Source organism: Calonectris borealis, chromosome 14 (genome assembly GCF_964195595.1).
Source record: "Calonectris borealis chromosome 14, bCalBor7.hap1.2, whole genome shotgun sequence".
NCBI classification, from domain to species: Eukaryota; Metazoa; Chordata; class Aves; order Procellariiformes; family Procellariidae; genus Calonectris; species Calonectris borealis.
This window is the reverse complement of record NC_134325.1, coordinates 19,261,916-19,314,604: the sequence shown is the minus strand read 5'-3', so window position 1 is coordinate 19,314,604 and position 52,689 is coordinate 19,261,916. Positions and strand designations below refer to the sequence as shown.

At 45.4% G+C, this 52,689-nt stretch overlaps 2 protein-coding genes and 3 long non-coding RNA genes across 10 annotated transcripts; 4 read left to right on the top strand and 1 right to left on the bottom strand.

Annotated features, from left to right (window-relative positions):
• Positions 1–3,450: 3,450 nt before the first annotated feature.
• On the bottom strand, positions 3,451–24,118 carry LOC142088256 (acyl-CoA 6-desaturase-like). Its single transcript, XM_075163423.1, has 12 exons — positions 23,617–24,118; positions 18,746–18,856; positions 17,111–17,308; positions 16,569–16,670; positions 15,549–15,674; positions 13,176–13,236; positions 12,461–12,537; positions 12,159–12,256; positions 10,111–10,207; positions 8,500–8,579; positions 7,551–7,676; positions 3,451–6,181 (listed from the first exon to the last, which is right to left on the bottom strand). Exons 1-12 carry the CDS (start codon positions 23,821–23,823, stop codon positions 6,130–6,132), a joined length of 1,335 nt encoding a protein of 444 aa, XP_075019524.1. The 5' UTR covers positions 23,824–24,118; the 3' UTR covers positions 3,451–6,129.
• Positions 4,767–14,260, top strand: LOC142088262 (uncharacterized). Its single transcript, XR_012675809.1, has 7 exons — positions 4,767–4,865; positions 4,973–5,233; positions 7,095–7,919; positions 8,523–8,667; positions 9,634–10,510; positions 11,102–12,044; positions 12,424–14,260. It is a non-coding gene; the product is annotated as an uncharacterized LOC142088262 (long non-coding RNA).
• Positions 22,327–30,384, top strand: LOC142088264 (uncharacterized). Its single transcript, XR_012675812.1, has 3 exons — positions 22,327–23,758; positions 29,137–29,300; positions 29,827–30,384. It is a non-coding gene; the product is annotated as an uncharacterized LOC142088264 (long non-coding RNA).
• Positions 30,385–31,420: 1,036 nt separating this feature from the next.
• Positions 31,421–45,041, top strand: LOC142088255 (acyl-CoA (8-3)-desaturase-like). Of its 6 annotated transcripts, none has more exons than XM_075163417.1 (13): positions 31,421–32,332; positions 32,788–32,967; positions 36,084–36,194; positions 36,487–36,684; positions 37,467–37,568; positions 37,730–37,858; positions 39,408–39,468; positions 39,593–39,669; positions 40,797–40,894; positions 41,232–41,328; positions 41,919–41,998; positions 42,413–42,538; positions 43,304–45,041. In XM_075163417.1, exons 1-13 carry the CDS (start codon positions 32,276–32,278, stop codon positions 43,353–43,355), a joined length of 1,368 nt encoding a protein of 455 aa, XP_075019518.1. In that variant the 5' UTR covers positions 31,421–32,275; the 3' UTR covers positions 43,356–45,041. The 6 variants fall into 6 exon arrangements, with proteins under 6 accessions (XP_075019518.1, XP_075019519.1, XP_075019521.1 ...); XM_075163420.1 differs by lacking the exons at positions 31,421–32,332; positions 32,788–32,967 and adding exons at positions 33,085–33,402; positions 35,392–35,481; XM_075163419.1 differs by lacking the exons at positions 31,421–32,332; positions 32,788–32,967 and adding an exon at positions 33,091–33,402 and having other exon boundaries at positions 43,304–43,455; positions 43,574–45,041.
• Positions 45,042–46,531: 1,490 nt separating this feature from the next.
• On the top strand, positions 46,532–50,549 carry LOC142088265 (uncharacterized). The gene is made up of 3 exons (XR_012675813.1): positions 46,532–46,987; positions 47,909–48,005; positions 50,450–50,549. It is a non-coding gene; the product is annotated as an uncharacterized LOC142088265 (long non-coding RNA).
• Positions 50,550–52,689: the final 2,140 nt, after the last annotated feature.

Below are 52,689 nucleotides of genomic sequence, written 5' to 3'. Positions count from 1 at the left end.
TCCCAGCTGAAGGATGAGCTGACCTTTGGATAAGTTGAGCCTAAGCTTGTGGAAGACTAAACCTGGAAAACTGGCTAGCTTGCCACATTTCAACTAATGCTTGTGGATTCCCAGCAGAGGTACAAGCCCTGTGTGAAAGCAGAGAGTGTTTCAGCACGTCTGTGAGATGTGGCTGGAGTGTAGGCATCTTAATCCAGGAACTACCAGGTCCTTGCTCCCCTTCAAGCCGTGTTGCGTTGGGATGCTCAGAGGTTCTGGGAACAGTTGTCCCCCAGGGAAGAAAGCCAGGTGATATATCAATTTGGAACAGTTTATTTTTGTGTAAGAGCTTCCTATGTTTGTATGAGGGGAATGTGTTTATTCTAGGATCAGATAAAAGTCCTAATAATGGGGCAAGGTAGGGTCATTTTCTGTTTTGAATTGTATGACTTCTCATAGAGTGCTTTCTGTGCAGAGTTTACCTATGAAGCAATTAATTTGTACCCTGGAAAACTGTAGTATTGATTTAAGGTAACAGATAACCATAGACTGGCCGTCCCCGACTATCATTTTGTCGCCTGACCTAGGACAGCCTATGCGCTTCCTGCTCACAGCCTGTCCGTTGTGTGCTCCTCTGTCTGGTGATACGGCTCAGATGGGTTTATTTGCAAGAACTAACAGCCTCACAGTCCTGTTAAAGCCTCTGGGCTGACCTAAAGCCCACCCATGGTGTGGACCTAAAGCCCACTGAAGCATTGGATCAAGTTGTTGGTTAGAAAACCTGCTGCAAGCTGCCATACCTCTCATGAGCCATGAACGGGCAGAAAATTTGAGTTTTAGACAAATTGTAAGAAGCTTCTATGGAAGTTTTCACATCAGTTTTGTTCTCAGCCAAATGGCCTGGAGACTGAATGGCCGAGCAAATCTTTTTACGGGAAGATCTCCTTTTCTTTGGTGCTTGTTCCCGAGACGAGGGTAAGCAGCACCATTGTTCCTGGGCTGTGTGAAGGCTGATAGAGAAATCTACCTATGCTAAAAAAGTCCATGCTATAAAAGTGATTTCACTAATTTCACCCTGTGAAATGGAAAAAGGACTTTCCACAATCGCTAGCTAACAGCTCCTCTATAAAAAACGTAGTTAGGAAAAACAAGGGAAGCCATAATCAGCAAGTCTGATCCCAAATCCTTTTCTAGAGTTTGCTTCCAGTGTTCTTACAGTTCTTGGTCTGGGATCTGGTTTTGAACTGGTAAGAACAGCAATTACAAGACTAAAGCTGAAATTCAGACTTGAATCACCCGTTATGCCAAATCCTACCCTGACCCTTCAAGAATTCCGAATTTGAACATATGTTCTGGATCTCAGAGCCAGACCTGGATGGTGACATTCGCGCCCTAGAAATGTCCTAGCTAGCTTAGTTGGCTTCTCCGTGCTACCTGCTGGCGGGTTTGTATTGCAGAAGGTGCTCCGAGAGGAAACGGATTCTTTGAGCACTGCAGGGACTGTGGATGTGACTGGAAAAAACACAGAAAGCATTTTTACGGTCAACAGATAGGTATGATTTTATTGAGCGGTAGGATACACAAGAAAAAAATTGTTCTTTTTGAGTTACTGATTTTTTTTTTTAAAGAATGAAATAATCAGGAGCTGTGCTATGAGGAATGTGGCTTTGATGTTTTAACAACAACTAGAAAACATTTGAAATGTTAGGGCTCTGTTAGGAAGGCTTTCTTAGGAAAATATCTACCAGAAGAGGCCATGGCTAGGACATGGCAGCTTGCTACAGAAAGAAAAGGATGTCTTTGCCCTAACGAAGCCCTAAATTCCAGCCAGTGTGATCAGCCCCTGTAGGAAGGAGTGATGGTGCCTGGGGACATGTCCTGATGATGCTCTGCTGGTGCTCTGAGCCTCCCAAGCCCTATTTCGGTAAGTAGTTGGGGTCTTAGGCTCCTCAAATCCATGCTTAAAGGAAAAATCTCAATGCAAATCCCCTAATTCCCATTGTGCCTCTGCCTGGAAACACGGGGCTAGATTTCATGTTAGTTCACAAAGCCGGCACAGACCCGTGGCCTTCAGTGGAGTGGATTTGTGTTGCTGAAGGTCCAGGCTACAGCTTTAACCCACCTCAGCCAGAGAAGCACGTGCTTTGCAGGGGACCGAAACGCACCCTGCGTGTCACCCCCGCGCTGTCCCTGCGCTCAGAGCTCAGTGCAAGGTCCCCCTCACTACGAGATGTCCAGCGACGTCGCCAGCCTCTGCCACCCCCTTTGAGCCTGCGCTCTGCCCTTTCTTGCCTCATGTCTCCAGCATAAGCTGTTGTCCAGGTACTGGCCATGAATAGGAGAATCTGGGGCACCTGATTTCAAGTTGTTTTTCCTTCTCTCTTCACCCCCTTGGTATTTTTTTCTCCCACTCCGTCGTGCATCCCTCCCCAGCCGGTTCCCTTCCCACATTTCTGCCATCTCTGTACTTCTCCCCAAACCCATGCCCATCTCTTTGCTGCCCAGAGGCTTCTCCTGCCTTCGCTGCCCTTGCTCCAGTCAACGCCTTTCCCTGCCGACAGTCTTTGACCTCCAGCTTCTACTCCAGCCCTGCTCACAAGTGCCTGAAGAGAAGCAAAGCCAGCCCTCTCCTGCCTATTGTTTTGTTGTCTGCCCTGAAACAACTCGTGGCCTCTCTCCGCTGCCAAGTGCTCATGTAGCCAATGATGTGGTTTAGCTGGATTAAACAAACCCTGGCAGGCACCCAGCATGTTTTACAGATTTTTTTTTTTTTTTTTTTTTTGGTGTTTATGTCTCATTACGGTGCAACTGAATGACCTTTACCAAGAGAGAAAGTGTTCAAGATTCCACCTCGTTATTTTCAGGGGAACTAGTCAGTTAGGGGCCTCAGAAAGCTGGGCAAAACTGTATTTGAGCTTAAATTTCTGTGTTTGAACCGTTTTGATGGCTAATTGTAGCCTGCAAAGGGAGCTCCTCTGTGATGGGTTGCTGCATTTTGCCCAGGTTGGAGACAAAACCAAGCAAGGTCATGTGAACTTTAAATCCACCTAAGTTTGCAGTTTTACTGAAACTTCTGGAACGTTTCCTGTAAACCTGATTGAACTTTGGTGCTACCTAAAATTACAACAAGGCAGATTGCTCCTGACTTTCAGGGCTCTTTGTCAGGGATCCGTTTGCTCCAGTTAAAGGATGGAGAACTTGTACATCAAGGCACGTATGAAACGGCTTGAATTCCAAGATAGAGGGCTGGGATTTTTTGGAGGGAGGGGAAGAAACTACATGAGCCAGGGAGGCTTTGTCTGCAAAAGTAACCAGCATCTTACGTTTTCACCAGACAAACTTTTTGCACATATAAGTACAATGAGTAAGAAAAATACACTGCTAGTTAGAAAGGGTTGGTGACCTGTTCCTTGCAGAACAGACGTTTTTCTCTTGCAATAGCAAGGGCCATGCATGACACTTGGAAACCAGTTCTGACTATAACATTGCACAGTTTTTATTTCTGGATTTGAGCAACTGAACATTTTTCATGAAAAGAGAATTTTTCAAGAGTCTGAAAGAAGCAAGTAGCTGGGGAAGAGTTAATATCAAGATCTCTCCTGTCCCCCCCTTTCTTCCCTTTGGTATCTTGTGCTTAGGAAAAAAAAATGGCCCATTTGCCCAAGAGCTGGTCTGTCCTTCTGCGGATGGTCGCAGCATGGTTGCTCTCCTTGAACGTTTCAAGTTCTTTCAGCCATCATCAGCAGTAGCTGCTGTCTCCGAGGCACTGTTAGGCCAGGCTGTTGTGTTGGTAGTACTTTGGGTTTTTAGCAGAACAGTCCTTCCAGTAGACTGGTCAGTGGCAAAAAGGTCCCGCTAAAGCAGGACTATTTACTTAGGCTGAGCTACCAGTTTCCTGCAGTTTCTCTAGGTGTTAAAAAGCAAACAGTTTCCCAAGAAGAAAGGTAAGAGAGAAGAGGGGACAGCGCTAAGGAGGAAGAGGCATCTGTATTGAGAAAACATTTGCTCTGGAAATAAGAACTGGAGGGGTGAAAAAATATGAACTGTCAGAAAAATAAGCTGGATATTTAAAAGATTGCATTGCTGATGCTAGTGTGTGCTTGTGGTCATCCTTGCTGGAGCAGAGACAGTGAGATACATTCAAGGAGTCAGAAAGAGATGCATATATTAAGGCAGTCTTAACATGTTAGCCACAGTCCCAGGCTAGCCCATCCCTACCTGTCTGGGAAATTACAGCATCCAGAAGCACGTTATTGTTTATGCTATTAGAAATCAGCTATAAAAATTGCTCAAAGTCTGTTCGAGCTCCAGACACCCCGGAGGCAGTAGCTTTTCATCCTAACCGTTCATAGTGCTATTCAGTATTGCCAGGGGTGAGCAAGAACACCAAGATAAGCCCTTCGCAAACCTTAGGTTAAGTTGCAGTCCTGCCTATGAACTTCCTGTCTGTAAGTAAAGAAATAATCTCATCTTATTCTCCAAAGAGCAGGGTGGGAATACGTTTTTTTTTTTTCTAAGTGGCTGGCCACAGTCCTGGAGTTGTCTTTGTTGACAAAGAACCTGGCTGATTTTGTGGCACTCTGTTAGCAGTCAAGGATTTGATAGAGAGGATCCAGTTTCAGAGCTGAGCAAAGTCTTGAGGCGTGCAAAGTCGTTGCCTGATAACTAGAGGATCCCAACTGGGTGTTTTGAGCGAGCAACGAGACAGCTGTTGGAACTGGAGATGGCTTTTGAAACCATGGTCCTGTATTATAAAGAGTATGTCTCTTCTGTTGTATTACAGTCGAATCTAAAGCCCTTGATTTATTTGGGATCGGGTTGCCTGTTAGAGAAGCACCTGGAAGCTGTTCAACCATATCTCCTGATGAGCCCATTCATGGATTTTGGTAATTAGGTGTTGGGCAGAAAATAGAGTTTTAGACAACTTGTAAGAGGGTTCTGTAGAACAGAAGGTTTCATATCACCAGCACAGCCCGGGCAATTCTGTTTTCAGCTGCGTCCCTGAAGGACCTGGGAGCCAGACTGAATGGTTGGGCAGCTCCTGCTTTTGCAGGGAGAACTCATTTTCTTCGCCAATTGTTCCCAAGAGAAGGGTAGACAGTGCCATTGCTCCGGGCCTCTGACAAGCAGAAAGAGGTTTGGTTCCTGCCAGGCACGTCCAGACAGGCAGAGCCGTGTGGGTGTGCAGCGCACGGCCTCGCTGCTCTGCCGAAAAGACCATTTGTGGTTAGGCTGCAGCGCTCACGAGCAATTAGTAAGTTTTGCTTATGCGACTTATTTTGGTCTTTTCTGTAAGTTACTGACAACCACAATGCCGTGGTTAAAGAGAAATTTGCTCGTTAAAGAGAAAATAGACCCTCTCCTAACGGAGACACTTTGCTGTTTAAGCCCAAAGATCTTCCCTGGACCCCTGGAAATAGGGGCTGGTCGTAAAAACACAGCTATATTAACCCTGCCGAGAGGTGGTTAGACATTAGTTGTGCAGGGTCAGTCTCACAGCTTTTCCTAAAGCGATGCTATGATTAGAGAAAGAAAGGAGGGAGAGAAAGGGGAGCCCAAGGCAGCCGGGCTCGGGCAGGGCTGAAAGCCCCGTCACGGCTCGGCAGCTGCCGGTGCCCGTGGGATGCAGGCAGGGCTGACGGGCATCGCAGCCCGCCTGAGCTCCCTGCGGTGGTGATCACGTTATTTTTTCCTTGATAAGAAAGTGAAACTCTGTGCTGAGCTCCTCTTTTACACAAATACGGGAAGGAGGAAAGAGGCATAGGCTGACTGGGGCGTCCTTGGGTGGTAAATGCTCACACGTGTCTGTGAATCAGGGGCTCGTGTGGATTAGGTGGAACTGGAATGAATCTTGTGAAGAGAAGGTCAAGGTTGGATATTCATGCCCCTTTTTTAAACTCTCCTTCTCTCCATCCTCCCACCCTTCCGTTTTGTGCAATACTGGCATTGCTTTTCACCCCCTGAAGCACATCTTAAATCTGTCTGGATTAAGCAGGTTGCCTGAGCCCGTACCAGTAGCAGGTCACCAGCCAGGCAGCTCCCCTCCGGCTGCGCACGTAGATACAGACTGAAATCTGAGAGTAAGAGACATGCGTGTGATTCCCCCCGCGCACCCCCCCGCCCCGCCACTCGCCCCATTGAGATTCATGTTTACTTATGGAGGTAAGCATCCAGCCACAGGTCTCCAGATTTCTTTAGGGACCTGCGGAAAGAAAACGAAGAGAAGTTTGGCTTGTGAATCCTCCCTCTGTTGTTTTGTTCCTACAAAAAAGCCTGTTACTGAATTTGAAGGTGAATCCTTAGGACACCGAATGTCTTTCCCCAGTAGAGCAGATATAGCAAGAAGAGCTACGTATTTCGCTCTTTAGACCCCCAAAGTGACCAGTTTGAGCCTCAGTGAGCAAGAACTCCACCTGATGCCCACTGTGCTATCTGTAGTCCCTCTGGCCTTGAATAAAGAGCAGAGGAGAATGGCCCAGGCTCACCACATTGCACCGCTGGAGGAGCTTCCCCACTTCCCCCCAGCAATTCTCACGCAGGATTTCCCATCTGCATCAGCACAAATACTATGTGACAGATCTGAGCTGCTTTGGGCCCAAAAGTCCTCCAACGAACAGAATGTGGTCTGGAGGCTGGAAATTATAGCTTTATATGGTTTACGGGAGATGATGCTGCTATCGGGAGGGCAAGTAATTGCTGAGATGGTTTCTGAGAACTTGTGTGGGGACATGGGCACTGTGTGGTGGGGTGCTGGGTCTCAGCCTTGCATGCATTTCCCTGTGCTGACTGGATGAGAGGACCAAAGGAGGTTTTGAACCAGTTTTCAGCCCTTCTGCACGTTGGGGCCAATTTGCTTTAATTTGCATTTGCTTAGAATGGCTTGAGAGTGGAGATCCCTGGCCTGCAGAATACTTTCTCATGTTCCCTGTCATGAATTATTCCCCTTGGAGTAACTGAGACAGAAACGTCAACCCCGAGTCTGCCTGACAAGGACTGTTAGACTAGGCTTCAACTACGCCTATAGGGAATAGCCCTTTGCTGCTGGCAGGGCTCAAATGGGAAACAGCGTGGGCTGGAACCTGACTCATTCCCCTTTGATTCATCTCACTTTGCAGCCTGAAGATACGCTGCCAGCTCCCGAAAGCAAGAATCATCAGCTGTCAGAAAAGCATTTAAAAAGGTATTATAAAAAAGGTCCTATTCGATCAGGTTAGTACCCATCTAAATGCTAAGTATTCGGTACGTTGATAGCAGCGCTCTGGCTGCAGAAGCTGCTCTGGGGGACAGTTGCTTCTTCCCCCATGACGTAGCGAAGCAGTTTCCCATCTCTTGTCGCCTGGCGTTAGTCCACTAAATCAGCGGAGCTGTGTCATTTCTGCTGTGGGTCAACATTGCTGTAGTGTTCCTTGGGCTGCGATGTGAAGATTATTAACCCAGTGACACCAGATTACAACATATTGACGTGGTATTTCTGAAGGGTCTATAGTGTCCCGAATTCTCTCTATTAGGAAATACGGGATGTTCACGGAACAATGAATTGCAAGCTGCAGATGACACTAGAAGGACCTTACCCAACGATGTCTACAAATGCTTTTCCAAGAGGCTTCTCTTCATATTGGACTCCATACTTGGCACATAATGACTTCACCAAAGGTTTCACCTTCCAGAAATTGTGCCGTGGCATTGTTGGAAACAGGCTTGAATAGAGAAAGAGAAAACACCTGAGAAAACTCTAAAGACTAACCTCAAGGGATGGGTATCTCTGTCTGCCTCCTCATTAGGGCTAATTATTAATGCCTTCTCCTCAAGCTGTACAAGCAGATAAAAGAAAGCGGACACAGAGGGGTGTCCATGCTTTACGGTCCTCTGTCTCAAGGAGACTTGTCAAAACTGAACGCATTGATTTCCTATCTCTGGAAGCTCATGGAATAGCGAAGCAGGTAAGGAAGAACTTGGCATCACCTTGCCCTGTGCTGCTCAATGGAGGTTTCCTAAGCTGACTTCCAAACCAGTCAGCGTTACCCTAAACACCGTCTCTTTTACATTTTGTATTGTCCCTGGCAACAGACTGTCCATATGGCCCTGGTTTTAATATCTTTCCTGGAACCTGGCACCCAGCAGCGTACACAGTCCCACAGCCGTCCCATGCTATAAAACACTGACGTGCTTTTAGTCAGGGAGAGGAAATTTCTGAAATGGATACTCAAGTACTTAGCTTAGGGTATGAGTCCATAGCCATTGTAACTGGTAGATTCGTATCACTGACTCCTAATTAAACCCCAAATTAAAATAGTGAGAGTGAAAGCTGAAGTATTTGGTAGCGAGAGAGAGAGATGCCACGCCTGCAGTAGAAGCAGACTATGACCCCCAGTACTCTGGGGCTCTCTTTCCTTGCCGTTCGGTAGTGCTCCACGGATCCTGCCCCATCCCACACATCTGCCTTTAGCAGACTTTCCCTCGCCTCGAGCCCAGCGTTGTGACAACCCGGTAATGGCCAAATGATTCTGTTCCCATACTCACTGGTGCTCGATTTGAAAATTCAGGTGCCCGGTGAACCAGTCGTTGAAGAAGGACTGCTCGATATTGCAAGTGGCTGCCACCTGTGAAGGCGAGAAAGCAGCTGTGAAGATTAAGTGGAGTCTCACCCTAAAACCAGAACGAAGCTGCTCGTGCCTGTGGCAGGGGCTGGTACGTGTCTTACTGCACTGAGCTGTCAGAGCGCGGAAGACGGCCGTGCCGAGATAGCTGGCTGCAGCAAGGGGGGCTTTAGTCCTCCTTCAGGGCTTACTGTCAACTGGGGCGCTGGCCGCGTCTCGGTGGTAAAGGGGACAACAGAAGGAGGCAGTTTGTGGACGTTAGGTGACAAGCCACATAGCAGTCCAAGTATAGACTCCTAATTCTCAGCCCTTCCCGATGGAGATGAGATGGTTAACAGCACCAGGGTGGAAAGGGGGGAGGAAAAATGCATGGAGACAGAAAGCCTGCTTTCCCCATCCCATCTAGTTATTGCCCAGTTTGCCTTAAGTGCAAGATCTGAATATTCTGGAACTATTTCTTAGCTACTCTTGCTATTAATGATGGTAAAATTAGGTAGTCTTTCTTAAAATCCTCTTACACTCTGAACTGGCTAAGCTGTGGTTTCTGCACGGTAACCGTAGGAGATACGCTCTCCTCACCCCCCCACGATGCATCGTAAAACCACACCAGTGTCAGAGAGGCTTATCTCCCCCTATCGTACACACGTGTTCGCTCTCTCCCCCACCTCTCTCTTTTTTGTAATCCCCCTCCCCAAATCTCTCACAACCTCTCTCTGTCTACAAATTCCAGTTGCATAAAGTGCTTAAGCACAAGCTTCAGGCGAACATCTGAATACTCCTGTGACTTCAGTGAATCTATTCACATGCTTAATTTAAAACAAATGCTTAGGTGCTTTCCCGAATAGTGCTTTTAGCGTTTCTTTTTTTTTCAGTGCTTTAGTGTTTTTAGCAGAAGGGAAAGAAATTGACTGTCAGACTTTGAAAGCTCTCCTTCAAGGCCCCATTAACAACTACAAATACTAATTATACTAATTAACACGTGAGATGATTTCTTCTCTCAGCTCAGTTATACCAAATTCATACAGCCAGTGTCAAAGTTGCTCTCATTATCCTCTAGATCTGAAGAGGACTTGGACCACTGTAAACGAGGTATCCTTTCATTCGTCTGACCAGGCATTAAAAAGATTTAGAAAGCAGCTGGTTTTCGTTTCAGTCCTTATTACTGAAATGTAAACTTTAGAAATATATTGAGCTCTCTCTTCGGCTTTGATTGTCATTGGGGCTCTTCTATTTGCTCACATGTATATGCCAGCCCACCCCACACAGGAAAGCCAAATCATGCTTCTTCAACCTGATACTGCCTCAAATCTGAAAGAACAAAATATCACCTTTTGATTGTCAAATTAATTACAGAAGTTTGGACTTCCATGTCTTGACCCAGCACTACTGCTCTGGGGAGAACATCTTTATGGGAGGGATCATGGACAAAGACTGGATCCCATTACCTGGGCATAGTGGTAACCCCCCCGCTCCTTGAGTACATTTCTAATCCCTTTTGGGGTAAGTCAGGAGTATTCTTTCCCCTCCCGGTTACCTGAGAGCTAAGCCAGTCTCTGTGCTTCTCACAATCAATTTCCATTGGAATGTGATTCATCTGGGAGACCCACACAAACCAGTGACTCTCCAGAAACCTTCAAAACCAAACAGGCAAAAACCATGACAATTTATAGTGCAGACCGGGATAAGCAGAGTGGGGGATAAGGCAGCAGCAGGAGACACAAGGTGCAAAGAGAGTATTTCTCCGAGGTACGGAAGTAAAGACCTCTCTTTCTATGGAAACCAGAGAGAATCACTTCTGTGATGAATTTCCCTTCCCCTCTTTATACCTCTGGGACTAAGGCAATTGATTAAATGTAAGGAGGACATCCTGCTGGGCTATCCCTCTCCCTCTTCCTCAGAAGTGGATTGACTTCTCATGCTACTTTTGCCTTTCGGTAAGTAAAGATGATCCGACTCCCTGAAAAAAAATCAAGCCCCGATTTAGAAATTCTCAGAACTGTTTTCGTCTTTCCCATTGCTTGCTGGATAGACATTAATTTCAAAATTCACCTGCCCATTGGTGTTACCTTTCTGGGTGTCAAGCTTAGCGCACTGGTGCTCCCACCTTCCCTTTGCTCTCCCAGTATGTTTACCATAAGACTCTGGGCTGGGTATTGCTTTAGAGCGGCTTGTTTATTGCTTATGGTATATAGCCGCATTTTTAGCACCTATACAATAGTCTACAGAAATGCACTTTCTTCTCTCGATTTACCCAAAGTAGTTTCTCTATGCTGAGACTTAGGTGTATGTTGACAAGGTAGTTGTCCAGAAGCATCCTTGTTCTAGTCTTTAGGCTTGTTTTCTGAAAGAGCAGATGATCTGAATTTGCACTTTTGCCGTTCTTCTTACTTTTAGCTTAATCAAAATATGAAAGTTTTGGAAACAATAGGTCGGTTGTCGTAAGTTTTTCAGCTTGATTTCAGACCGAAAAGGTTGGCTAGGCACTTACACAAATGTGTGTCTTTTGAATGTCCTGTGTTCCTTAGGTCGAAAGTGTTTTGAAACTATGAAAACTTAAGTCATGAAGGTTTTTGTACATCTGTTGCCATTTCTTTTTACTCAGAAAATGACATTTTTTTAGAAAATGTTTTTCACTGTGATGAAATGTTTTCCGCAAACTAATGCTGACTGTGGGACTGAGTGCCACCCTTTGGTATTAGCCAGAAGAGTTGCAGCTATTGCGTGCAGGATAGAAATTCACAAATCCCTCTCGTGAACAGAAATTCCCGATAGAAAGCGTGAATTCAGCGCTGCCATCTGGAACACTGTAACCACGCAGTGTCTGAGCATCCCAAGCCCTGCCATGCCTGATTCATTTTGGCAGCTCATGCTTGTAGTTCATGTTTTTAGGTCTCTCGCCGAACTCTCCATCCATCAGTCAAGCAGCAGTTGGCTGATTAATACTGCTTCTGTACTAAGAGCAGCACATCATGGAGCCTGGTAATGATAAGGGGCCAGAAGACCAGTCAAAATGAAGAGACAGAAGCAGCACTTCCCCATGGACTGAAGGAGGTCAGACTGGAGGGTAGGGGTAGGAACACTTTGATTCGTGGTGTGAAACAGCTTTCTGAGGTCCAAACCTCTGTGTCGAAGGAATGATGTGTGCATGTATGTACAGGCCATGCATCTTCCACGCCGGGAGAAGTGGTGAGCATTTCACTTACAGGGGAAGCACGTACGGTGCTCAGGAGGGCTCATGAATTACCTTCCCGGTAAGCTGGGAAGAGCGTGGCCTGAGGCACTCTGGAAGGGTCCAGCCTTGACCAAAGTGGAAAAAATGCATAAATGTGTTGGGATCGGGCAGCGTGTGAGAACAGGGAACGAGGAAAGAAAGGAGAATCCTAGCTGGACCATCACAAGGGCAGGGGAAGATGCTGAGCACCAGAACCATCTCTGCTGAGGGGAGGTAGAACTGGGAGACGATCCGAGGTAAGTGAAGCAGTGGGGATACCCAAGATAACACCCAGTGAGGTCAGAGCCGAGACTTGGTTCGTCTGGCACTGGAGGGAGGGGAGAGCAGCGGGGAGACCCTTTATCTCCTACCTGACAAAAGTGAGGAGAGACAGGGATCCCACAACGCCATAGAATGGGATGTATGTGATGAAGTAGCGCATGTAGTAGCTGATGGCCCAGGCTAGGTCCTAGGGGAAGAGAGAGGACATTAGGCATCACTTTGCCTATCTCATGTAACGTGTCCTTGCTGGTGATGTTAGGGACGCTGGGTAATTAATACGCAATTAATTAAGCAAAGTGCGATCCCTGCCCACTGGCCTCCCTCCTTACTCAAATGTGATTTCTTACGAGCCAGCCGGACCCCATAAAGATTGAGGGAACGTTTCACTCACCACCCAGAACCTGCGCCTGATCATGGTCGAGATGATTTGGATTTGGAAATACACAGGGATGAGCAGAGGCGGGAAGACTGCAAAGCAAAGGGAAGTGTTTTGGCCATCAGAGGGGTGGAAAGGCGTGCGATGTGCGCGTGAGCCAGTGACTTAGGAATGTTTCTAGGGAAAGTCTGCCTAGCCCTGGTGAGAGAGGTGAGGTGCTGGTGATGGGGGGTGTGAAGAAAGGCTTTCTGTGAAGAAAGGCTCTGCTTCACACCCATTCATCTTGACTTATCAAAGAGCATTCACAGCATCACAGAATCATTAAGGTTGGAAAAGACCTCTAAGATCATCGAGTCCAACCGTCAACCCAACACACCATGCCCACTAAACCATGTCCCTAAGCGCCTCATCTACACGTCTTTTAAATACCTCCAGGGATGGGGACTCAACCACTTCCCTGGGCAGCCTGTTCCAAGGCCTGACCACTTTTTCAGTAAAGAAATTTTTCCTAATGTCCAATCGAATCAGCACAACCATGCTGGCAATGCTCAAGATGCTTGGATATCATTGAGAATATACTGAACTGATTTTGGGACCTGCACAGGGGTTGGTGGTCCTGAGGAAGGGAAGGATGAGTTGAGAGTTAAGGAGTTGCTCTGCTAACACAGTAGGGGCTGGAAATGTCAACTGGCATTTAGGGAAAAAGGAAGAGTGCAGGGCAGGTACTCACTGAGGAAGAAGTACTCGTGCTGGTGGTTGTAAGGCAGGTACTTCAGCTTCTTCTTGCCATACTGCAGGGGACAGAGGAGAAAGCTCAGGCTTGGATTATGACACTCACGTGTAAGAGAAGATTTCCTGCAATACTTTATTTATTGTCTGGGAGTTTTGACTAAATTCCCACACCAGTAAAGGTAAAAAGTGTTTTGGTATGGTTAAATATCTTGACTTTGCAATTGTGCTAGGTGTAAATTCCTTTTTAAAGTCTTCTGGCTTGATATTCAGATAATGTCTTTTTACTTGAGAGCCCGATGGCATTTTAATGCATTTCTCCACCTTCTGCCATGCCTGTGGCTGTACTAAGAGCTGCTATCATCTCCGTCGTTACCAATACAAATGTGATAGGCATCAAGTCTGACCTTTGGTAAGTCCCTACACGGGATGCCCGTGCAAGACAATGGTGCTTGGGTAGTCTTCCATGCAAAATGTCCCAACCATTGATCCTTTTTGACTTCTGCAGCCGTCAGCCCCCATGAACTCCTGCCATTAGCCAGGTCTTGTAAGAGCTTACTTTGCCAACAGTGGGAAAACTAGCGTCGTCCTTAGCTGTTCCTGCAGCAGGTCACACAGACGTGCTTAAATCTGTAATGTCGTGTCACTAGCCTGACATGTAAGCGATAGGAAGATAGAGTGCTGTCATTGAGAGCTATTCTGCACCGATTCCTGTGTTACTATGGCCCACCTACAAAGAGCAGATGCAGAGAATTTTCTCCAAACAAAGGTTTGGACCTTGGATTGTCACATTTTTGCAGGTGCCCGTTTCTTTTCAGTGAAAAGAGGGAGCCAAGAGCACCCGGTCTCCTAACCTCATCTCCTCGGTGAAATACCTAGAGCTCTACAGAAGTGTCTTTTTTGAGCTCCAGGAGTGTTCACACAAGGAGCTAATGCACGGAGAACCTGGATTGCTGTGAACTTGCATTTTTGATTCTAGCAGAGCAACTTCCCAATGAAGGTAAGTCTTGTAGCACCAACAGATCAGCCACACTAGTCACTCTGGTCTGAGCTCTGAAAGGCTGTGTGCTTAGCATCATCTGGAAAAGGATTATATACAAATGTGAAAGAATATTGGGATAGACTGATGCTGGCCTAACAGTTCAGACATTTTGTAGGATGGAGATCCAGTTTTCCTTGTTGTCATAAATGTTTACATTCTTGGTTTTCCCTTTAAGTGGAAGAACCACGGTCTGCTTTTACAGCCAGTTATCAAGCACAAGATTTTCCAATGGGTTGTACCCACACATTTAAGAGTGTGATACTGATTTACATCTTCTAGATAATGGCTTTTTTATACCCCAGGAGAAGGCTTTCATTTTAATCATACATAAGAGCCCTTCTGCCTCTTGAAAATTCTGTGTGTGCAAGACATCCTCTATACGTGTCCATATACCAGCATGTATGTCCCCTACATGTGTCTGTTGCTTTCTCAGCAGTATAAAAGCTGGCTGAGAAGCCATTAATGTTTTCATGTTGTATTCCTCTGTGTTGTACTTGCTGCAGCTGTTTCTTTGTTTGTTTTCTTTGGTTTGTTTTTTGTTTTTAAACCTAGAAATCCTTGTTCCATTGTAAGAAAGAGAAGGATGGTACAGGGTTTATGTCCTTTGTGTAGGTTTTTATACAATAGACAGTAAATATTTTGGCTCTAGGACAGATTGAATTAAACTACCTTAACATAGCCTGTTATTTCACGTGCAGCATAACAGTACATAGTTAATGGAAGAAAGTATTGCTTATGCAATATCCGCTCAACTGCATGGGAGAGGCTGCAGTGGAGAGGACCTTGTACAGATTGTCTGGAGCACAGCTGGACTGACTAACGCTGGAAGGTATTTTCTGTGGAAACGGAAGATCAGTTTTGAAATGTTCTTGATGAACTACTGAGGAACACCATATTTTCTCCTCGTGTTGATATTTCAAGCCAGCAGGATGAAGTTTTCTTTAATGACTTTCTACTTTCTTTCCAGTCCTATCTTGATTGATTTTCCCAAGCTTCCCCAAAACACTTTTCCCTGTGGTCAATATGGGAAATGGATAGGGAATTACACAGTCCATCTTGCTCTGCAGCCCAAGGTTTGGGAGGGTGTGAGGACCAAACTCCTATCAGACAACATAGATAGAAGAAATCCCTGGATGAAGTATTTACTTTTTTAGTATTCCTGGAAGCCCTGATCTTTATGAGTCCCTTCCAACTTGAGATATTCTATGATTCTATGAAGTCTTGACTGTGTAATTCAGGTCTACCAATACTAGCCAACTCCTGGTTTTGCACAAGCATTCTCTGAAGCCCTTTAGAACAGTGGTTTTCCACGTTTTACCCACTTTGCCTTACCTCAACAGGCTGTGTATCTCCAAGGACAAAAACATGCAGCATGTTCACATCTGGGTCCTTCTTGAATATGTTGGGCTTGGCATGGTGCTGGAAGTGACGATGGTTCCACCAGTTTGCAGAGGCACCCTGGGCAGATACAAGAACAGGGAGTTCATCCATGGAAAAGTACAGTTCCTCTAACGGTAGGATTACTTTCACTTTTACACACTAACACAGTGCAACTCTGCTTATGGCCAAACCGTTATTTGCTTTTGAAACAGCAATAAGCAGTAAGTGGCTAAGCTGGTTTCAGAGGGATGATTTGCCCTCGCTAAGGATCATCCATATCGAAAGAACAGGGAATAAATACACTTTGAGTGAGTTGCATGTTACCCTGTCTTCCCACATAGAATCATTAAGGTTGGAAAAGACCTCTAAGATCATCGAGAATGTGAAGTCGGTATTAGTAGCTGGATGCTGGGCTGTTTCCTCTTGCTGCCTTACTGATTATTATACTGGTTTCCCTCTAGTGCCTGTGCCTGTGAGGAACCAGGCAAGACAAAGTGGGTTTGGGAGAATGGGCAAAGCTATGTCCCACCCTCTATCAGTTCCTACTACGGGTGGATGCTGAAATGCCTGCAGTGCACTGGACTTTGCCCAGGGTAGAAGTTCTGAAGGCATCTTGAATGGATGGGATGTAGCAGGATGGGACATTTGAAAAATACTATATCTTAGTGGAGGGCATGGTGAAAATACGACAGGATGTTAAAATAGGGTTTTATGCAATTTAATAAGCTTTGTCCTCAGCTGCTATAAATTGGTGCAGTTCCACTGAAGCCTGTGGAACTGCTGTGTTCTCTAACAGCTATGGTTACGCTCTCTTATCTCTTCTGCACAACAGCTCCATGTGCAATGGTCACTAACTTCTCCTCCGTGCATCTGCTCGCTGTGGAATGGCTTTGAGCTGCAGTTTCCTACTTTGACATAGTCAAAGTGACAGCAGCTGTTTCCTCAGTGCCCTGGGTCCATAATGTCCTTTACCTTCAGGTGTCCAATGACAAACTTGTGGACGATGTGGTTCCAGGAAGACTTCTTAAAGACAGAGAGGTGTCCAAAATCATGTTGCAGCCACCCTGCCTGGGCCTGGGATGAAGGGAAATAAAGTCGTTAGAAAGCTGTTTGAAATCAAAGTTAAGCACAAGAGGAAATGGAGATAGAAGGGAAGTTGTGAGTGTGAGGAAGAGGCGGAATTAACTGAAGTGAAACGGTGAAGATCTCGTTCTGGAGGGGAACATAGAATCATTCAGGTTGGAAAAGACCCTTAAGATCATCGAGTCCAACCATAAACCTATCACTACCAAGTCCACCAATACGTGGAAGGAAAGGCCAAAGAGGGTGAGAGCCACAATCAGCAGTGGGTAGGGGTGGCCAGAAGGCACCACAGTGGCAGGTAAGTTGTGAATATTTTTCACTGGTATGAACGTTCTGCACTGGTAATTAATCTAATATGAAAAGGTCAGCGCACACTGGCCTTCTCCTGAGTGATTTGCGTAGCCAGTATGCTCTTGCCTTCTACTTCTCACCTGGGATGTTGTAAGGATGCAGGCGAGGATGAGAGTTGTGATCCAGCCAGTACCAAAGTATGAAACCAATACCCAGGCCAAAACTTCCATTGCAATGATATGGCCCAAGTAAAGAGAGAAGAACAAAGGATTTGCTCTGAACAAGTTCATGTCCTCTGCTGTCTTCCTCAGGGTCCGGAAATCCTCCACCAGCTGGGACTGCAAAATAGACATGCAAGACACCGTATGCAGCTTCTAAGTAACTCTGAATGTGTCTGAGGAAGGAAGGCCAACTTCCATCCTAAGGACCCTGGCTGTTTCTTGCGTTGGTTGGCTACTCCAGAAGTAAGGAAGGACCTGCCTCCATATTCACACTAGCTTTTCATAGCACTTTTCTATGAATAAACGTCCTGGCTGGTCGGAGCCCAAGTCCCGACCTTTTGCACCTTGAGCTAGGAGAGTAATTCAAGCCTGCGGCTGTGAATCAGCGGCACTACCTGGTTGAGAGTTACACCAGCTGATGACTCTCGTCTGAATGAGCTTTAAAAGTATTAAAGAGGCAGCTGGAGAAGGAGATAATTCAGTCCTGTGACTTATGCATAATTCCAGAGCTCTGATTGTGAGCACCCAATATCAGAGCACCCGCTGCCTATTTAATATGTGAGTCAGCTACCGTGCAATCATTCATGAAGAGCATTCCCGGGTTAGTGCGGGTTAGCGTCGTCTCCTCTATTGTGAGCGATACAGATATTTCATAATCATGGCCAGCCACAAACAACAGGACAGGATTGAGTTTCGTGGCGAAAGCTAGTCACGCCATACACTCTGCCTGAATAATGAATGAACGGACTGTCTGGGAGGGATACAGAGCTGCCCCGAGGATGCGGGGTGGAAAAGGGACTTGCTGGGTTGCGGCTCCTTAAGCATAGCCACCGAAATGTGGCATCTGGGTCACCTCACCCATAGGTGCCTACTGCTCGTGCCATGCATGGCGCAAATACGGCTGCTCTCCAGAGCTTTCCTGGTACTGGGCTCTGCAGGACAAGCCAGTTTGAGTCTCAAAGAGGTATTTCCCTGGGAGTTAATCAGTCAAAGGGAGCTGCGGAGCAAACAGTGAAAGAGAGCCAAGTCTTGTTGAGGTGGTGAGCAACTTGTTTGGAAGTCTTTTCAGACTTCTTTGCCCACTCCTCTCCTTCCCCCATAACAGGCAAGCGATGACATGTGTTTAGAGCTTGGCCAACGGAGAAGGAATAGCAGAAGGGACACCGGTCACAAGAATTGGTGTGCATTTCTCAGTCCACATGTCTCAGTTCACGTTTCCCTTCAGTATGGGATCAGCCCAGCCTGGGCACCTGGAATGGGCAGCTAGAAATGGGACATGATTACCACAGACAGAGCTGTTGGTGGCTCTGTGGGAAAGGTAAGGCTTGTACAGCCAGAATGTGTCGCCTCTCTCCCACACACATTTTGGTCTATACTGGGATGTGCACATTGGTACGTGGAGATGTTCAGATACTGAGTATTCTCCCCCTCTGGAGCTGCCTGTAGTGAAGAGACCTTTATAATGGGTCTGCCTCTGACCTGGAGGACATCCCAAGAGGAAAAAAATGGTGGAATATACCCGTCATAAACCCCAGCTCAGAAACAAATACTCACGTTTTTATCTCGGTCCTGGCTAGGTTCCCCTGGAGCAAGCTCTCCAATAAGTAATGGCTTGAGAAACTTTTGCACCAAGGTGGGATTGATATGGAAGGCCTGGAATGCATCCTGGAATGGAAATACGAGTAACTGTGTGAGATTCAGGAGTAAGCTGTTGCTTTCTGCTCATTGTGTCATTCCCGTCCATCTCCAGCACTGTCCTCTGCAGTCGTCCCCCCCAAGTTACTGTGAAAGAGGGGTGCCAGACCGCCTTCCACCTCTGTGATGGCAGTTCAGTGCAGCACTTCTACTAGAGGCTGAGGAATTTGCTTGTCTAGTAGGAAACGAATGGTGAGATCTGGGATGCTAGCTAGACATATGGTGAAAGGCACGTCAAGAAATTTTTTCTAAGCAACTAAATACCTAAATCCTGTTAATTCCCTTAGAAGGTAGGCAGAGGGGAATTTGTGCAAATCCCCGCTAGGATATAAATACCCTCTGAAAGTCTGCTGCCTGGAGGCAATTCAAGAGAGGGGGTGACTGTGGTGATTGAACCTGGCCATGACTGCGAATTCAAAAAATAGTACTGGATGTTTTGGCCAGACCTGCAGGTCCCACCACTAACACAGCTGAGGAAAAAGTGGTGACTTTTCATTTTGGAGACGGCCTTTCTCTTCTTGTTCTGTAAGATGAGTAACTGAATGCTACTTTAATTCTTCTTTATTCTAGAACTGTATTCTAGATATATAGGCAATTCTATCTCCATGCAAGTCCAAGTAAAATGTCTTAGAAAGGAGCCAACCCAAAACCTCGGTTGTATCCCAGAACTTTAAGCAATTGCTTTAAAGTGCTTGCTATCAAACTTTGCAGTGGCTAGGACCCATTCTAAAAAGCACTTACACCAAAAAGCAACTTTATTCATTACTCTGAAATATGCTAAGGAGTTCAACAGTCTTGAAGAGCTGACAGTCATCAATACATGTGATAAGACTTCTTGTCATTTCTACTGTGCTGTGGTATACGGTTGCTTGTCCCTATAAGAGGCCCATTAATCTTCTGCGAGACTGCTTGCATATTTTCTATTCAGTACCTGCCCTGAATGTTGGGTACATTTTACTGAAGTCTCTCAACATAATAAATAGCTCGTTAAGTTACAGCAGCAGAAGCTAATTGAGGGATGAAACTTGTGAAGTTTCTAAGGCTGGGAAAGCAGGAAACCCAGCTGGAATAATATTTTTCTTACATATTTTCAAGACGACTTCTAATATGGAAGGACAATGCCTTGTTTGTAGAGTCTTTTTGATCCTGGCATTTTTGAGTTTGCCTGGCTCTTCTTTTTTCTATACTCCTTCCCCTTTCCACATGTTTTATGCATACTTCACCCTCTCTGGTGTTATCCTCACAGCCCATCGGAGGTTAAGAAATACTGTCCTCTCCCTTCTACAGAGGGGATGATCCTCTGAAGGACTGACTTGCCCAAGGTTACAACTGGTAGCAGACCAGCCTGAAGCCTTTTTTACTACTGCTTCAGTTATTGTAGCATTTTCACCTCTTGGACCCGTAAATGTGTCACCGAAATGCTAAGTCTGGTTGCTAGTTTCCTTCCCTGGTACAATTTGCAGGTGATGTGAAAGAGGAGAGAAGAGCAGAATGAGTGGGGAAGCGAATAGCTGACTGTACCTGCTGCAGGGCTTTGCAATTTTGGGTGAAAAAAGGGGAAGAAGGAGAAAGAGGGAGAAGGTGAACACATAAGAAGCATTAAAGAATGTTGACTCTGTATTATTTAAACTAATGGGGAAAAAAAGTCTTTGGAGGTCCGACCGGGTACCGCCTGATCGCCGTGCTGGAGATCTCGCTGATTTGGGTTGTGTTAACTGGCGGGTGACTCAGAACAGCAGCTTCTGCCTGACCGCCTAGAAGGTATTTTTGTCTACCTGGGGCTTCCCTGCCAGTAGCCTGTTTTCTAAACGTGGTTATAAATGCTCTGTCATGACTTTTCCAGGGAGAGCTCTCCTCTGCCTCTGAACTTAATAGCCTCACTTCTTTCTGGATGGGATGAAAAGAAACCGTTGGAACTGGTCAGAAATGCAGTCACGCCTGTCAAAACACAGTTGTGACTCAAAACGACACTACCTAGCTTCCACTCCACTGCTATCGCAAGCCTATGCCATGAAGGAAATACTGGCAGCAGGCAAGTTTTACCTTCACTGAGAAGTAATACACATATATGTCATTAGCATATGTAGAGAATGGCTTTTTCCGTACAGCCTGCAAGCAGGAGAGGGAACAACATCTCCTGAATACTCTTACCGTCATCAGACAGAAAGCTACAGTGATGGAAGGATTGGGTTTTTATTAGCTATATCTCATGCACCTCCTTTACTAATAGGTCCTGAATGTAAGATAGTACCTGAATTTTGGAATTGTCCTCAGTTCTGTACTAGAGGAGATAAAAAGCAAAAGGCAGAAGATAGTCTCTGGGAAGTGCCTTGTGATATTTATACCTGACCTCCCAACTTTGTGGTCTACTGGCCAAATAAGCTGAAGTGTCTTATGGGAAGTGAGCGCACGGGAATTATTCCAGCTGCTTTTGGTGAAAAAAGCTTCCTATTATTGAGGTATGAACTATACCTGAGCATTTGAAGTGCTTAGTGCAGTCAGTACAAGGATGTTCTCTCACACCCTTGAACATCTCTGAAACAGAGGGACTGCAAGGTGCCCTTGCACACTCCTGCCTTCATTTTCTGAAGGCAACTGCGCATGATTGTGGTACCAGAACAGGTTGTCCCAGACTAGTCTGCTGTCTCAGCATGTTAAAGTATGGCTAAAATGAACGAAATCTCAGTGTTGTTAGAACCTGTAGGGGAAATTCATGCCTAAGCTAGCCTGGGCACTCCTAACCTGACTGGCATGAGCTGAGCGTGCTGCACATAACAGCTGCTGTGGAAGCTTCTCAGCCATCTTGAAGGCATCCTGGGATGAATTAGCTCACATCACCAAGCAGGGTATCTTTAGGTGTGGAGTTCAGTGAGCCTGTCAGCGGGCAGCTCGTGGCAGATGGATACACACGGTCCTCTAGAGGATTGGTCCAAGATGAATGGACAAGATGCTGAGGTTCCTTTGGTGCATGTTTGCTGGACTGGAGGTCCTAACTACGGGTGACGCTAAGGAGAATCTGAGAAAGATGGAAGTCATGTAAGAACTAGGGATGTAAGCATGTTAAACTGAATTTTTATCATTGCTTTTTCCTCCTCCTAAACTCTTGCAGTTGTGATATCTTGCAACACAGAATGAAACTTGTTAGTTAAGTCTTGTCAGGGTCAAGGCCAAGGCTTTCTCACCCTGAACGAGCGAGAGATTTTTTGGCAGTAAACTGTCATTCACCACAGGGAAGCGGGAAACCAGATGCCAATTCTGCTTTAGTGCTCAGAGCGGTGATGAACAATTTCAGAGCCTTCTGAAGAAGGCCATGTAAGTAAGGCCATGCCTTCATGGAGCGTGCTCTGGGTATAGTGGGATGCAACGTACCCTGGGGAGCAGGTGGGGAGGGGGGAGGAGGACCAGCAGTAGCAGAATCACAAACCTGTGTTTCAGTCTCCCCTGCAAAGATTCGAGACAATCGCAATAGCAGATGCTTTTTGGTATCTGGTGGAGACACTGGAGTTAAGTTCCTGGGGATAGGAGTTAAACTCCTCCGGTTTCAGCAGGCCTGAGTTTAAGCAGCTGAAAGTAAAACCTGGCCCATCTTTTTGGTGGAAAAAGCTATTCATTCAGAGGATTTATTGGGAGGGGACAGGAACACCAAAACGCATCTCAGTGCTTCGAGGTAAAGATTGGAAGATAACCGCAGACCGCAGGCAAATGGAGACTGATGGAAAGGAAATTGTTAGTAATTCTTGCCAATTAATTCTGCCACATACAGATCCTCCTTCTTGCTAAGGTGTTAAGAGCCGTGGGAGACGAACAGTTAATGTTACAGCTTGGGCTCTCCTGCCGCTCACCATGCACATACTCGCTTACCATGCACATACTCGGAAAAGCTCTGAGGCAGTTTAAATTTTATTAACTATGGGCTAATGCCCTGGGGAGGGAACATGCTCTCTGGATGCACTTCTGAAGAAGGCGGCTTTGAGGGAGACTGCAGATAACAGTCTCTGAGGCAATTTGTTCCTTTTTCAAGTTTTTTGTTTGTTTGTTTTTGTTGGGTTTTGGTTTTTTTTTTTAAGTTGCTGAAACATGAGAGGTAGCTGAAACCAGCTATGAAGTGCAGGAGCAACTGTAGCAGCAGCAAATGGTTTTCTTTTTTTTTTTTTTTTTTTTTTTCTGTGGAAACCTGTAACTAAATTCTCTAGAGAATTCTATCCTGGGGAAAAAACTAAAAAGCTCCTTGTTTTAAAGCCTCAAGCTCACCCTCCTCACAGAAGCAACTTTGAAACACAGACTGGCCTCTCGTTAACCCCTTCTTGTGCTTGGCTGCTGTGACTCTGCATGTCAGAAGCTACACACTGAAGAGGGGAAGACTTGGGACACTTTGCTCGTGAATTCAGAGCTTCTGCCAGGCACAGCACAAACAAGAAACAAAGACAAAACAGCAGGACTTAAGCAGAGCCCGGCAATCTCTACCAACCAATCTTCCAGATGCTGCGAATTGCCATGGCTCAACGGAGTTGATTGCCAAGGAGTTGCATGAATTTGGACCAACCTTTTCGCTCCTAAAAGTGGCGAAAGAGATGAGCTGGGTGTTAGAGAGATGGGGGGAGAGAGGCAGACAGCTGGCTGCAGAAAAGCTGGCCCACTTCTCAGTAACCACCAGGAAGGCAAGGACCTGTCAGAGGTTGCTGATGAGAGCTGGGAGGCAGCCGCGTGTGTGTCCGTGCGTGGGTCCTTACCGTGGCATCTTCGCCGGCGCAGTGGCTGATCACTCGTTGACCCCCCGGGTGTCTGTTTGCCCACTTGGTGACATTATAAACCTTTCGCTCTATCACCAGCCACTTGTCCGTCCTCAGGTTGTGCTTCTGGATCTCCTCCCAGGTGTAGAAGCGGATCTGCGCCTCCGGCTCCCCCGACTCCCCTCCTTTCTCACCCCTTTTCCCCATGGGGCCACTGGCTTCTTTGTCTTCTTGCCAAAAGGGGGGAACCCTTCTTAGGGAGGAGGAAGAGCTTTTCTTGCGTGATTTAACTCAGTTGATCCCCTCTTCTCTCCCTTCGCTCATGTCCTCCCTTCCCTTTGTCTCTCGCTGCCTGGCCCTTGCGATCGCTCCGCTCGGTCTCTTGCTCGGAAGTGCCCCCTAGGCTGGTTTTCCCCGAGCTGATGCACTTTCTCCTCGCACAGAGACCTGTTTTGTGGGAAGCTCGACCCCTTCCACCTCCCGCCAGCATCCTCCTCCCCCCGCCAGCATCCTCCTCCCCCCGCCAGCATCCTCCTCCCCCCGCCAGCATCCTCCTTCCCCCCCCCAGTATCCTCCTCCCCCACAGCATCCTCCTCCATTCAGTACCGGTGAGGTTTCCACAGGGATCAGCAGAGCTCCTGCACCAATCCCGGCCCTCCCGGCGCCGAGCTGGTCCCTGCCATTGGCCCTGCGCGATCTTTCGAAGCCAAAAGCCGGCTGCCGGCCAGGCCGGCCCGCTCCCCCCCGCAGCGGGGCCCGCGGGACGGGGGGCGCGGGCATCCCCCTCTCCTCCTCCTCGTTCTTAATTTCTTTCCCTCGGGGTTTTGGCTCCTGCTTTAAAAAGCTTCCCCGCGCCCCCCCCCCCCCCCCCGGTTTTTTCCCCTCCCCCCCCCCTTTTTTTCTTTTTTTTCCCTTTTTTTCTTTTTTTTCCCTTTTTTTTCCTTTTTTCCCTTCTTTTTTCTTTTTTTTCCTTTTTCCCTTTTCCTTTTTCCCTTTTCCTTTTTCCCTTTTCCTTTTTCCTCTTTTACCCCTTTTTACCCCTTTTTATCCTTTTTTCCCCTTTTTTTCCCTTTTTTTCCTTTTTCATTTTTTCCCTTTTTTCCCCCTTTTTCCCTTTCCACTCCCTTCCCCCTCCTTTTCCCCTCTCCCCCCTTTTTTCTCCTTTTTCTCCCCCTTTTTACCTTTTTCCCCTTCCCCCCTCCACCCCCCCCTTTTTTCCCCCCAGAATTTCATCTTATATCTTAGTGGTGGTCTTAAAAAGGAGATTTTGGTATTCTGCCTGAAATTAGCACTGTTTTGCTCTATTTTGTCATGCTGAATTACCAACTCAATGGCTGCCAGACTTAACAGTTTCCTTTTGTCACAAGGAGAGCTGCTTGGCAGCAGGCTCAGCTATAGATCTCCTGCTTCGGTCAATGCTTCTATGAACAGGTGGAACAGTGCCATCTTTTCTTTGCTGTGGGGCATTTTATAATAAAATAATCCATGTTGTTAGGTTATGCAAGGTGTTGTGGTGCAAAGGCATAAACAATGGAAGAGCATTTTCTCTGCTACCTTTCTTATGTCTGAAGGTGTCTGGCCGCTCTCCAGGGTAAGGCAGTTGTGATCCACAGCTTTCCTGGTGACAGATACCTTTTCTAGTGACCATTTTGCATCAATAAGTGGAAGGCCTATTAATCCTTTCTGTAGAGGCACTGGCTGATTCTAAGCAGTTTTGAGATACAAACGTTTTAGGGTACAGACTGCACTCCCTAAGTTACAGCATTCTGTTGCATGATCAAATCTTAGGATTGGAGCAACACTGGCTTCCAGGAGCTCAGACCTGTATTTGTCCCGTCTTTCAATAGCACTGTGTTCTGACCTGGTCTGGAAAAGCAGGGGAAGCAACCCACGTGGTTAACCACCAAATGTTTTAATTCACAGTGCTTATTTGCTCTCTAACCAACTATCGTATCTTGTTGCTGAAGGGATAGGAGACCACCTCCTTCAGGGAAAGCAAGAAGTGCCTCCAGTCCTGGTGCTGTTGTGCTTCTGTCCAGCCCCAGCCACAGTTTAGAGCAGGCACAGACAAGAGTGCTCTGTTTTTGCCCGCTGCCATTAGCCTGAAGGAGCTGACAACAGTGAATATCTAAAAAATTCTTGCTCCTCTCCTTTTCTCTACCCACGCTCCCTCCGTAGGCAAAAGGAACGGAGACTGAAGTGAAAGAACGTGCAGCACTTCCATACCGGTGAGAATCACTTGGGGCTGCCTTTGTGCCAAGGCATGCTATAGGTTTCCTCTCTTTCTGGTCTTATTGCTGCACAAGGACTTCAGCCTATTAAACAGTCTTTTCCTGTGGTGTGGGGTGACGAAAGACAGAAATGAGAGGAATGTTTTCCTAAGGCTTGCTAATTTTATTTAGTTTGGTTCAAAATAGCCCGCTGACAAGGATAATAATAAATGTCAGCAAGACACTACGTTAAGGTGGACCTGAAGCTCATTCCTTGTGATGTGGGAAAAGCTTACCATGACAGTTTCTGTGTCGAGTTCTTTGAATTTCAGGATTTTAATCCTATAGGCGTGTCTGCATAGCACGTTGGATGCTTCAACCGTTGTAATGCTAAGGGTGTTCCCTCTGCAGCCTGCCTTTCCCTTGTAACCACACACCTGGAGGCATTTGTCCTGCTGCTTTTACTGTGGTATCCAAGTGCCCTTATCCCCAGGGCCTTGCCCAGGTGCGTTCTGATGTGTTTTGCTGTCTGTTATGTCTGGTTTCTCCTAAAAATTTATTACCATGGGTAAGTGAAACATCCTTTCTTAACCTGTTTTTTTACTCTTTGCCTCGTAGCTTTTAGTTTATAACTTTAAAGCCTACTGGATAATACAGTAGATAAATAATTCACATGTCCAATAAATATTACTCAGTAACATACATGCAGGAACTTGTACATTACATGTGCATGGAGCATGCAACTCCTGCACCTCATCAAGTGTGCTCCAGTCAGTGCTAACAACATCTCAGGCAGGAGCAACCAGTAACGAGTTTAAGTGGATTTTGGTGAAAACTCTATTGTTACTCTTGGAAAATTGCTCTGTGGACTCCCTGCTCCACTGGAGAGGATGCCCAGAAGAGGACAATTGTCTGGAAGACCCCATTGCTTCTGTTCCTGGGCTGGTCACTGGGAAGATGTTTTTCCTTCTCTCTTTATTTCTCTCTTTCTCTCCTTGTGTTGGTGTGAAAGTCACGGACCCTTGTCATGAACATACGTCCCTGCTTTTTTTTTTTTTCAGGTCATCACTTCTCCACCTTTTGCGGATCTTTTTGTAAGAATGCACAATCAAGGAAGGTGAACAGGAGGAGTGTAGGGTAGATAACATGGCAGAATATGTTTAATTTAGGTGCAATTCTGAGACACCTCTAATTTGTTTTTTCTTTGATCCTGTTGCATGATGTATCTATTGATACTCTGCTTTTCTGCTTGTAAGTGTAGTGTCATTTTGCTATGCATTATTTGAATTTTCAGGCTACAGCTCTGAAGCAAGGGCTCTAACTATGAAAGTCAGGCTCTTCTAAGCTTTTTTTGTTAAGAAATACTCTAGTACTGTCCCCACACCAGACCTCGGTGTTGGTCGTGCTGGTCTGGTGGAGAGAAAGTGGAGAGAGCTGCTTTCAGCTCTGGGATTCCAACTGTAGAAGAAAATCCCAAGGGAAATCAGGCTGGCTGTCAAATCTGTATTGACTGGCTCTGCATGGCAATAAACTGCTGCTTTGATTTGTTATCCCCTAAAGATTTCCCAGTGAGAGGTCCATGTTTAGTGAATTTAAACTTCTGCACTATAGATCTTTCCCAGTCATCTTTGTGGAATCCCTACACGGTGGCTCATGGGCTCCAAGCACTCTGCGGACCTCAGTTTGAAAATCATTGCACATAAAGATCTATTATTGCTTTTCAACTGTAATTTATAGCATCTCTGTTGGGTTATGTGAATTACTTCAACATTTCCGCTTCTGGTAGCAGTTCAGAACAAAGACCCAGCAGCATCTCTTGCTCTGTTGCTTCTGCAGAGTAAAATCATTTGCAACTGTAAATTGGTGAATCCTAATATTTTCCTGTTAATAGCAGCAGAAGATCTGGTTCTCTAGATTCGGTGACTGTGCTGAGAGGGACAGTAGCTCTGCTTTGAGTCTGGAGGTTGTACTGTAGCCCTCCAGAGGTCCTTTGCAAATGATATTAATTTATAATTCTATATAGAAGAAGATTGCAAAGCTAAAGAACATAGAGATGTCTAAGAAGATGGAGAGGGCCACTGGGCGACACAGAGGAAGGAATAAGAGAACACACTACAATTGATTATCTCAGGGTGCATTTCTTCAAGCTTCACTAATGATATTTTGCTGTTAGAAAGTAGGGGGGATCCACTGCAAAGCCCGATTTTATGAAAGGAAATTAATTTGCAAATTCATGAAATATTTTCACTTGTTCAGTGTTCTAATTGAAGCTTGTGTCCCCTATGTCCACAACTAGACTCAAAGCCATGACTTCTTTTGACTTGTAGAGATAAAGATAGGTATTACTGGTAACTCACAGTATTATCTGATGGTCATAGTCTATCAGGTGACTGCTCCACAGAAGGAATGTATTCGTGTTATTGAAATTGGTGGTTATTTTGTATACAAGCTTTATCAGTCAGCCCATGGAAGTTCATACCTCAGAGCTGATGACTTTAAGCCGTGGATAATCTACGCAGGGCTGGCTACATATGCAAACGCTGGGCTTGGATGGTGTGTTTGCCTGAGCAAGTATTGATGAAATGATCTGGCAAGGAAGTGGGTGCATTTTGGAATCGGCTCTTGTACCTGTTAGATGGACATAGACGTAAAGTCTGGATTATTACACAATCGAGAATTGTGTAATAACTTAATGACAAGTCATTGAAAGGTGCCTATCAAAAAAAGCCCAGCGCTATCATCTTCTTGCAGCACAGCCTGTAAAGCTGTCAAGGTTTTATGCGGCATTTGCTCTAGGTTTTGTTTGGCTCCTGGGGCACAAACCAGCCACGGCAACGAAAGAACAGACTCTCTTCCGTGGCCAAGTAGGTGAAAGGCTGCATCTGTTGCACGGTGTAGCTTTAATGGCACTGTAAGGGACATAAAAGCCCTGAGTTTAATCGGGTAGTCACAAGATGGGGGGAAAAAAAGGTGAGAAACACGACAGGAAAGAAAGCATGGAGAAGGGGATATAGAGAAGTGCAAAGTGGAAGAGTTTTTGTAGGGGGCACACCTAGAAGGGGTATGTCTGCTCTTCAGGGTAATGTAGAAATACATAAGGTAACCTGAGTAAGTGAAGGACATCTTGCTGGGTTAGTGTGGAATGGGGAAAAAGCAGCGCAAATCGGTAGTTATCTTTACCAAGACCTTTTAAAAGTGTTTTAAAAATTTAGTAGAAAACACAATTTTTGTGTCTGTTTTCTCATCCCTTTATGGAGTTTTATGTAGAAATTGGTAAGATCAGATAAGATTCTTTTGATCTGCCTTTCAGAAAGGATTAGAGTCTCCATCAATACCTGGAGGATGACTTTGATACCAGACCCTGGCACCAGCACATGGAAATGCCCTGCAGCTGTGCGGTAGTCCTCATGGATGCGGGGAAAATCCTCCTTTTTCCCCGGTTTAAAGAGCATGAGATCCATCACCGGCCACTCGGTAAGGCCGGAGGGCTCCGCGGCAGGTGGGAAAAGGAGGCGGCAGGAGAGAGCAGTGAGCAGGGGTGTGGGAGGGACATGGAGCAGGGACGGGAAGGGGAAGAAGGGGATGGGCTAAGGCAGAAAGCGGGAACTGAGGATATTGGGAGAAAAATAGAGTGAAGATCAGATTTAGCTGCATCTTTAGACTTTCAGCTATCTTTCCTTACTCTGCCAAGGAAAACTACATGTAAGGAGAGAAAGGACCCCAGGCTTTCCCTCCCTTTCACTAGAAGGAAAGGCTGAGGAGCTCTGACCTTGGGTTGAGATGAGCGAATAATAAATTCAAACATAGCGGGAAACAACTAAATGACATCCTGACTGGGCTGGGGAAGGGGGTGCTGGAGCATGGGGCCGACGTGAGGGAACCCAACGGTTAGGTAGGGATGCTGTTGCAGCAGCTCTTTAAGAACAAAAGTAAACTTCTCCTCCATCCCTTAAGGGCAGACATAAACTCTTCTTTCTTTCTGTCTCTCCCCTGAAACAAGTTTCTAGTGCTTGAGAAGCAATCAGCTAACGGCTTTGAGGAGGAAACGTCCTTGTCCATCACTGTACAGAAAGATGGGTGCATGAAGGATGATGTGGTTCTGCATATTATCAAGATATATGATTCTGCACCAAAGGAAGCTGATTCAAGCAGAAAGACACCCAAGACGCTGAAGTAACGAGCAGTAATTTATCCAAAGGTAAGCAATAACTACCATGTATTTCAATGCATGAAGACTGGATCCTTGGCTTGGGCTTTCAGGATGGAGTATTCTTCCCCTGAAGAAAGAAAAGTAATAATCAGTTCCATGAGGATACCATGGCTTTCAAAAGAAGAAGAAACTGCACCTTCTTTGAGCATCTCGAAACTTATGTGTACCCACAAGGAAAACTCCATTTGCCTTTTTCAAGAGAAGGGAAAGACCTTTTTCCTCATGTTAATATTTAAAAATGGGATCCCAGGCTATAATAAAATATTTCGACCTCATTTCTATCTGGAAAGTCGCTTGGGTATGGTGCTTCCATTTTCAAAACCATTTAGGCACCTTAAACTATGTTGTTCTTAGGTCAATATGAAGCCCTCAAGAAGGTTGGCTTGTTAATAATACAGTTTCTCAGAGACAGTGCTCCCAGTTCAGAGTTTAAATGCCCCCTACCAAGACATCTGGCTGCTATTGTCTCCTCATTGCCTTTTGTTCTTCTGCCAGCCACCAAGAAAGTTTTTTAAGAGCAGATATTTATACTGCACTTTGTAAAACAGCGCTGTGACCAAGGCTTTTAGGTATTAAAATATGAAATTGGTAAATAATAATTAGAAAGGAGAGTGATAGTTTCATACCAAACTGAAGAGTCTCTTACCACTTTTGGAGTCCTGCTGCGTTTCCACATCAGTCCTGGTAGAACCATTTTATTGCCATCCAGGTCCTTGAGATTCCTCGCTGGACAAAATGTTGTTTGTGTGAGTGAATGCCTTTGTTAACCTGGGTGTTCAGTTACAGCTGCATGAAGACTGGGGATGTGGGGGTTTCAGGATGAAACATGGGTATAGAATATGCAATGTTAAAGTGCAAGGAACCCCCCAAAAGATTTCCACTGTTGACTAACATGTTCTGAGTCTATCTGCAATTTTTTAGGATACAAGAAGAAAAAACAAAAATCAGGAAATTACTTGCTTATGGAGTGGAAGCAGCTCTGTAGAGAGGAAATACCAGAACCAACTGATTTTTAGTCTAGGAGAGACCTGTAAAACAAAAACCAATAAATATTTTCTAAGTCAGAACCAGACAAATTAAACTTTTAAGGCTCAAAATTTTAATAGTTAAGCAGAATATATGCTAAGAATATTAATGCATTATCTTCAAGTCAAAGCTACATGCTCTTCTGAAGCACATGCTGTAATCAAATGCTGCTTACTGTAGTAAATAAGTTATTTTTTGTTCCTTATCATATAGGACATTAGACCATTAAAAGCCCCCCAACCTTTAAAAATCTGTGATTATTCTTTTGTGCTATAGAAAATCAGAAAAAATAGAAATTGAAATAATTACTGCACCATTCTGAATGTAATGGTTAAATTTAAAAGATGCTAAACATTTATTAATGTCTTTTATGATTATGTTCGTCAGATGGTCAGCAGTCAACATACAAAGCAACTTAATTTTTGCTGAGATCGGGAGAGAATCTTTTCTTTCATGGACGACAGTGCAGTTGTGTAGAGGCAGGGATGCCCTACTCGATGCATTAGCTGTGGCATTGCTAAAGGGAGGGAACTAAAAGATGTTCGACCTAGTGTTTTGCAGGCATAGAATTCCAAGCTGGAAAGACGTGATGCAGCAATCAGGTGATGTTCAGAACAAGAAGGGATGCAGGGTCTTTGTTTCTATGGTTACATTCAACTGGGATTGCTGTAACTAGGTCAGATTGGAAGGTGTGAATGAAAACAAAGAAATTCGGAATTGGTAATAAGAGTTCAGAGAGAAGACTGTTGCCACTGGGCAAAGCAAGAAGGGAGCTGAATGTGGAACCAGGCATTTTAATGTACATTGTAATGTATATGTATGTCCTGCACAGACAGATCTGTCTATTTTAGCATCATTCGCTCTTCTATCATTATTCAGTAGTCTATTGTATGAAGAATTATCCGCAGACGACTGTCAAGCAGGCATATTCTGGGATATACCTGCGGTGACACCCTTCCTCCCTCTGGCTGCATATCCAGGCAGCAGCAGCCAAACGCAGCCGTAGGAAGAGGCCGTGGCAGCTGGAAGGGAGAGGCAGGACAGACGGAAGAGCGGGAGAGATTTGCTGAAAAGGGGAAACAAAACCAAGGGCAGCGAAGATGAAGCATCCTCAGCCCAGAAGTGAGGAGAAACAGGTTGTAAAAGGGGTCTAAAAAGCAGCAGCCTGGGTGTGAATTGCACTTGCAGAAGCCTACGCATCGTTCCTCCGCTGATGGCTCGGGTCCTTGGCCTTTTCTGCTTTCTCCAAATCCTATATCTGGCTCATGAGGTAATTTTCCAGGCTCTGTCTTCACCTGGCATATAACACTGACCACCTCTCTCCTTTCCGACCAGCAAGTCACCCAGGACCGGCCACTTGGGATGTCGATCCCTTCCCCACCTTTCTTACCTCCTCAGCGCCGGAGCTGGCGTTTGCTCATGCTGAACTCCCTGATGCTCTTGCAGCCTGCCCACCTTTCCTGCCCTCTATTAACCGTCCCCCCCCCCCCGCTTGATACAATCAGAAAATCTATATAAAGGTGCATTTATCCCATCTCCCTGGTCGGAAGTGAAGGCATTTAAATAGCTCTGGCATCAGCATTGACACCTTTAGGAATGCATCTTGTAACCGGCTACTTTTTGAGCAAGCCGAGGTGATGGGGTCTATAGGGTGCCCTCAAATATGTTCAAAATAATTTCGTCCTGTGCCTGCGTCTGCACCAACGGTGCGTAATTAAATTGCAGCCTGGAATTGATTGGTCTGGACAGGGGAAGACGCCAGGGAGCTGCCTGATGCGGGGGCCCGAAGTTCCCTCCTCTGCCGCGACTCCCATCACCAAACCCCGCGCCTGCGGCTACGCTGCCCGCGGCTCCGGGCGCTGCAGGCCCGCTACCAGCGCTCCCCGCCCACGGGGCGGGCGCAAGGTGAGCGGGACCCAATGGGCGTGGGAGAATCGGGGGAAGGCGGGGCCTGAGGGCGCGGGGAGCCAATGGGAGGCGGGTTAACGGGCCGGTTTTCAAGAGGAGGGGGGGGACACGAGTGGGGCTGGCCGGGAGGGTCCGGCCGGCGTGGGGCCGAACCGAAGCCGAGCGGAGCCGAACCGAAGCCGAGCCGAGCGGAGCCGAGCCGAACCGAAGCCGAGCCGAACCGAGGCCGAGCCCAGCCCAACCATGGAGGAGTGCGGCCCGGCGCTGCGGCGCTTCACCTGGGAGGAGATCGGGCAGCGGGCCGGGGGGGGGCCGCCGCCGCAGGAGCGCTGGCTGGTGATCGAGAGGAAGGTGTACGACATCAGCCACTTCTGCCGGAGGCACCCGGGAGGCTCCCGGGTCATCAGCCACTACGCCGGGCAGGACGCCACGGTGAGCGGCGGGGTGTCGGTCCCCGGCTCCGGCGGGGCACCCCGGGGAGGGGTGGCGGAGGGATGCCCGGGGCAGCAGTGCCTCCCCCCGTGCCGCAGGCAGGGGCACTCGGGACAGAAACACGGCGGCGGAGCGGGGGCGAGCGGCGGTCGAGGCGAGCCAGGCGCCGCTTCGCGGAGAAGCGGGTGCCCGGCGGCCTTGTGCGCGGTGTTGGCGCATAACGGATGCATCCCGAGCGCAAGCCATTTCTGGGTCCTGGGTGGCTGGTTTTACAAGGTAACGTTTCTGAAGGAATAACTAAAATGTGCGCAAATAGGGCGTCCGCAACCGGCCAGAAATCTGGGGAAAAAACCCAATAATTTTTGCACACATGCAGTAAATAAGAATACTCCTATTTTATACCTGTCTAGCCACAGGCCAGAACTGAACAGAAACACCCGAGGTATCAATAGCGACACTGGTGTGCGCACAGTATATTTTACAATCACTATATATATGTATTTTGCAAGTATATGAATGCATTCAGCCTCCTCTAACTTTAAAAACCCAGCACCGTGTTTCCAAGTCATGGTACTAGTGCAAAATATTACTGAAAGTCGTATTTCAGTCATTTAAAAAAAAAAAAGCGTTCATCTCTGAATGCCAATGACTATTGCAGAGCGGAGTAAACGTGCGAATTGGCAGCAGGGTGTGGGGTAATTTTGTCAGTGTATTTTCCTCCTTCGTCTGCTTATGTCTTTCACGGAAAAAAAATTTATTTCTCCAAATATAAGTATTTGGACCCAAGGGCAGGTATGGGATGTTGAAGCTATCTCAGAACTGTTTTTGATGGACTATGTTTCAGTCCAGTTTTGACCAGAAAGGATGGAACTTGAGACCTAGTGCTTTCCTTCACTTCATCATATGCATATAAAGCCGAAGATAATACGTGAATTTGCACATATTTCATGAGGTCAGGAGCCACACATGCATTTTCGAAGCCCCGTTGGCATCGTGTGATCAGAAACGGGTCAGTCGCAGTGGCCGGCACATAAGGCTGAACACAGTTAGATGGTCAGATTGCAGCCAGCTGCATTATTTAGGCATTATCATCTCTGTCACTGCTGGGTGCAATTGAACTGCTGACTGCTCAGGAACCCAAGCCAAGTAAATTCCAATTTTTCTAATAGTTTTGTCCTGAAATGAAAGGAATCAGGCACCTCAAAAACAGAAAAAAAAAATGGAAAGTAAAGAAAGAACACTTTTAGTTTGCTGAATGCCATAGAGTGTTTTAATTTCTAGAAGGTGCAATCAGCGGTCCCTTGACCTCCTGTTAGGATTTCACTGCCAGGTTTTACAGCCTCTGTGGAAAGGATTGGTCTAAACGTGTGGTACCACCCTCCTCTGATCTGCCCACGTACTCCTCCCTATTTTTTTTCCTCTTCCAATGAGAAAACACAGATGTACATTCCCCTCTTCTCTTTCCCTCCTTTATTCACATAGCACATAATTCACACAATTCCCTCCCCTGAGCAGAGGGAATGCTACATCTGAAGTACAACAGGGCTGACCCAGAGCTGGCAACATCAGCCTTTTTTTAACCCCTTTCTTGACTAGAGATCTTTTAAAAGGATAATTTATTTTAAAAGCATGCAATGATCAGCTAGTAATTATAGTGCTGAACAGTGCATGGTGCAGGAAGCTTCCAGACTGATGCGCAGTGGGCAAATATTGTCTCGGGAAAGAAAAAGCATCCTTACGCTGAGGGAGATTGTAAAATATATGCTCATGTGGACACCGGGAGAGAAATACGCAAAAGGAGGTAAATGGGAGATCTTCAGTAAGAAGCAGATGTCAAACTGCTGTGTGTGCTCAGGGGATTTGTAATCTAAATATAGTGATAAAATCTATAGTGATAACAATCACTAGTGATTTTTTCACCTGGCTGCCTGGTTGTCATGGAGATTGACATTACATTTAAATGATAAAACTAACTGTTTTCCCTAACAGGGATCTTCTGAATGATAAGGAGGAAAAGAAAAAAGGCCTTTTCATGGGACTCTTCAGAAATGTGGAGGGGAACCAGATGAGGAACAGGAGGCAGGTAGCAAGAAAACAAAACTTTTCTAGGCAGGGTGGACATTGGAGATTGCTAAGGAAGCGTGTTTGGAACAACGTGGGGCTTTTGAGAGGTTGGTGTGGGTCACCAGAAGCTGCCATCCCCTGTCTGTGTCCTGCTTGTCCCATTATTTTTCCCAGTTCAGCTAGCTGATTCAGTTTTTCTGCTAACATCTTGCCCTTCTCCCTAGGCAGACTTTCATTTCAGGATATGGGGCCTGAGGAAAAATAAGATGGAAGCTAAAGACAAAATAGAGAGAGAGGAGTACGTGGTTGAGATGATATATCTTGAGGTTCAACAGGATATGAAATTTTCAGATTCAGAAGTAAGAGAGGATTGAGCCCATATTTCTCGGTGACCCGCACTTAACAGCATCGAGATAGAAAGTGTTATAGAGAATTCAGCTTCAGATGATCGTTTATGGTGTGAAGAAAGCAGTAAGATTTGTGGCAGTAAAATCTGGTTCAGCCAGCTCCATGAGTTGGGTTGTGTTCTACTGAGTCCAGGATATCATGAAACACATTTCTTTTGCTGCCACCGGAACGGTCTTTTTTTCTCATCCTGTTCTATATCTGTATTTCAGGATCCTTTCATAGCATTTCATCTTGACAAGGCACTAGTGAGAAAGTACATGAGCCCACTCTTAATTGGGGAACTGGCACCAGATCAACCCAGCTTTGAGCCCAGCAAGAATGTAAGTATCTTAAAAACTTGATATTTGGGTTGAAATTGTGCTATTTAGTATCTCTTGCTGGCAGCCAGAATTCCCTGTACATAAAATGATAGTATCTCCTAGAATCACTGCGTCGGACTGAAGCTTCCCCTTGACTTCATGTCATTATTAGTAGTTTTAGTGAAGATTTGTCTCCAGGTGACCCTCAGCTTTTCCCCATTGCCCCAGTAGCTCCTTGAGAGGGAAAACTGGGCTCCTCTTCGGGTTCCTGAGGCATTTTCAGACCAGCAGATACTCTTGGGTTTCCCCACAGAAAAAGCTGGTAGAAGATTTCCGTGAGCTCCGTGCAACAGTTGAGAAGATGGGACTTCTCAAGCCCAACTGCACCTTTTTCATCCTGTATCTCTGTCACATCTTGGTGTTGGATGTTGCAGCCTGGCTCACCATCTGGTATTTTGGAGCATCCACAGTGCCTTTCCTCTTCTCTGCAGTGCTTCTAGGTACTGTCCAGGTAAGCAGCTAGGCGAAAAGAAGCCCCAGAAACACCAAAAGCCAACCCTTTGAGACTATGGTTCTCATTGCCATAAGGACGGGAGAAATCTTACCTTCGTGGACTTCCCAAACTTCTGCTTCTCCCTGGGTTCCACCACAGGGGCAAAATTACAGTGCCACGACATGCTGCTTTGGAAGGGCAGGCTTTGTCCTACCTTTTCCTTCCCATAGTCCATCAAAGCCCTCCTTATTCCCAACCTTCTTCATACAATGAAAGCCGTGCTACGCTTCTGAGGTCCCTTGTGCCAGAACTCCAAGGCACTGTGCCGGGGCCAAGCCACCGCGTTCCCATGGGAACTCGCAGCGAGTTAGAGGAGAGGGCAGAGCAGCTCTCAAAGCCCCGGCTATTCCTCCTGTGGCCAGCTGATCCCCTTGGAATTACAAGTACTTGGAGGGGAGGCAGCAGCAAGCTGCTCCTTAAAGGAGACTTTGTTGCCGATCTCAGTGCAGTTTTGTAAGAGAATAAATGCTGTTTCTGAGCTCCATGACTTTTTTTTTTGGTGATTTTTTTCCTTATGAAAACAGCTATCTAGGACTAAAAGTCATTAGGCAAAGTTTGGACTGCGCTGGTATATAGTAAAAAAGATAAGTGTTTGGATTGGGTTTTAGTAGTGGAAATGCTCTCGCTACCCGGGGGTGTGTTGCGAGGAGCGTGGGAGTGGGAGAAGAGAAAGCCCTTTTCAGATGCAGAGACTCCTGACTCTTTCCACAGCACCACCGTTGTTTTTTTTTTCCTTCCAGGCGCAGGCTGGCTGGCTCCAGCATGATTTTGGACACCTTTCAGTCTTTAGCAAGTCCAGATGGAACCACTGGGTGCACAAGTTTGTGATCGGCCATCTGAAGGTGGGCATTCAGTGCTGAGAGGGACTGCTAGAGCCTTGCTCTGCAGTCAAAACCAATCTCAGTATAAGAAGAAAGCAAAGGCAAGGAAGTACTGGGGCAGGAGGACTAAGGGCAGAAGATACAACTTCTTTACGGCACTCTCTTCTCATCCCTTCCCGCAGGGAGCACCAGCCAGCTGGTGGAATCACCTCCACTTCCAACACCACGCTAAACCCAACTGCTTCCAAAAGGACCCTGACGTTAACATGCACCCTTTATTTTTTGCTTTGGGAAGAAATCTCTCTGTAGAGGTGAGACCTGGGGAAGGCTGGGAGGTTACAGCATTAGGATTCAAATCTGGAAAGCTGCAGAGAGCTTGGAGACTAGTGACCAGTTGGTTTGGTCAATGATCTATCTCAGTAATTCAGGAATTTAGAGAAGGTGCGGCTTGGCATTAATGGCCTTTGAAAAACAAGAAGAAAAAAGATCCTGACGCATCACTAGCTTCCATATACTTAATGTTGCAACTGGTTTTTTTATGGGTTTTTTTGCCCTAATACAATCTTGCTATGGGTTGAAATTTTCCAAATTTATTCTGAAGGTTGAAAAAACCCACCAAAACTGCTTCTGTAAAAGGAGAAGTACATCCAGAAAATGGTGCGAGTTGACCTGCTGTTTTATATAGTGCTACTTTGCCTTCCACTAGTCCCTAATATTCCTGAGTAACACTTCAATACTTCTGAGATTTTTATATTCTTAACACTTCAGTAGAAGTTATTTTTGCTATGATTTTAAAATAAGAATGAAATATTTGTCACAATTACAAGTTCATATGTCTCTGATGCGAGACTTGCGGTTATATGAAGATAAGACTGCAAATTGCTCACTTTACTAAGATCAGCTTTGACTAATTGCAGTGTTTTGGGAAATGAAGCAGCGGATGACAAGCAGGGACTATCTGGAATTTTTACAATTACTGATCAAAGACGCTGTTTCAGTGGTCTCAGTCTGACAGTGGGTGTCAGACCGGGTCCCGTCTGGAGTCCCACTTTATTTCTGGTGCAACTTTGAAATTAATTGAATGGCTTTAGCATTTGCTGATCCTTTAAAAAAATAGTAATATAAATTCATAGTGTCACCTGGCTTAAATGCTCTGATTTGCATCGAAATTAAGGGAGGGCTGCTATTCGGAATTGGTTTGTACATGCACAGGGATATAACGGAGTTCCTCAAGGAAGTCAGTGACGTGATCTGTTATGTTTATACAGTGAAAACTGAAAAATTAGCAGTCTCAGAGGGAGGATAATCCTTTCACCCCTGTTCCTGTGGACACAGTTTAATGTCTAGATGCTGATTTCTCTGCTTTGGAGACTAATCGCAAGTAGGTGGGAGTTCTACACACTGTCATCTTTGTTAATAGTATCATAGGTTTTTGGTTTTCCTGAAACTCTATCTTGGCAGCAAACTGTTCGCAGTGCCTCCGGTGGGTTTTGGTTTAAGTGTTGTGAGGCAACTGTGCCCTCTGTAGGGAAGGAGCTTCCAGTGCACTTTGGGGAGTCCCTTGCACCACAGACAGAAGCCTCTTGTGCATCCAAGGCAGGGATGAAAACTTATCATAGCAGTCGTAGACTGAAGTTCCAGGGGATGATGAAGCCAATGGCATGGTGGATGCTGGCATGGTTTGATAGGACATCTCTTTCAAAGGTTTGATAGGACATCTCTTTCAAAGGTTTGATAGGACATCTCTTTCAAAGGTTAGGAGGTATCTAAGTATGCATTTCTTTGAAAGCGTAGGTAGGAAAGTATGCACAGATGTCTTTAGCTGGCTTCACGGCCTGAGTAATTTGCTTATTTTAACAGCTTGGTGTACAAAAGAAGAAATTCATGCCTTATAACCACCAGCACAAGTACTTCTTCATCAGTGAGTAACCCAACCCTTTTGCAGTTGTATGGACAGCATTCGCTCAACCCCTTCCTTTTCCAGTCCATCTCGCTGGGATAAAAGGGCACAGTTAACGTCTCTGCAATCTCTTTCTCCACTCTAGTCGGTCCCCCGGCTCTGGTGCCTCTTTACTTCCAGTGGTACATATTCTACTTTGTGGTACAGCGGAAACAGTGGGTGGTAAGTCAGCTCCACTTCACCAGCGGTGACTTCTCCGTGTTTTACGGATATATTTCAGTACTGGGAGGAACTCTGAGCATCTCTGTGGCAAGGGGTGTGGGTATACGATCTGGGAAATAATGCTTGGTGGAGGAGAGAGGGTACCTTCCACACAGCCCTTCTCCTCTGTAAAAGCTCAATTCATCGATAAAGGATGTTCTCTGATGTTCTGGCTCGGTCCGGGGTGTGTGTGTCTCTGGAAGCATTCCTTCTTCTGCAGAGTTGATGTTCATACAGAACTTGTCCTTCAGGTAGCATGAGAGTCTAGTTTAAGGTAGAAGTGGGCATTCTGACCACTCTTTTGTTTTTCCAAATCAATACAATAAAAACCTCTGGGCACAGAAAAAGCGGAGAAGTAGCAGGAATCGGGGTGGGGCGGGTTGGAGGAGGATTCAGTGCACCTCCATTTTGCAAAATGATAGATTAAAAATCAAGTAGCTTTCAGGTAGCCTAAAATTGAATCCTCACAGTTCAGTGTGAAGTGGAATAGGGGATGTGTAGTAGACTCTCAGAGTTGTTAGGAAGAGAGTTTGTAAGGGGAAAATCTAGGACTTTGAGGAATAGAATGGTTTTTAGAGACTAGAAAAAATGCAGAAAAAAGATGGCTCTTCTCTGAGATGTGGGGGTTAGAGACAAGGCATCTTGCTGTTTCATTCTTGCCTGGGAGATGGGATAGTCAGAAGAAAATGAACACGAGGGAAATAAGAGTTTGCAAGAAATGTGAAGAGGAACAAAAAGGGGTGAAGTGGAGGTAATCCAGAGCTCTTTATTCTTTTAATGGGCTAGGTTTTTGGTTTTCTTACTGCTTGCTTTCTCTTTAGATCCAGGGGAAAACGTGATACTTTAGAGCATGTCCTCTCTAGAGTTTGCCCTGTGCTGGGCTCGTAAGAGCAGGATAATTCCCGAGCACAGGGGTGGCTGGGGAGTGGCTGCGTGTCAGATTGCTTTGTGATGGGGCTGGGGAGGAAGAATCTATCAGTAGAAGGTATTATGGGAGGTTTTAAAGGGAGTGCCACATAGAGTGGATGGTAAATTCAGAAGCCAGGGTTCTTCCTCTAATAAAGTTTTATCTGTTCCCTATACTACAGGACCTGGCCTGGATGCTGACCTTCTACATCCGATTCTTTCTCACCTACTTGCCCGTACTGGGAGTGAAGGGTATCCTGGGGCTTCATCTGTTAGTCAGGTATCATTCAACTTACAATTCCTCTATTTTCTTTACCCGGTTTATATCGAGCCGTCGTGTCAGCTTTTCTTCAGCCTCCCGGTTATCCTTCTCATCGGCTCCCTATTCTTCTGTCTCCTTATGCCTTTCAGCAGGACGGAGATTGTCGTCTGTCAGGCATGTGTCTTTAGAAGGTAGAAGGTGTGTGTAGGTCTGATCTGGTGATCAGATGTTTGGGATTCCTGGTGTTCATTCTGTTAAGTAACAACTAGCTTGTATCTGTACAAGTGTTTTGTACTGGCTTGTTACAGCATGGGTGTGAGATCAGTAATGGTTTTGTGTGTGTTTGTGTGCACAGGTTTATAGAGAGTAACTGGTTTGTCTGGATTACACAAATGAATCACATCCCAATGCACATCGATTATGATAAGAATGTGGACTGGTTCTCTACCCAGGTAAGACCTTCTTTCCAGAGACCTGGGACTTTGAAGGTGAGAAGTTACAGTTCTGGGTACGTAATGCCCACTTCTGATCACAGAAGTGATGGGAACTGAGGGAGGAAGACGTGAGCAGCTTGTCCTCACTGCGTCGAGTGAGTGATCAGTGCAAAGAAAGAAGGTGCAGAAGTGGGATGGAGGCTTCAGATGCTGAGCACAGTTGCCTCAAGGAAAATAATTAAAGATGCTACAATGCTCTTCAGATAGAGAGCTTTCTGTGCATGAAGGATGCAGATCTCTTGTGTGCTCTGTCTTATTTTAGTGCTGAAGGCATTACACAGTTTTTTAAGTGAGGGAGGTGAAAGTCATGGTTGTTATGGCTTGTCTCACTGGGGAAGTCAAGTCTGTTCTCCTAAATTATGTCCCTAACAATCGTATATCACAGCATGGCCATCTCGTGTTGACTGGAGATAGCTCTTGGGGTTGCTGTATTCAGCCAGAAAGCATGTGGTGATAAGGAACTTGTACTGCTTACTGTTGTGTTTGGCACATGTAAGAGAAGGGGCATTCCTAAAACAACGCTTCCATGTTACTGTTTCTTCTCTCAGCTCCAGGCAACCTGTAATGTTCATCAGTCCTTATTCAATGACTGGTTTAGTGGACATCTGAACTTCCAAATCGAGCACCAGTGAGTCAAAGCACGGGTTGGGGATGTGAGGGAATTTCAAGGAGTGCTAGTTACACTACGTCTGAAGAGCCTACAAGGTCCCTGTCCCTCTGTCAGCTAATATAAGAACAAAAGTGGGTAAATTTTGTGCTCTTTATACGGGGGTGGAATGGGAACTCCAAGAAACTTTTTGGAGCACCGATGAGCACCGACACCACTTCAGATATGAGTAGCATGGCACAGGAGTGAGAATTACCAGCATCCTGGCTAGTACAGATCCTGACTGAAGTGACATGACGGGGACCACTACGGAGCACTAACGGCTACGGGCGCAAGGGGAGGTTGAGGCACTCCGAGACTTAGGCACAGAAGAGGGGCAGGAATTCTGTGGGGTGATGATGGGTGCCATTGAATCACCATATTCTTCTTCCACAGCCTTTTTCCTACAATGCCTCGACACAACTACTGGAAGGTGGCCCCTTTGGTGAAGTCCCTGTGTGCCAAACATGGTATTGAGTACCAGTGCAAGCCATTGCTCACCGCCTTTGTGGACATAGTGCAGTACGTATCAACCCTAAATGAAAGGTTTTCCAGTATTACGGAGTGAACAAGCCAGGGACATGGGAAGGGGCAGCCAGCTTGGATCACAGAAGTTCTGTGAATAGCTGTAGATAGTATAGATGGCTATGAAAGCGATGGGAAAACCTCAGCCGTGGCGCTGGTTTCAGTAGCAGCAGACAGAAGGTATCAGTAGGATCAACCTAATGGAGAGCTCCTTTTCTTCCCCTGAAGGGTCACAGGTCAGTAGGATGCCAGGTCTGGTGCCTCTGTCTCCAAGCATGCTCCAGGAAAAGAGGTGTTTTCATAAAGATGAGTTTGAACTGTCATGCATTCTTTCTTTTTTTTTTTCTTCCTTTCTTCCCCTCCTTGCCCCCCAGATATTTCTTACTCCATTGAAAAGTCATGTGGCTCTCTTCTGCCACGCTTGCTCCTTTTGTTTTCATTCTAATGGAGTTGTTTGCTTTAGCCTTCCAGTCCTTGTCTGATGTAGCCCCAGTGGTTTGGTGGTTCTTCATCTTTCTGAGGAGCTGTAGTGTACATTGCCTTGCCTCTGAAGATCTCTGAGCAACCTGATCTAGTTGAAGATGTCCCTGCTCATGGCAGGAGGGTTGGACTAGATGATTTTTAAAGGTCCTGTCCAACCCAAACCATTCTGTGATCTCCTTTGCGTAATCTGTAGATGGGAATTCTTCCCCCAAGGGTCTGTTCCCTGGACGCTGTATTTCATTACCCTGTTTCTAAGGAAATGTGGTTCTCTCTTGGCAGCTCTTTGAAAGATTCGGGGGAGCTCTGGCTTGATGCCTATCTACATAAATAAGCAGCAGTGGATCCTTACAGAGGAATTCCCCACCCTTGTTGCCTCCTGTGGTGGTCACCATGAAGATACTGCGCAGAGGAGAGAGCTGGCTAAGCCGGAGGTGGGGAGGTGGCGCAGCTTAGTTCCATTGATGAATGTGATTAATATGAGTTTTTTTAAAAGATGTGTTCTTAATTCTTGTGCTTCTTTCATTCCTCTTCTCTGGTGCTGAGTTACAGGGAAAAGCTGAGTAGAGGAGGTTGTGTTCCACCAAGCTGGAGGCAGCTTTGGGACTGGCTACGGATTCCTTTCTGCCTGCTGATACTTCATTTGCTGAGTATATAGGAGGGAGGTCCCTTACCTAACATAGGCTTTTGTGAGGTGGCCCTCATTGTGAATGTAGTGAGAAAGTTGAGACAGCACGAAATCAAAGAACGCGGGAGTTAGTGAAATGTGGAAGCAATAAGGAATTATGTAGGTACAGTATTTTCAAATACTTATATGTAATTAACAATGGCAATAGAAGTGCCCAAACCAAAGGGCAGTGGGGAGAGCCCAAACCGTTTTGTATGTATGTGGGTGAGGCGGAAAAGGTGCAGGCGGCAGTTCTGTAGGAATAATAATGAGGAAAAAGATCTAATTAGAGTCCTAATTGAGGTAGAGGAAGAGGAGAGTGGAGGTTATTCCCCAGGCATGTAGATTTGAGAGCTTGGCATGCCATATTCTGTGGGAATGCTGCTCTCCCCGTCTCGTCTCTGGTGAAGGCCTCTGGGTTATTTGCCCATTTGTAACCTCCCATGGAGTCTCTGCAAGTGGTTTCCACAGTGCCATGTTCTGAATGTTACTGAACCGTTACTGAAGGTCAGAAGGGACAGAAATATGGCACGTCCATACTCGGGATCCCTGCAAGGGTGACTAAGGAAGCTAAAGGGTGATCAGTCTGTGGTCACCTGAAGCTTCACTCTTTTTTGAACCTCTGAACTGATGAGTGGTTTGTTAAGCGGAGAGAACTCTTGACTTCTGGCCCATGGAGCAGGAGGTGTTCCTGTCTGAGCTGCAGACAAATTTAATGAAGTTGTAAAAGTATTAGGGGTCGGGGTACTGTTTAAATGCGTTTAACTTTTCAATTGGCAGAAGTCAGCGGGCTGCACAGCCATAGGCACATCGGCCAATACATTGCTGGTCTTTCTCTTGCTGTGCCTTCAAAACACACCCCAAGAGGGCACGTACTGTGTGATCTACTGGAATGTGAATTAGCCTTACTGCAATTCCTGGTGTCTTTTCCTTTACTACACCAACGTTACAGGTGCCAAACCAGGATATAGCACCTGGCATAAGCACTAATGAAGGTGGCCCCATCACCCTGTTACCTCAGTGATAGGTGGCTTAGTCTCCAGAAGGGATGGGTTGATTTTGAGGAAGATACGGGGCTTTTTCTGATCAACATCCAAAAAGGGGATGGCTTGTGAGGGAATGGAAGAAATGCATCTTCCCAGGCCAAGAGTGTTGTTAAGCACAGAATAAAGTTGTAATGGAAATAGTAAAATAATCATTAAATCATTGATACCTGTTGATAAAGACCATAAAGAAAATGGGCCTTAGTTACTCTTTTACCTTGTTTTTTTCCTGCTCTGTTTCTTTCCCTCTTATTATTAGAACTGTTGATGGAGGAAAGTCTAATAATAAAATTCCTTATCTTACCAATTATTGCTGTCATCAGAGTAAAATATGTCTGCGCAAGAGTCTGCACTCTCTAAAACTTGGAACAAGTGCCTGTCCACAGCTGCAGAGGGAGAACTGTCATAAACCTCAGCACTTGTATTTCGGAGGAAGGGAATCAGCTTGTGTGAAGTATAAACAGTTAACCAAAATTAATCCTACCAAAACAAAACCATACACCCGTTCTTCCTCCAGAATGAGGAGAAAAGGAAGAAAAAAGATCTAGCCCTGATTCTGGTAGTTGCATTACTTCATGTGTAGGAAGGTACGCATGTTTGATGAAATGAAGGGCTGTGCTGTAAGGACTTAAATCCAACAGGCAATCGGGTCTGAGATGAAACTTCAGTGGCACTGCCAAAAGTTCCCTCTGACCTTGGAGTGTTGACCCTAAGCCACAAAGGGCCAGAAGTCTTGTTATGCTGGTCAGGAGAACTGTTTAACATCTTGGCTCCATAAGGAGCTCCAATCCCCCAGGCTGGGCTCTTCATATGTACAGAGAAAGCTGGACAAGTGGGGAGCTGCCTAAGCTAGGCAAGGGAAAACATTGGAGACAAGGAAGTCTTCAAAAATCCTGTAGAGACTTTCCATCTCCCTAACTCAAGTTTCACAACTCTGAATTTTGTCCAGTGGATAAAACCACACAGACTCTCCTGGTAGCAAGAATGCTTCCATTTTGCGTTTTGGCCATAATTGCCAGGTTTCAGAATAAAGTTCACTCCTCTGCTCTTTCTGTGGCCTGGTGAACCTTTAATTCGGATATGCAAGTAGAGTGGTTTCAACAGGCAAGAAAGGTACTCTTCCTTTTTTGCCAGGGCAGGTTTTCAATCATCTCTGATAAAAAAGGGCACAACCAGAGAAGTCTGGTTGCTGGACACTAGTGCTCTAGTCATGAAGATACTACAAAAGTGCTTCCAGCATGCTTTGGAGAAAGACAGCTAGACTTCAGCTCAGTCCATGAAGCTTTGAAAGTACTCACCAGACGGATTGTGGCAAATGAGGTAAGTAGAAGAAACGCCGTTTGTAGGTCAAGTGGGCCGCAAGCGTTCAGCAATGTTGAAGTACTTGGTGTTGCCCAGCAAGTGGGGTTTTTTTAAATACCCAGAGTCAGAACATTAATTATCTGTATGTTTAATTTTGCAAATCCAAATACATTTGAGCTACCCCCTGGGCTGGGATGATCTAGGAGTTAACAGTTTTGAAGAGAAGAATGTGTCTAAGTTCCACTTCAGTGCCTAAGACTTTGGAGACTCTTGTGTTTTCTCTGCCACAATAAAGAGGAGACCTCCACAGTCCAATACACCCATTGCCTGACTAACCAGGAAAAATAACTGGTATGAACTGATTCACAGTCCTAAAGGGTAAGACCGAAAGGGGACCTGAATCAAGGTAAGCAGATCTGCTTATGCTGAATTTGCTGGAAATTCTCCAGGCGTAAGACAGCTCAAGAGGAGAAACGAGCTGTATGACAACTTCTTCAGTTTCTGTCATTCCTCTGGGTTGTTTATAGTCCACAGCGGCAGGTCACCCTGAGGCTTCTAATACTGGAATTTTACAACAATACTCAAATGCAAGTCCAAAACCCCTTTCAGGTTCTCGGAACGTGCATTGAGATACACCTTTTTGGAACAACACCGGTCCCGGATTTGCCATCAGTGGAAACCCTTTGGCTTCACAGTTCAGCCTTAAAACATGGAACCTGAACATTGTGGAATAGCCACAGGGTGGCAGGCAGGCATCAGAAGGGAAGGAGGACATCCCAGCCTCCCTGGGAACTGAAGCATGAGTGTTTGCTTTTATTCTACTTTTCTCTTCACTTAAAGGAAGTAAATATGAAATTAATGCACAGCTCAAAGCAACTTCTGGCTGATGTGAGAAAGGAACTCCTAAAACTCACTAACCAAAGCGTTATATCCCCATCTCACCCTCTGTAATAGGTAAGACTCTGTTAAAATAACCTGTGCCTGTAAGCAGGAATAGCTTGTTGGGCCTTTTGCTTTTGGGTCTTTATTTTAGTTCAGCCTAGACGTTAGAAAATGAAAGGTATGCTAAATATCTAGTACAGGTTTAATAAACATAAAAATTTATTCTCTCTGAAGAGCTCTGCGGTGGATCAGATCATGGGGTAGGGGAGACTCATTAATCTTCTGCTGTTGGTAATTGCTCAAAGCCAAGTGACCACTAAGATGGTCGTTTTGAAGTTGTGTGTCTTGCATTACATGCTCTTTTTCTGCCACAGTTGTGGCAGGTTAGGCAATGAAGTATTCGAATTACATGGTGTAAGGAGAGATTTAATGTATAGGATAATGGTTAAAAAAAACCCGGCGCTGTAGCAAAGCCTGCCCTTCATCACTGTGGGGATGAAGACAGAGCATTTACACCCGAGGTGAAGCCTGTTAGTCTTAAGCCTCTCCCTGGGATTTGGATGTTGGGAGAGGATATAGTCCCCAAAGACATTCAAAGGAGAGCAAATTCGTCGGGCATTTGCATGGGGTCTTAAAAACTGCAGTCTGAGGTTCATGAGGCTTTGAAGATTATCTAGTTAAGTAGAGTATCATTGGACAAAGAGGTGGCTCCAGCCAGAATAAATTACTTTTTTCAAGTTGGGGAGGAACATTTTCAGCAATGGAGTGGCTGGAATTACAAAAACGTTAAGGTGATGTTAAAACAGTTAAGGGTGATAGGGCAACTGGAAGAGGAAAATGCTGTAGCCTTCCCCTTCCCAACACCCACTTGTTTTGACTTTTTAGTGATCTGGATTTGCAATCCTTGCCCAACCCATGTGTGTGTTTGCTTCCATTATCCTGAATTCCTGAAGAGGTGAACTGTGGTGTTAATGGAAATTTCTCCATCTTTAGAAAGGAAGGAGAAATGAAGATGATGGTAGGTCCATACAGCATAGATAATGGATGCAGCTGAGCCGCATGGAAACAGGATGATGCGTTGCTTCCCAAGGTAGGTTCTTTTATAAGGAATATAAAGAGATTTCTTAACAGGTTGGGTGTAGAAGACTAATGTATTAATGCAACACTACTCATGGGTGGGGAAAGAAAGAGGATTGTGTTACACTGGAAGACAGTTCATTGGCATGAATGTGGTTTCTGTGCAATTTACATCTGCCACAGAGACTAATATTAAGTGTTCAGAAAATGGTGAGGAATTTCTACAAAGAAAGTTTTGAAAGAGCAATAAAAAATAATGCACCGGAGTGCTTATATGAAAGGCTGATTATGACGGTGTGCTTTAGGCAAAATAGTTTGTTTCTGTGAGAAGTAGCAGTTTTGTAGAGTTGAAAGATCAAATGACACAATGCTTTTTTTTTTCAGGAAAATTAGCTTATAAATATACCACAGTAAATAAAATATCATCTAACAGTGCAATTTTAATCACTGGAATGCTTGTCTAAGGACAAAAGAGTCTTTAGAACTTCAAGTTTACGTGTGTCTGACACCTCCAGTAGATGTTCTAGGAACACTGTGGAGACATACTCAGTCACGGTGAAAATTGCCCTTCCATTTTGGTTGCTGGAGGCTTTGTTTTACAGGTTCTGCAATACAATGGTAACTAATACATGATGCTTGCCAGCCAGCAACAAAGTCTTTCAGGTCTTGTTGAGATGGGAAAACTGGAAAATGTCTCGCATGTTGAATGCAAAACAACATTTGATCCCCAGAGGCAAAGAAAGGTGAAGTGGAATCACTAATATAGAGGAAGCTGTTAGGCCGTTTCCAAAGGCCTGACTGATCCGTAGTAGTCTACCTTGTCTTTGGTCACAAGAACTAGCTTGGCTTTTTGATTTTTGCAGCTAATCATTTGGACTCTTGCCAGCTTGATGATTTTTATTATATATGTGTATATATGTTGGTTTGGTTTTTTTTTTGGAGGGGCAGTCCTGCATGCTTACAAAGAGTGCACAGGAATTCCGTTTTCTAGAACAAATTAAGTTTCCTTGCTTGTTTACAAGTAGATTTCTTCACTGAGCCATCCACCCCAAGAAAGTACGTCTCTCTGCATCCTCTGAACCATGCTCACCGTGTCTTGAATGATAGCTTATTGCTGTTAATGCATAAACAGGAGGTTGAATGTTTGGCCCATTAAAAATAGAAAGAGAAGTGCTTCACACGGCTTTAGTTGGTTTTAAGTAGATTTGTAACTTGTCCAGGCTCTATAGGAAGAACAGACACAAGTAGTTCAGATTAGGTGCCTCACTTGGTATTAAACTGCTAAGTTTAGGTGACCATTAGTGTCAGAACTCAGTTCTCTGGGAAGAAGATTGTTTTCACTGATACATGTTTCTTGGTGTATAAGAGGTTTGCTAATTCCTACAGCTACTGAAGGTGATCTCTGGACCAAATATGTCCTGCATGGATGCCAAAGGCAGTGTCTTTCTGGGCAGACAACAGGGCCTCAGGACCTCTGAATCCTAGGATCGTTCAGGTTAAAAGGCTCATCATATATTTATATATCATATATCATATCAGGGTCTCATATGACCTCATGCTCAAAACAGTGTAAATACTGAATTCGGGCAAGGTTGCTTAGGGCTTTGTTCAGCTGAGTCCTGAAAACCCGCAGGGGCAGAAAGCGGGCTTTCTGGGCAGCGCCTTCCAAAGCTTAATTATCTTTGTAGAGAAAACCTCTGTCAGGACCTCCCTTGTTTCATTTTATCACCTGCTGCTTTCCTCACACTGGCTCAAGCCACAGAAAAGGGAGCAAGGTTTTGCCCTCAGTGACAGACACAGGCTCTGGTAAAAAGCCCACGGAGGTAAACGAAGCGACCCTGCCTACTTGGGGTGTTCCCATGCGGAACCGTTTGCATGGCTCATTACTGAAAGACAAAGTTCTGTTTCTCCTAAAAGAGAGAATAATAAGAACAAACCCATTCCAATGGGTATCTTAAACTCAATTCAAGGAGAACCAGCCACTGCTGAGACATTGAATCCATATTGCTTTTCTGGCCCTTCCTAATTATCTCTGAGATAATTGTAGCTGAATAGCTACAATTCTCTGAGTAGCTGACATGTGAATCCATACCAGTTCAAGCTATACAGAAGGTGCAAATTCTTAGTACCAAGGTTAATCAGCCCAATGTTCACTGTAGCAGGAGCAGTGATAGATTGTCCACTAAGGGAAATTCCAAAATTCAAGAATAACTTAATTTTCTAGAAGACGATTCCTTATAAACTATAGCTGTCATTTGCTTTGACTCAGAAAGAGATCAGGGCAGTCCTGTGGGCAGTATTATCATAATTATGTCACCTCCTGCATAATAGACCTTTTGGGATGAACACGAGTGCTTCTAAAACAATCATTTAGATACATAGCCAGATAGAATGATAACTTCTTCTGGCAAGAAAAGATGCAAATGTCCTAACAAGTGAGTCTGAATTCCTTTCCAGGATCATCTTGCAATCAGTTATGAAAAAGGAACACGATGAAGTAATAAATGCTGGATGTTGCCCAAGTAAAAGAAAAGGTGAATGAAGATGCTGCCAACGAGCTCAGGTTATGTCTTGGTCATTTTGAAGTTCTCTTTATTTTATTCCCTCTTCTCCCCTCATCCAAGAGGAAGATCAGAAACATGTGACTTCATTTGAAACTAGAAAGCTACAAATACTTCTGTCTTGAGCAAATATTCCAAAGTTACAGAATTAGAGGAATAAATAAGGGGAAAAGGCCTGCTGGAGTCTGATTCAGATTCCAGAGGAGACATTCTGAGTAGCTGGTTCATGTTATGGTCTATGTCTTCTAGACAACTTTTAATTCTTGAAGAAAACTTTTCTTCTGAGAGAACAACATCATCACTTTTACAAAGATAGTCACCACCCATAACTGCTGTGAGGCAGAACATGTCAAGGCAGGGATAGACTAGGATACATTCCTAAACTTTGTGTCATCAGATGCAAGACTAGAGGCAGAACACGTGGAAATTTTTTTCTGAAAATTAAGAGAGAATTTGCAAAATTGCCAAAGTCTTACCAGAGCAATAGGACTCATCAGGATTCTCTTCTGTCTTAGTTCAAGATTTTTGTACTGGAGGAACTGAAGCCATGGTATACTCCAGCCTGTTGTACCTGTCAATGAAGAACTTGTCAGAGAGAACCATGATGGTGCCTGGCCCAGGAATAGAAGGAGTTGGGACTTCTTGTAATATGGGAGGAAAGCAGGATTGCCTTGGCAATGCCTCAGTCCTCAAAGGCTGTCTTAGGGGGTAAAATTCTTACTCATGCTTTTGAAGCATGAATAAGACTCGTGCTGGCTCAGACCATTTGCTGTAGAATTAACCGTACTTGGGAAGTTTGACTACCTGACAGATGGATGTTCTAGTCTCAGAGTTAAAATGGGATTTAGCGTGATGCCTTCTTGGTTAAAATGGATAGTGGCTGAACTTCTTGTCATAAGACAGACCTACATGTCCCACATATGAATCTAAAAATCCATACACTTACTCTATGCTGCCTTAAATTTTAGGGTTGCAATGAAGCCTTAGTTTCTCCAGGGATGAAGAGGTCTGTGCAATTACGTTTACTGAATGTGGCCTGCTATCCCAGGAGACTGCACACTTCATGGGAATCCTGGATGGAAGAAAGTGGAAATAGATTGACATTGGACAGACCCTGCGACTGCAAAAGGGAGGACCTGATGGTCTGAAGCATGGTCACGAGATTGCCTAGATGATGTCTGCCCAATAATACATGTCATTGCCCAAATACGAAAGCACCTGATATTCATTCTGGGAGGAAGTGTCACACAGAGGTAGGATGCCATATGGTTTTCAAAATTTAAAGAGAATTTCACCATAGCTGTTGGAGACATTTCCAGAACTCTAATCAATTTGGCATCCCCTCAAAACTGTCTCAATAGAGAAAAGCTATAGTCAACAAGAACTCAGGAACAAACACAAAGAACTCTAGAAATAGGACAGGAATGGGAGGTAACTTCCATGTATTAACTCCAACTGGAGAGTTACAAGGTTGCTTATAAGGATTGTAGGTATTTGCTTGGTGCTTGAACAGTTTTCTGCTGCTTGACCATTTTCCTTTGTCAACCAGATATTCATGTACGGACCTGGAGCATCCTTTGGCCCTTGAAATGGGCCACTACCAAGACTAGCTTGATGCTGAAGACCTGTGAGGCCATGCAGGGATCAGATGAAAGTACTCTGTATTGGCAATTCCTTCTCTTCAATATTCTTGTACTTTTACCAAAGGTGGGCATATGTTCTTGTTCTTGGAACCAAACTCCAGCTGGAGTCTTCTTGCAGGCAACTCTTGACCTGTGCTGAGCTATATATCAGCCCTCTTAGGCATATAAATACACTGCTCACCTGCATCTGAAAGCACTTCTGCATGCTGGTTGCCCTCATTAGACAATGATAGTTCTTACCAAAACAAATCAAAGCAAAACAAATGCCAGAGAAAAATACCAAGGAGTTCCTATTGCTGCAGGGCAGGGTCCCTGGGTCCTGAACATGCTAGAACTCTGCCCTTGCAATTTGCCATGTACCACGGAATATCTAGAAATGGGTCCAGAACTCGTTCCATTTTTGTCTGAAGTGGTAGAGTGGTTTGTGGTTAAAAGTTATGATCTGCCACCAGAGATAAAAGAACTGGCAGGTAGGAATATATATGTGCCCACA

Bases quoted from the DNA above. Each gene is read 5' to 3' on its own strand.
- LOC142088256 (XM_075163423.1), bottom strand. From the start codon at position 23,823: ATGGGGAAAAGGGGTGAGAAAGGAGGGGAGTCGGGGGAGCCGGAGGCG. The intron at 17,309-18,745 runs GTGAGTATTTGT...TCTATTTTGCAG, and splicing joins GCCAGGACCGAGATAAAAAC to TCCCAGCTGGTGGAGGATTT. The intron at 6,182-7,550 runs GTAAGGTCCTTC...TTCTTTCCGCAG, and splicing joins GCATTTGTAGACATCGTTGG to GTCCCTAAAGAAATCTGGAG.
- LOC142088255 (XM_075163417.1), top strand. From the start codon at position 32,276: ATGGCTCGGGTCCTTGGCCTTTTCTGCTTTCTCCAAATCCTATATCTG. The intron at 37,859-39,407 runs GTGAGACCTGGG...TTATTTTAACAG, and splicing joins GAAGAAATCTCTCTGTAGAG to CTTGGTGTACAAAAGAAGAA. The intron at 42,539-43,303 runs GTACGTATCAAC...CTCTCTTGGCAG, and splicing joins GCCTTTGTGGACATAGTGCA to CTCTTTGAAAGATTCGGGGG.